The sequence below is a fragment of the Labrus mixtus genome, chromosome 1 (genome assembly GCF_963584025.1).
Source record: "Labrus mixtus chromosome 1, fLabMix1.1, whole genome shotgun sequence".
NCBI lineage: Eukaryota > Metazoa > Chordata > Actinopteri > Labriformes > Labridae > Labrus > Labrus mixtus.
The window spans coordinates 19,126,244-19,186,807 of record NC_083612.1 but is presented as its reverse complement, the minus strand read 5'-3'; the positions used below and the strand labels follow the sequence as shown (position 1 = coordinate 19,186,807).

At 39.6% G+C, this 60,564-nt stretch overlaps 2 protein-coding genes across 3 annotated transcripts; both read left to right on the top strand.

Moving 5' to 3' along the window:
* The first annotated feature begins 3,532 nt into the window (after positions 1 to 3,532).
* Positions 3,533 to 31,421, top strand: ano5b (anoctamin 5b). Of its 2 annotated transcripts, XM_061036946.1 has the most exons (21): positions 3,533 to 3,901; positions 9,403 to 9,447; positions 14,955 to 15,016; positions 18,878 to 18,985; positions 19,932 to 20,000; positions 20,177 to 20,461; positions 20,678 to 20,797; positions 21,384 to 21,499; positions 21,592 to 21,726; positions 22,649 to 22,754; positions 22,971 to 23,031; positions 23,457 to 23,608; positions 23,707 to 23,781; positions 23,883 to 24,108; positions 24,853 to 25,034; positions 25,198 to 25,295; positions 26,534 to 26,664; positions 27,012 to 27,217; positions 27,437 to 27,624; positions 29,052 to 29,157; positions 29,265 to 31,421. In XM_061036946.1, the coding sequence occupies exons 1-21, from the start codon at positions 3,826 to 3,828 to the stop codon at positions 29,487 to 29,489; spliced, it is 2,772 nt and encodes a 923-aa protein (XP_060892929.1). In that variant the 5' UTR covers positions 3,533 to 3,825; the 3' UTR covers positions 29,490 to 31,421. The 2 variants fall into 2 exon arrangements, with proteins under 2 accessions (XP_060892929.1, XP_060892937.1); XM_061036954.1 differs by lacking the exon at positions 9,403 to 9,447.
* A 2,299-nt stretch (positions 31,422 to 33,720) lies between these two features.
* Positions 33,721 to 49,035, top strand: slc17a6b (solute carrier family 17 member 6b). Its single transcript, XM_061036960.1, has 12 exons — positions 33,721 to 34,335; positions 36,000 to 36,255; positions 37,248 to 37,366; positions 39,373 to 39,487; positions 40,924 to 41,011; positions 41,132 to 41,218; positions 41,696 to 41,838; positions 42,001 to 42,150; positions 42,594 to 42,726; positions 43,086 to 43,196; positions 44,480 to 44,607; positions 45,995 to 49,035. The coding sequence occupies exons 1-12, from the start codon at positions 34,262 to 34,264 to the stop codon at positions 46,334 to 46,336; spliced, it is 1,746 nt and encodes a 581-aa protein (XP_060892943.1). The 5' UTR covers positions 33,721 to 34,261; the 3' UTR covers positions 46,337 to 49,035.
* Positions 49,036 to 60,564: the final 11,529 nt, after the last annotated feature.

The following is a 60,564-nucleotide window of genomic DNA, read 5'->3' as shown; positions in this document are numbered from 1 at the left end:
CCCAATACAGAACCTTGTGGAACCCCTTTTGATAGTGGTAAGTATTCAGAGCGATCAGATTGTACAGTCACACATTGCAATCTATTAGACAGATAATTTTGGAACCATTTAAATGAGGAGTTGTCAAAACCAACATCATGTAGCCTCTGCAGGAGTATGGTGTGATCAACAGTGTCAAACGCTTTAGTTAAATCAACAAAGAGGGCAGCACAGTATTTCCCTTGATCAACAGCAGATACAATATTATTTATGACAAAGGTAATTGCTGATGTGGTGCTGTGTTTTTTTCTGAACCCAGACTGGTGAGGACTTAATACAGAATTTCTTGAAAGGAATGATTTTATTTGATTGTTGACTAATGTCTCCAGGATTTTAGAGAGGCTGAACAGTTTGGAGATTGGCCGGTAGTTGTTGAGTTTGTTTTTGTCGCCACCCTTATGCAGAGGGACGATGTGTGCTGACTTCCAAACCTGAGGGACAACTCCAGTGGTTATATTCTGCTAGAAGGTACAGCCCACAAATTCCTGGCTGCTTCGTTACATCTCTAAAAGGCTAGAAAGAAGACATCACCTTGACTCGTAAATATCAGATGTATACATTTCTTCAGTCTGAGAGTCACATTTAATTTTCAGCTCACAACAGACACTTGGCTCCAATCCAAATATAACTCTGCTGCTATTAGGTCTCTTACACATATGTATTACAGCTTCACAAACCTAAAAGAAGAATTACTCTTTGACACAATTTAAAGATATATCCACAAAATTATCAAGATGAATGAATTCGTGAAAATACGTACTAACAGTGTTAAAGACACACCATAAGAAAGATTACCGTGGTACCTCGCATATTACTATGGTATACCATGGTACATGCCATAGTACCTCACATATATTACTATTGTATACCATGGTACATACCATAGTACCTCACATATATTACTGTGGTATACCATGGTACATACCATAGTACCTCACATATATTACTATTGTATACCATGGTACATACCATAGTACCTCACATATTACAATAGTAGTTCATATATACTGGCAAAGTTGTGTTGATAGGAACATCATCTTTATAAAGGATATTTTTAATTCAAAGGGTCAAATTCTTAACTATGAAACTTTTCTCAAAGAAAAGTTATTTTCTGTCACGTTTAAAGAAAGTAAAAAAAATCAGCACCAAACAGTATAATAGAATGAATGAGAGGCTATAAAGAGCAAGATCCCTAGAGCTCTAGGCACTCTATTTTATAAATGGCATTGACGTAACAAGTAACAGATGCACCAACAAACTCATTACAAGATGTCTTTACGTTATCAGAAAAATATCACCACAAGGAAAAACCTTTTAGAACTCTCATTTAGTCGACATTTACTGGCAGAAAGCTTGGCTTATTCCCTTTTAATTTTGTATCACAAAGTCAGAGAATTACATCTGAAAATAATGCATAACATTTATCCATCAAAAGTGCATATCTTAAGATTTGTTGATGTTGATAATCAATGTAGATTTTGTAAAGTTGAACCTGAAACCATATTTCATTTGTTCTTTACTTGTGCCTTTTGTGAAACATTCTTCTTTTTCGTTCTTGTTCTTCTCATTATTCACCAGTATTTAACTTACGCAGTGTTTAAATGATTTGACATGTGACACACATTTTTACACAATTTCTTTCCCTCTATTAAAGGATGTGAATATGTCTTCTGGTGTTGAAGCTTGAGATGAATAGAGAGATTTAACATGCATTTTTACAACATTCACTACTATAGATAATTCTTTATTTGTATAGCACCAAGTCATAACAAATGTTATCTCAAGACACTTTACTAATGAACAGGTGTAAACATGAATCTTTGTTAAATTATTTATAAAGAACGAACATTAGTCCTCCACAAGCAACGCACTATAAGCAACATTTAGCAAATTTACAGTGCAAGGAAAAACTGTAAGAGACAGAAACCTCGAGCAGAACCAGACTCTCGTTGAACCAATCTGCCGAAAAGTGTTGAGATGGTAGAGCGAGAAGCAGAAAGAGAGAAACGGAACATGATTGAGTAAAATAGATTAACAAAGAGTAATAATGGTAAAAGTATATTAGCAGTAACAGCGAAGTATGATAATAGATTGATCAGTCTAATATTAACATGAGAAACTCTAATAATAATGAAATGGGGAGGAACGGTTATATCAGTAAAGTTGAGCAGCTCTAAGATTCACTTTAACAGTTATAATAATGATAATAGACGTAGAGCTGATATTAATAATTGTAGCAGTAAGAGTCAGGCGGGTCCACAACAGCAGGACATCAAACTCACTACTAGGTTATTATTCAGGGAGTGTGGGATTTGATGCCAGGTGCTCCATTAAATGACAAAGAGAGATTTAGTATCAGTTAGAAGAAAAGATTTGATTAAGAAGAAGACAGTGTACACCAATTCTAGTAATAATTGGTATAGGCTTACATTTAATCTGCTGAGAGGAGCATATTGAACTGGAGATGCCAGTGATGCCATTAACCTCTGGTAATTGGTGAAGTGTGGTTTTGCTGTTCAGCTTTGCAAACGATGAAAATGTTGACAAAAAAATAAAGAAGCTCTTTTAAAATGTAGTAAACATTTTGAAGTGTTAAGATGCAGTGACATGGAGTATGTTCTGTATATTGAGATTAATAGTATACAGCATATCCTATCAGTCATATAACCTGCCATGCCTTTAAAGCTCATAAAGCTTATAATGTTCATTGATCTTTGTTTGAGGTTGCATTTTGTGGTTTGGTCTGCCATATTCTCTGAGCACTCCAACCAACCACACAGACCTCTTATGGGAGAGACTAAACATGTACATTACTTTGTGTAATGGATTTTGGACAGTGGCCCCATCACAATGTTACTTTTCACTTAGCAGACACTTTTATCCAAAGCGACGTACATCAGAGAGTAAGTACAACACTGATCCATTCATACACCGCCACTGAAGCAATGCAGGGTTAAGTGTCTTGCCCAAGGACACATCGGACATGTTGCTCAGCTGGGGATTGAACCCTTGACCTTCCGGTTGAGAGGCGACGACTCTACCAACTGAGCCGCCCCATCACGGCATGCTATCCCCCCCCCCCCTGTTATTTCTGACTATCCACTACCCTATCCTTAAAACAAAAAGAGAAAAAGGAGGTCTATTAACTAATGCAAATGTTTTTTTCTTTCAGTCTATTTGTGCGATCCCGGAATCGGCCACAAGGTGTCCTCATAGTATTGAAGACCTTACTGTTATCACCTCGTGTTTACGGTGTTTCCCCGCAGGAGACCACACAGGTGACCACACAGACACTCGTTGTGTCTAGCTCCGGTTCAACCAAACTAAATGTCCTCAAAACTCTACACGCAGCCTAGAAGTTTCTTTCAGAATAGGCTTGATAGGCTTCGATATCGACAGTTTCTCTATCCCCTTTCTTCAGCTCTCCTTCTCCTCTCACACTCATAATTACAGCGTGCACGACATTTTGCCGACGGAAAAGCGCTGCCCCTCCCCTTTATGTGTGCCTTGCGTTCTCGGGTAGCGCCAGGGAGCCCTGCAGGGTACAGTCTCAGTGAGGATCCGTTATAATGTAAATATGACCGACGTTTCACACAGAAATCCAAACTGGACTCAGTGATTTCAGTGTGTGATCGCCTTTTACTTCCATGGTGGACTCTTCATCGACGTGTCTGGATCTCTGCGGCATCCTCACACACACCGCGCCTCCTCCTCCTCCTCCTCCTCCTCCTCCTCCTTCAGTGTCCTGAGAAGGTGAAGAAGCCTTCATCAAAACAGCGAGCCGCTATGAGGAGAATAACGGGAACGGCGAAGGATGAAACTTTGATCGAGCTGCAGAGCGCGACAGACTCACAGACAGGAGGTAATGAAACATGCACTCATTAAGCTCTTAAGGGATTTAAGGGTCGCGAAGAGGTGTTTTTTGTCCATGTGACAAATTTAGCCATGTAGCCTATTTCCTCAAGCTTGAGCAACTTTGCCAAGCAGCCCACTACGGTACAATCAAAATGAACCATTGCGGAATTAGAAACCTAAGATTTTGTAGGCCCTATAAGAAAACCATAGGGGTCATTTTAAACCATTATAGTCAATCATAAAAGAAAAGAAAAGGTCAATATTCAGTCTTTTGTAAATAGAGATTTCAAAGTAATTTCTAATGCATGTCGAAAAGCCTACCAATTTTAAAAGCACATGACACGTTTGTTTTACAGATAGCATGTTAAATGTCTGCTTATAAAGTTTGTTAGTGAGTTGTGTTCAAATGCCTTGTCGTTGGTAGTGTGCAGTTCTCCGACTGAGACTGTGCTGCACTGACCTCAGATCAACTAGAAAGTGGGCAGAGTTCGGGGAGGATTTTGATGAATTAGGACTAACTCAGTCAGGAGTGACGATGTTAGATCTCAGTGACTGCTAGAGCAGAAGGACGAGTCCACACAGAGAAGTTTATTCAAGCTGAGTTCTCTTTACAGCAGTGATCCCATGACAGACCAGGGGCGAAATAGATAAAAACAGACAGGCTTGCTGTTAGTGTGTGTTTCTGTTTGTTTGTATGCCCTACTGTCAGGAATGTCCCTTACAATGTTTTACTGTGGAGCTCCAGTGAAGTCACACTGGCAGGTCTTCTCCAGACAGAGGTGGATTACAGTTAGATTTGTGTTAATTAAAGTCACACTGACCAAACGTCATCCACCAAAATCCCATTAGTTACTGTAGCAGGCTGTCCCGGCTGAAAAGAGGCATCTCCGTCTTTGTGTATTTTCAGTGAAAAATGAGTTGAAAAGGGGGAAAAAAATGATCAGAAGTGAACCAGCAAGTAAACAAATGCATCTTTCTTCCTCCAGCTATCTGTCAAGCTCAGAAGGTGTTTCCATGTCTAATGGGATTATCTCCTCTGCAATGGTCAGGCCTCACTGACTCTTTGCTAAACAGAAAACCACTTTCACTTTGTGATGTCAGACTGCCTGGTCAGTTTTGTTCATTTGGATGTATAATGTGTGGGCAGATCCCACTGTCGTAAATGTGCTGTCAGTCAGAGTGATTGAAACAAATTGGTTTGCTGCATTTGTTGTTTCCATGTACAGCAACCCCCCATCACACTCAAAAGACAAACATGAAAACAGCATAAGCTGAATTCAAAATTCACATTTCAGGAGTGACATAAATAATGTTAAATAATGTTAGGAGATTGTCCATTAAAAAATGTGAGTGTGTCCATGTGCAGCCCAGGTCAGGTACATTAGTGATAGGGAATGTGTGGGGTGTAGTTTGGCCTGCCTCTGCTGTACTGCTTTACTGTATGCAGCATATTATGCTAAAAAGCACATGATCCTTAGTATGTCAACTGCTTTTTGATAACAAGAAGAGGGATATAAGTGGTTGTATTGTCCTGAATATCTGAAATGTTGTTCGTTTACAGTTCATAAATGGAGCGTTGACAAATGGAAACGACCACTTTTTGTGGTGAAGGGACCAATTGTTCTTGTGTAATGTGAGGCTCACATTAAGGTCTAATTAGCAAAACACATAAAACTGTCTTTTAGATGTATTTCTCGGGAAGAACATTAGTGATTACAGCAATAAAGCACTGGCTCTCAATTTTCACTCAACATGCTGATTTAAAGTCCTCAGAGTTGCATACTAGTTCATATACTCTTTACTTTATTCAGGTCTGGGACTGAAATTCCTTATTTGACACTGTGTTACTCTTTTATTTTTATTTTTTAACCCCTTATGCAAATATTCAATTGTAGACAGACACATACAGTATGTATAATTTTCACAATTAGATTAGCTGGAGTACAGAAACCTGTAGAAATCCAGTGTTTGTGCCATTTCAAACAAGAGCAGGAGACATTGTGTTTTCCAACAGAAACTTTTCAAAGAGGAATCTACAACATAAAAAACAAGCTCAAGCAAACATACAGTAAGTAGGCCTACATGATGCAGTGGTCATAATTAATGACTGTATCCAAAGTCACTAAAATAATAAACAAGCAATGAAAAAAGCAAACATGTTTTTACCATTGATGACTTTGATATGTCTACACCAATGAAGTATGTTTACACATCTAAAGCTTTATCTGTGTCACGATAGCTCTAGTCTAAAATCAAGAAAACAGTCTCAACCCTTTAAAAGGCATTTGAAGTTTTTTTTCCCAAAATGTGAACATCACTGAATTATGTTTCTTTAGTTAGGTATATACATCATATCCTTTTTTTGAGTTTTCTTTTCTTCTCCCTTTTTTATTTTTGTATTTTACATGTCCGAAATAAACTTCAAATACTATAAATATAATGATGGTAATTGAAAAAATAAAGATAATTCATACCAACATCTGATGAAAATCAATGATTTCTCAGCATACTGTACTGAGTGAAAATAATTAACTGTCAATCACACTATTTCCCTTTGTGATTACTCGCTCTTTGTTGTCTTATTTAGAAAGTTTGTAGTAAAACAGGCCTTTTATTGAGGCTGTAGGTTAATAGACTGGTCTTGCTCTGCAGAGGTTTTGTTCAAACTCTTATCAGCGCGGCGCCACATGTGACTCAGGAAACAGAGAAAAAGGAGGAGGACATGATCTGTCCTCACCATGTTATCGATGTGTTTAGAGTATCTGACCTTGTTCACAGCTGCCCAAACACTGGTTTACAATCAGTCATGAATGTTGTCTCTCTACTGAATGAACATTAAATGCACTCTTCACCCAGTTAAAGGGATGGATGTTTAAAGGAGTGATTCCCAACCAGGTGTGAATGAGAGGTAAGATAAAAAAAAAGGGATACAGTGAAAAATGTTAGGAAGTAGAAAATGGACAAACAGTTGAAATGTCCATATAGCAATGATTGAAATAGTTCACTGATGGATAAATGGTACAAATAGTTAGCTGAAAGGATTGGACAAACAGTTGAAATAGCTAGCTAAATGTATTGGTAAACATTGGAAACATAAAAAGACCTATGTTTGAATAAAAGACTGTTTTTAGTTTGACTCTTAGCTTTTCACAATCAGGTTGCCAATTTCGCAATTCGTCATGCAATAATTAGTTTCAAAGAACCCCCTTTTGAAGTACTCCTAAGAGTCATTGCTCATATTTGAAAGGATTTTCTCCCATTTAAGGAGATCTCACTTTGATATCTTGCAGTCCAGCCAATGAAGTCATCCTGCAGTTAGAGGTGAAACAGAGCCAGAGAGTTACTATGGAGACAGGCAGTGTAATTGTATTACCCCTTTGATGGAGGCTTGATTCTAAATAAGATATGGACAGCAACTGAGATTCTCTCTCAACATACAAGAGGACACAGTCTATTTTGTTGTTATGCCACCGCAAATTTCATGCTCTTAATAAATATGTTTTGGTGTAAGTTTTGAAAAACAGGTTTTACATGCCTCCCCCATCTTTGGCCTATTTACCCAGCATTTGGCTTCACGGACTTGAAACACTAACATGAGGGAAACAAACACTCTCTTTGGCCATTAAATCATATATAATGCATGAGAGCTGTTTATAGAACAGCCTACTATATATACCTGAGTGTACAGTATCTCTGTTTACTTTTTATTCCTGAACTGAGCTAATGTTGACATCTCGTATGAATCAAGCAATACTTTTATGAAACCTCTTTCCATAAACACGCCTTCTTCAACAAACTAATAAAGATGGAAACCTTAGCATTTAAGTGTGTGACACATTATACCCACTACACTGCACACCACCTCTGCTGTTAAAGTTATTTACATGTGCAGCGTACAAGCTTTCCAGACCCTCAAAGAATATTTCCCCCGGGGCATTACAATATCCTGATGATAAGAAGGGAAACTTTTATTTCCCATAACAACAAGAGTCTGATCCAAACTCAAAGCACAACTCGCACTACCAAACATTACACGAGTAAAAAAAGACTGCTATGAACCATAAGATTTATGTGTGCAGTTAGTTGGCACATAAGTTATGATAGTTGCAGTGTTGCCAAATGCATTATTTAAATTGGTAAAGCTGGATTAAGCTTTTTTCTTTTTTTAAAGGGTGAAAATGTGACAAAAAATCATAACAGTGAACCGAAGTGCTGAAAAAATGTCCTGGGCTATAAATCCTGTTTCCAGATGTTATAAAACATGATGTTATTGAACATCTGGGCAACTTCCTTTGCTAATGAAGACCATGTGATGTGATTAAAGGCCTGAAACAGCCTCTAAATATACCTGAAAGAGAATTTGTTTGGTCAATTTATGTTTCCATGATCAAGAGTGATCTTTGAAACTGATTATACTGTATTTTGAATCAAACATTAACTCCAGAATTTTCAGTTTGAACTCTTAATGTAGACAAACCCCACTAGCCTGGAGTAGTTTATGAATTCTTCATTTTGTACAGAGCATGCTGACTTGACAGGAAATGTGGAGAGCGAGAGATAGAGAAGATGACTTGTCATTGAAGACGTAGCAGTGATCATAGCTCAGGATGTTGTGGTTTCACTCCGTCATGTAGAACCACCACCCCTGCTTTACTACCAGGACTCTTTTCACTCAAGTGTTTTGGTATACAATTGAATATTTCAGTCTAGTGTGCCACCATTTAATATCTCAGTTCCTTCCACATTCGTCTAATGCACCCTGAAATCACTTTGTCTCTCTGTCACTGTAGTGGATGACTTTCAGCTTGACCCATAACATGTGGACCAGAGCAAAGAATATACTATATATGGGCCAAAGTGCTAACCTTCATCTCGTCAATATTTCATACACATCTACACTCCGCTCTGTCTACAGGGAAGTTGTAGGGCAATTTGTGTCAGGTTTGTCTCACTTCCCCTGAGAACATTTCTATGTTTCTGTAATACAGAGCTGTGGTTAGTCAGTCAGTCTGCATTTGTTGAAGTTTGGTGTCATGTTCTGAAGTGATTTTAAAAAAAAGTACAAAGTAGGTGTTTTGTGTTTGAGAGGAGCTAGCAGAAGGGGCGGTCTAGCTGAGTGCCAACCTCGTGGAAGGGCGAAGATCTGTTAGACAGCACACACCCACACATCCCGCCTGAGTCATAGTGAAAAACAATTTGGTGTAATATTGAATCAGATGTACACGACTTACTGCACAATGTTCAGGTTATCTGCCTGTTTAGATGTTGTGCTGCTGGTAGAAACTCTGCTGTGATTTCTGTATTTGAAGTGCTGCTTTGCTTGTGCTTTTAGACTGTTTGTTCTGCTTTGTTTAGTCTTTGAGTGGGCCCTGGACACTACCTTTCAAGTAGGAGTGTTTGATTGGATTTCTTTGTGTGTCTCAGCAGCACTTTGTCAGCAATTACTTTCGCCCCCCAGCTGACCTACAGTCTAATACTAACCTGTGTTTATGTGTCTGTCCTTTAAAGATGGTCCTGCCGTCCTTACCGCATTCAGGATTAACCTACACTCAGGTACGGGCAGATCAGAGGCTTTATGTGACGCCTGTCTGTCCATCCACTCATCATTGTCCGCTGCTTTCTCTCTTTTTATTCCACTGACTTTCCTATAAAAGCAGACACTCCTCAATTATGGAACATATTTCTGCTGCTGTTCCATTTATCGTATACTGCTTTCTGCTTATCAGAGTCAGATGTCTGTGTGTGTCTGTCTGCTCCTTCAGCTTCCATTTCCCGTGCAGTCTCTGGCTCCTGGTGATTATATGTGCTGTGTCATGTGTTCATGGCTGGAGTGTCAAATCTGCACTGATGCATGCACTCACACACTGCAGAGAGGCATGTGCACGTGGTAATGTGTCAGTTAGAGCTGGCCGATTTGACAGAGTACTGTATGAAGTAAAGAGATATGCATTTGTATACCATCAAGGTTTTATAAGGTTGCTGGCCATCTGTTCAATATCTCTAGTTGTATTATGTCATTTTAGACAATGTTGCAGAAAGATTTGCAGGGCCGCCTTATGTTCATATTTAAATTTAGTACATCAGGATTCGCAAAAAAACAAACAAACACAGGCCATGTCCTCTTTTTATCCATAAACAGTTATACTACATTTCTACAATTCGCTTTTATCCCAAGCAATGTTTTTCAATCAATTCTATATCACAATAGAAGGTTGAACTTAATATCATTATGAAAATGAATTTATCATCCACCTGCTCTGTCCAGTGTCAGTAATACATTTGCACTTGACTTTTATACAATGGTTAAAGAAGTTGACAAAAGCAATATAATATAAATACTTAATTTCAACCTACAAGCAACTAGTGAATAAAATACTTCAATGGAAATGGTAAAATGGTAAATGTACTTGAGCTTGTATAGTGCTTTTGTAGTCTTCTGACTACTCAAAGCGCTTTCACATCCATCCACACACTGATGGCAGTGATTCTTTTGTAAATTGCCCATCTGAAGCAACCAATCCCATTCATACACATTCATACGCCAGCGACGAAGCAGCGGGAGCAACTTGGGGTCAAGTGTCTCGCCCAAGTGTCTGGGGATCAAACCCCCCACCCTTCTGGTTTAGAGACAACAGACTCTACCAACTAAGCCAAAGCAGCCCCAAACTTATAGTACCAAAAGTATTCATGTGTAGATTTATCTATGAATGCAATATATTTTGTGTGCTCGTCATATTTTAATATATCTGTCAAATGAATAAGAATACAATTTTCTTTATGAAGTGCAAAATATCCCTAAAAGTTATCTTAAGACACTCTACATGTAGTGCATGTCAATCATTCAATCAATTGCTGATGTACTGTTGTTTTTAGATATTCAAGTGTTGTGATGCAAAGAATGATTCAAGCTGAATTTGTTTGTGCTTGTGTGTAGTTGTGTATATGTGTGTGGGTAGTTTGGTGGCTTAAATATCCTTTTACATTCTCCCGTCAGACAAACACTAGACCCTGGATGTTGGTTCAGAGTTTGAGATGCAGGTTTCCTTTCATAACATTTGTTTTGATGACTCACTTTTGGATACACTTGCAGTAAGTGGGCAGCTCTCCTGAAGGTCACAAACACTAAAATGAAAAATGGAATGTCAGAGTTCAAGGAGTCCAGAAATGAGAGTCCTGTTTTGTGGCCAGAGGCAATTATTATGAAAGTGAATGGAAACCTCATCAGGTTGTAGCGTATCAGGCTTTGGCATGGTTTAGTCGCGGCGTATTGGATTTGTTTCCATTCAGAGAGAATGCACCACCTCTGCTGTTTTTGTTCTCTCTGCAGGATCAGCACATTGGCACAAGTGGCCTCCTGTTCTGATGTACTGTTGGCCTGCGCTGTAGAAAACCTACGCTGATTTATTTTTTTAATCACTTAGAGTGAGGCCTCAAATGATCAGGCTAGTGGAAGAGAAGCAGAAATTTAATTCCTGTTTTCACATGTTTTACTTCACTGGTCTGACCTCGACTTGAAAAGGATGGGAATATCCCTGGGTGTCCTCCAACAGGTTCCTCACTTTAAGAGAAGATTAAATGTGAAGAGGGGTAAGAGAAAAGAAAGCTTTTTGTTTTTACTGCTTGATGAGTGGGATACAGAACTTTTACAGAGCTTTTACAGAAGGTATTCTTGGCTTTTATTTCTGTCTGTCAGGTTGATTTCAAAGTGGAAAACTGGGGGTCAGCATTTCCTGTTCTGGATTATGTAAGAGGATGCTCATTTTATGAAGTAGTCATGGATATTATTACCTGTTTCCAAGTTTATTTCTCCTTGGCTATACAAGTTGTTCTGAAGGGCTTCAATACCTAACTGCTGGGAGTTCAGTTTGCATTAGATATTTCAAGTGTGTCGTCTGCCATGATTTTGTCCCTGAAAAGGTGCTCCTACAATATGACACATAAAGAATAGGCGACTTAAAGGAGAGTATTTCTAATAAATAACTCAAACTAAGGAACATAATAAGGGATGCACTGTAGTGTTGGTCTCTAGAAGGGCGGACAAATCACTGAAGTCATTCTCTTGTAAAATGATCATCTCAGGTCTAAAAGTGAATTCAGTCTTACTGGCCTTCAAACTCCCACCACTCTGTTCTAGAAATGTGGACGTAGTCTCAGTGACGTCACCCATTTGTTTCTGAAGCAGACTTTTGAAGGTTATAGATGGCAGTCCCAATTTTGGACACAATGCCTCACACTACCCATTTGGTAAACGTAGTTACTGACAAAGAGGTGGAGCTGAGGCATGCCATAAGTCTCCTGGCTAACAGCTACAACGCACCCGCCTGTCAGTGAGACCAGCCACGCCCCTAACTATGCAGAACGCTAAGCCTTAATATAATCTAAACGGATGAGATATAAACAAATTGACCCTGTATAGTTTTTGCCGACAAACACATGTGCTAGTCAGACCCAAACTTTTTTTTTGAACCAGTCTGTAAACACGTTCATTTCTGCTGTCAAATGGGCATTTTTAACACGGGGGGGGGCTTTTACAGCCAGCCTCAAGTGGACACTCGAGGAAATGCTGTTTCTTTCACTTCCACATTTACTTCATTTTCAGGACTGGAGGATGCCGCTTGGTTCTCATAAGTGGATATGCATGTGTTTTGCATGTGTCTCTGGATAGAATTAGGGAATTTAGGAAAAGAGAGTTGATTGTGTCCGTTGCTGAGCCTCACTGGCCCCAAAGGCATGATGAATGGCTTGTGTAGTTCTGCTCCAGTTTGGGTTTTCAGGCTTGCATTTATGAGTTTGAATCAATAGAAAATAATGTTGAAAAATGTATATCATAGTAAGACATGGGATTAAAAGCAAAGTGAACGAGGATACTCTAAACTTTGGTTACAAATAAAAAGTAGGTTTATTTTTAACCACATGAGGAATCATTTGGGATGCTACTTAGTTGGTGGTTAAAAGTGTCACTTTGAGTCAGAGTGTATTGGAGGTTAACTGGCATATTTCCTCAGTGAGTTGGCATTCTGCTTCTGGGAATGTTCACAAGAGAGTATCTCAGCTGCTGTAAATAGAGAGCTGCTGAAGTGTAATTAGGGTGTCTGGGTGGAAAGTGTAAGGAAAGGCATTAGAGTCAGTTTTAGATAAGTTGTGATTTAGCTCATTTGCACCCTGGAAAGCGACAGTGTTCAAGGTGACTTTGCATGAATTAATAACTCTGTGACATGAATATACAGTAGTTATTTTTAGTGAATAAACATTTATGCCCAAGTGTGCTCACTTTCATAAAAGCTAGTCTCCACAGCGTGTGCATGACCCTGTTTCTTCATTTATTTTTCTCTCTGTTGAAATAGATACAACAGACTGCTGGCCCCTTGCTTCTGTTTGCTTAAGCCCGGCTCTGATAACTGGCTGCGCACAGTTGGAGTAAGACCCAAAAAAAAGTGGGACATAAAAGGAGAGGGAGAGAGAAAAACTGCATGAAGAATGAAGACAAATATAGCTGCACAATAAATAGTGCTTCACACAGGCCGACAAACTCCACTATGTCATTTGAATACCTTAGGGATTCGTATGATCTTACTTATGTATTTCCATTCCTTTCTGATGAGTGTCCTGGCCTTTCAGTGAGCTTCCACATGGAGACACAGAGACACCACAGACCCTCTCTGATTGGCTCGCTCTGCTGTTGGTCAGATCATTGGGTCTAATCAGGAGGATCCTGTGTGGAAGCTAAAGGAGGCTGGAGATCTTTGTGTCCTTTGTGTGTACTGACTTGTGTGGCGGTGAGACTTCTGGTACAGAAGCAACCCCAGCCCCTCCCCTGGGCCCCCCCCCTCCCCCCACTGACGTGTCATGGTGCACAATTCAGCCTCCCCCACAGGAAGTGTTGCTTTCCCACCATTCGGGATTAACAGAGCAGCATGCATAGCAATGCTACAAGAGCACATTCCCTGCACAGTCTGCTATGAGAGGGAGTCCCTGCTGGAATGTTGTGTGTCATTGTATTAGAGATGAAGGAGTCTGTGTGAATGTATGTGTGTCCACTGCTCTCGCTCAGCTCATATAAATGCTTTTCAATATGGCGAGAGTCTGTATCGGCTGATGATGCCAAGAGCCTGCAGGATTTGTATGGGGCTCTTGTTAAAGAGAGTTTGTCTGAGACACATGAGAGGCCATAACAATTGCTGGGCAGCTGATTACTCTTAAAGGGATGGTTTGGTTCGGAGGGAGGCTTATTATTATCCTGCATACCACATATCCTGCATGGATATAAACAGAGCTTAATATAGCCTCGATCAACACTGTGGTGGGTTAAGAGGAGAACAACGTCTACTCCATTGTTGATGTTTTTATTAATGCTGTCCTGTCTGTGCTAGGTTTGCATTTAAATTAGTCTTTTATATCTGTATTATAATCATTAAACTTCTTTTAAAAATGTGTTTTACTTTGTTTGGTAGGTGTAAACAGGAAGGTGAAATGGATGATCTTTTTGTCAGAGAAATCTCTCTTACGCAAAATCTGAAACTTTGTGAACACAAACATTTCTACGTAATCTTTTGTTTGTGTGCATACAGTCACTGAGTCTGAAGGATTTCAGATCAGATACTCCCGACCTTTAGCCATCTGAGACTGAGCTTATATCTTGACTGATAGCATGACTCTTTAACACACTTTAAGACCACAGGCAAAACCATAAAGGAGGTCTGAATTATTTGATGGTTAGTTGAAAATACCTTAATGATTCGTTTATTAAGACAAACACATAACAAGTGTCAGAGAAGTGATTTATGAAAATGCAAAGACACAATTAAAGTCATAAAACATAAAACCAAAATCTTCAAGGATTAGGACTTTAAAATGCATGCCCTGATCTTCTGTAACGATCCAAACAAAAGTTTTGATGAAACGTAAATTCTCTCAACACAACTTCAAAATGGAAAATAATCATGCTTCTTTTAAATCAGTTTTGTAACTGTACTCAATCGTATGAAACCTAATTATGCTTCAGTTCTGGTTTACTCAACAGGCAATATTGTGTTTAATTTCTCTTTTTCTTTCTCTTTCAGATGAAAACAGTGGAAATGGTGTTTCATTATCAGAAAGAGTGATTCTTCCTGGACATGCAGAAGTAAGTCTTGATTTTTCTTCAGGTTGGATGAGAAGGTTTGTTCAACTCTTTGGTCTGTACGGTGCATATGGAGCTACAACTCACAAGCAGTTAGTTTAGCTCAGCATAAAGACTGAAACAGAGATACAGATATCCTGGTTCTGTCTGACTCTGAGTGAATATGCATGATTATACCAAGAATCCTTCTAGAGCTCACTATGTAACACCTTATATCGCATTAGTGTAATGCAATGACTTCCTGTTTCTCAGCTGGTTGCTTGGCAACTTTATGTCATTGACAAGAGCTCAATTGATTTCCTATCTTTCAAGCTAGGATAATTGGGCACTCGTTGTAGCTTTACAATTACAATACTGATATAGGAGTGGTTTGGATCTACCTGCAAGAATGTAAAAAGAAATGTGAAACTATTACACAGTTTTCTGGAACAGTTCATTGAGGTTGTGTTTGTTGTAGAGCCCATGCTGTTTTTATTTTCTCTGTAGCCAAAAGACTGTTTATATATTTGTGGATCTACATGGCCGACCTCTTGTTGACTCTCTATCGCTCTCGTCGCTGAATCATAAGACCTCTGAGTCGCTAACAGTTCCTCTCATTTCTCAGACAGCAAGATAAAAATAAACTAGAGCCTGTTGTCTGACGATGATGAAGTGAATCCAACCAGCAGATGTTTCATCTGTCTTAATTCACAAGACTGATCATATTATTTTAATATTATCTGGTTATATTACAAAAGATGATTAAATAACAGTATAATACCCCTGCTACGATGTGAGGGTCTGATAAACAAGCTGGGTGTGGTTCAGTAAACGACTGAAAATACTGGGAACTTCATGCTGTGGTTGAACCTTTATAAATATTGCACACAAAGTAAGGTAGTGTGTGTTTGGTCGATTATTTCTTTGTTGTAACAATGCTTCTTGGCAATAAATCTTATACCGTTGGAAAACCTGTTTATTTCCCTTTTGAATGGTGCCACATGTAAAAGGAACATGCATTTGTGGGATGAGCAGCAGAGCTGAGTATGTGGGTTGCGCCAATTAAAAACTTGCCAAATCTTCTCTGCCAATGCAAAATAGCTTATTCTGCTGTTGACTCTGCTTTGGTGTCGTTTAGTGGATTGGATGATTGAAGTCTGAACAAACAAGACATACTGGCAATTTAACAATTTATTAATTTAACAAACAGGAGCTTCAGTAGCATGTGGAAGAAACATACACAGCCACAACAGCCATGAATCTCCTCCTCAGGCTGGCCACACACTACTGTGGGATGGCATACCTCTCTCCAACCAGCATTTGTCACAAGTCAGACAATGTGGTTGTGTTGGCATGAACAGCGCGCCCAAGCTGATCCCACAAGTGTTCAATGGGGTTGAGGTCAGGACTGCAGGCAGGCCATTCCATCCTCTCCACTCCAAAATTCTAGAGGTAGTCTTTGATAAATCCTGCTCTGTGGGGGCGAGCGTTGTCATCTTGGAGGATAGAGTTCGCTCCCAGACTGTGGCGATATGGGATTGCCACTGGTTGCAGAATCTCATCTCCATATCTGTCTGCATTGAGATTACCTTCAATGATGACAAGCCTGGTTTTTCCAGTGAGGGAGATGCCGCCCCAAATCACCGCATCACACTGCCTCAACCATACCCTGTCGGTGCAGCAATCAGCAGAGCGTTCTCCGCGTCTTCTCCACACTGTGACCGTACGATCCAACTGCCGGATGCAGAATCTGGACTCATCGCTGAACATAACATTCCTCCACATGTTCAGGTTCCAGAGCAAGTGTTGCCGACACCAGCGCAAATGGGCCTGAAAGTGAAGGGCAGTCATGGCAGGTCTCCTGGCAGCCTTATGAGACCGGAGATTGGCTGCGTGCAGTCTGTTCCGGATTGTCTGGGTAGAGAGCCGTCGGCCATATCGTCCTGCAGACCTTGACTGCAAATCTGTAGAAGACTGCCTACAGTTCCTAAGTGCTGACAGGGTTAGGATATGGTCTACTTGGGGTGTTGTCTCCTTGGGACGCCCAACTTGACCTTCAGTTTGGAGATGGTACTAGGGCTCACTCCAAATAATGCTGCAACTTGGTTGTGCTGAACACCAGCTTGAAGTAGCCCACAGTTAAACGTGGCATGCTTGGAGCAGACACCAACTGTAGCAGGGCCCATGCTCACAATCAGGCAACTGATTGTCAGCACCTGGGGTATCAGAAGCTTAAAACAATAGCAGCAGCAGAATAAGCTGTTTGGAATTGGCAGAGAAGATTTGGCAAGTTTTTCATGGGCGCAACCCACATACTCAGCTCTGCTGCTTATCACACAATGCATGTTCCTTACAAATGTGGCACCATTTAGAAGGGAAATAAAAACAGGCTTTCCAACGGTGTAAGATTTGTTGACAAGAAGCATTGTTACAACAAAGAAAAAATCACAAATTTCCTCACTTTTTCTGCGATGTTTAGTTTAGTCTGCTAAGTATTCAGTAGTTAACATGATGCAAGATGATTTCCACCTGGAAAATGTAAAGTACACTGTTTTAATGTTATGTCAAAGGTGTATATTGATATGAACAACTTAATAAAACTATACATGTATAAGGAGGTCAGTCTAGTACCGAACTACTGAGATGCCAGATCCAGGAATGGCATGGCAGACGGGCTGTGCCAGTTTGCAATCAGCTATTGGCAGCCAGACCGGATTGCCGAACATTTTCTTTATTAATCCAAAAGGCCCAACAAAGTCAATAAAAGCCCATAAAAATGCAAAACTAAATACCCCAACCTTACAATGACGGCAGTCTTGAGTGGTCAAAAAACGTTTGTCTTTCTGGGATCACACACCTAACCTAGACACTGTCTTCCTTCAATTTATACCTGAGCTGTTATTCTTACAGTGACACCCACAGTCAATACAAAACACAACAGCAACATGGCAGTACAGTATAAGAAAACTATATTTTGGCTCTTACAATACATTTTAAAGAATACATTAGCTGCCATAACATAGCTGCCATCAAAATAACTTTTGATATTGTAATTCAATTTAGAATTAATCTTAGTCAGAATTTGAACTATATGTTAGAATATGTTTTAAAGTTTGACAAAAGTTTTTGTCACTTTAAAGAAATATTTGATCTCTATCTGAAATATTTCAGCAGTATCTTGATTCCTGGTGGGTTAACTAACATGTTAATGTATTTATCCACATTATTTTTAACAGCATTAAATACTTCCACTGTATATTGTTAATAACTATAACAGTGTATCACATGCTTTTAAGCACTTAGTCAAAGAGAGGTTTTTATCAGGTAGGTAAGATGAGATAAAGAAATGTTTATAGCTGGATGTTACTAACAGCTGAAGTTGTTGTTTCTTTTCTAAAATAACAATTACTGTAAGAGGTGTCAATACAAGTCTTCTTTTACACAAATGGCTGACGTAACCTATGTCAAAGAATGAGTTAAGGCCATGACTGACATTCAGAAGTTGATGTAGAAAATGTTGACCATGTTTCTCCTCCACCATCGACTATTTTAGTTTAATGACAGGCTGTGACTGTACAGTGTCCAGATTCAACTGTGGTTCTTCTAGATGGTTAAACTTTCTCTAAAATTACTTTTCTCATGCACCGACAAGTGAAAGTCTGATCCTTAGAAAGAGTCTGCTACAATTTTTTAGGACACAATGTGTGTCTCCATTTATCTATTTCTGCACGTATCAGTCTTAAACTTTGCACCATTTAAGTCTGTCTGTAAGAATCACTTCTTCTCCTGTCAGTGTGTCTAATGTCCCAGGACTGCGTTTGTGTTTGCTTTTGCTTCCCACTCTGTCAGCAACCTAAATTCTTCATATTTTGTGTTCTGATTCAGACAGACAGGCTACAGCCAAACAAAGACACAGTGTTCTTCAGGGACGGAGTTCGACGAATAGACTTTGTGTTGTCTTATGTCGATGACAAAGATGGAGAGAAGAAACAGGTACGTGTAACAGAAAAGTTACAAGTTGCTGTTAGATGACTACTCAGCATGTTACACTGCTGCCGGTGACTCATTGTTACACTGGTGACATTATTACACAATTTATATCCACAACATGGCTACAAAGAGGAAGTGAGATACAGATTTTAATTCTTTTTTCAATAAATGCGTGACACAACTGACCAGAAATATGTTTTTAAATAAACTGATAAGTGGAGGTGTCTGAGGAAAGAAGGACACAGAGTTTTGTAAGAAAACAAAAGCCAGCCTCTTGTTTGATTTTGATCAATGACTCCTTGCAGCTATGCAGTAGTTAAAATATTACTAAGAACTATATTCCTTGAAAGAGAACTTAAGTGGAATTTGTTGTCCATCATCATATTTTTCACAGTTTTATATTTGCTTGTAGTAACAAAAAGCAGCTCATTTTCTTTGACCTTATTTGAAGTGTAAAAAGCGTTGTACCTTCATGTAGGATGGAGGGATGTTCACATTCTGAAAGTAAATCAAATTTTTATTTTCTATTCTCTTGTTTCACATTCAATATAAGCGTCACAAAGATGTCAGGAGGATAACACTTGTGTTTGAGGAAGGCTCTGTTCATTTTCAAAAGACAATAATTGTGGAATAAACTGCCTTTAAACATCTGATAATTTGCTTGAATTACATTTTTTTTTAAATGTTTTATACGTGACATTTATAATATAAATGACATTTTTTTTAAGCAGGCTCTGATGTGTTCAGTTTTTTGTCTAACTGTAGGGTAGAGAGGGAGTGCTGTGTTTTATCTCTCTTTTGATCTTGTCTATGGATTATGAATGCACATGATCCCTCTCTCCTGTATATTTGTTGGTTACTGATACAACCACAGCATTTTCTTTTTTTTTATTCATGTATCAGTGTGTGCCTGGCTCTCATGCTCTCTGTTTGCTTTTTTTATCCTCAGGAAAGGAGGAGGGAGTTTGAGGCCAACCTTGAGAAAGCAGGACTGGAGCTGGAGACGGATGACAAATCAGTAAGAAATTCAAAATCAGGGCACTTGCACCACCTAGGGGATTGTTCGCTGAGGCACACCCTGTATGATAGAAACACGTCTTAAAGGGATGGTTCAGTAACGGGCATGCTTATACTGTCATACATTGAAATATTTTAAACAGGGTTTTTCCCCTCCTGTGTCTTAACGTTCATCAGGACTCCAAAGACCAGAGGACATATTTCCTGAAGATTCATGCTCCATGGGACATACTGGCCACCTATGCTGATGTGTTAAAGATCAAAGTTCCCTTCAAAGAGAGCGATATCCCCCATGGTCAGGATGTCCCTCTCGAATGGCTCTCACATCCTTTCCGCCTGCCGGAGCACATCATGCGCCCGACCCCGGACTACTTCACCTACCCCTTTGACAAGAACAAGACAGACTTCTTCCTCATCAATGACAAGGACACCTTCTTCCCACCTTCCACGAGAAACAGAATCGTGAGTATGACTTCATCGAAAATCACAAGTTACTGATCAGATTGTTCATATGCGAAACCAAAAAATCTGTATACCAGTGGCAGGATGACACCTGGAGACTTTGAAGAGATATTTGTAAATGTCAAGGTTCATTTAAGGGGGTGAAAAAAGGCCAGTGCAACTATATAAACCACACGTGTTACTATCTAGTTTAATTCCACCTTTTGTTTTTCTTAGGTGTTCTACATCCTGGCTCGTTGCCCGTACTATAAAGAGGGCCAGAAAGAGAAAGAAAAAACCGGAATCAAGCGACTAATCAGCAATGGGACGTATACGGCAGCATTTCCACTACATGATGTAAGACACACGGAAGAAGGAGCAGAAATACGCAGAGACCAAACATATGTACATATACACATCATACACATCATAACAAAGGGACAAAGCCGAGCCCAGCTATGCTTGCAGGTTAAGATTTGATATTCAAGATTTATGATGTGCTGCATACTATAGTTGTACTCAGAATCAGTGACCCAGTTGCATTTCAAGTACTCAGAATCAATGCTTCCTGGACCAGACACAACATTGTTATTCTGTTCATATAACTAAAACTTCTACAACTACAACTAGAGCTGCTGCTACAGCTGTGATTTATACTTAGGTAAAGTGGTTATGTAGCACTGAGTCAGTGCATTAGGTGAGGATTTAAGAAGTACATTCATATCACTTGAGCATTTTCATGCTTAGAGCAATGATATAAGGATAAGGACTTATATAAGAACTTTAAATGTATTTATCGTTCACTAATGATGTTTTGTTGCACAGTGTTAAATGTCAATGTTAAGGAAGGGTTGAAGGAATAGTAAAACCTTTTGGAAATATCTTTCATTTTCTAAGATCTTTTACCAAACTGCACATATTGTTGTTGTTCTTTTAACTTCAGTGTCGATATTGGAAAAGAGCCAGAAATGCCGAGTGTGAGAGCGAGCGCTACAACTTGTACAAGCACTGGGCCAGGTTTCTCTGCTTCTACAAAGAGCAGCCTCTTAACCTTATCAGGTAAACAAGCAAAGCCGCAAGTCTTCTTATTTGTCTCCGCAGGGTTTAACATTTGTTTCGTGAACTTTGCTGTTTTGATTCTGCGTTGGCAGGAAGTACTACGGGGAGAAGATTGGGATCTACTTCGCCTGGCTCGGCTTCTACACGGAGATGTTGTTCGTTGCCGCTGTCATGGGCCTTATATGCTTCATTTATGGAGTGCTCAGCTACGATGACAACATATCCAGGTTAGTAACACCAGAGGGCAGCGGGGGAGCTGGTCGATAAAGTGCCCAAATGACATGGATGGATGTAAAAAAAAAATACCTGTAAGGAATGTAGAAATGTCAAAACACTGAACATTTATATGCTGCAATAACAACTATGATCCTTGTGGGAAATCTCAACATAGATTTTGCATCTTTAATGTAGAGATTTTCTGCATAGTTTGTCTACAGACACAAGGGCATCAATAGGCAATCAGGTGTGGCTCACGGTCTGCAAACAAGTTCACCCTTAAAGTGTTAGAAGTGGTTGCAGTCAGGGCTTTATGCAGGCCTATCAAGTTTTTTCCACACCAAACAAAGGGAACCACTTCTTCATTGATCCTACTTATGCAGGAGGCTGATATTGTTTTTAAATGAAAACTTCGGCTTTAGTCACACTTTTGTTATAAAAAATTTAATATGTACTAGGCCTTAAGGTTTTTGGTAAGCATGTAAGCCATGTCTCGTATTTAATAGACTATTTAAGAACACTCTACCTCCTGAAGATGGCAAATCTGTTTTTTTTACATTGTTTTCTGCATCATGTAATGTCATGCAAGACTCCCTGGATTTTCTGCTTCTTTTTTATTTTGATTTTACTGTCACCCTCCTATAGAGCACTAACTAAAGAGCACCTGCTGGATCATTCATGTAGTGTTTTCTTTTTCCATTTCAACATTATATATTGTTGCGTCAGCGTTTCTGATACCTACAGGTTAAGCCCAAACCTCGACTAAAACAACCCACATTGCACAAAACTACTTTTGGCCTTATCATATATCAACTGTTCCCTCTTTTAAACTTTTACAAAAAGATTTTGGTATTCACTGATGGTCTGTCCAAACTTGATCATAAATGGATATACTGAAGCGTTATTATCTTTGTCCTGTTTTCCTCCATTTAGCAAAGAAATATGTGACCCAGCTGTTGGAGGCAGTATTGTGATGTGTCCACTCTGTGATAAAAAGTGCCTTTTCTGGAAGCTCAACTCTACCTGTCTCTCCTCTTGGGTAAAACATTACATCTCATGTGTTCATTTGAAACTATTTTAAAACCAGCAGTTACCTTAAAATAATAACTATACGTTAGATGTTTGAAATAAATCGTTTACCAATATAGCTGCTCTAAACTCTATCGTGGTGTGTCCGCAGCATGCCACCGTGTTGACTCCCAGCATGCTTCTACATCTCAGGGAAACTTAATCTTTCCCATATTTTTTCTTCTAGCAATCCCATCTGTTCGATAATGAGGGAACTGTATTCTTCGCCATATTCATGGGGATTTGGGGTAAGTGTCAATCGATGCTCTTACTCATGCTGTGTTTAACCTGTGTTTGAGACCCCACTTAGCCCCCTCCCTCTTGATGGACAGATTTTTTATAATGCTTCCGCCCAGAACAACTCACAAACACAGTTTACACTTTGGGGCCAAGACATAAAAACCATACATAAAAACCTGGCCTCATGTTCAGCAATGAGCCAAGCAGAGTCATGGAAAGTCATTATAAACACATCACACTCCACACACAACCAACACATGCTCTTTGTTTTCAGTCAGTGCAAAGTCACAACAAGTTAAAGATCCGTCCAAAAACCAACGACTGCACAGCGTAGGACTAAGTTCTCTTTGTACAACAACATCTACTAGTTAGATATGATTCTCAAACTCAGATTATACATCTTCTGTATCCATTGTTCACTCCTCTCCAACAGTAACTCTGTTTTTGGAGTTCTGGAAACGACGTCAGGCCCGGCTGGAGTACGAGTGGGACTTGGTGGACTTTGAGGAGGAGCAACAACAGCTTCAAATCCGGCCCGAGTTTGAGTTTCGCTGCAACAAGAAGAGACTCAACAAGATCACGCAGGTGATGCAAAAAGAAAATAATTCAAACTTGAAAATAAATATGACAAATATAACGTACTCGAGAATAATTTATATTAATCCTATGGACTGATCCTTTAGGAAATGGAGCCATATCTTCCCATCACCAGCAAGTGTGCTCGCTTCTGCCTCTCAGCAACCACCGTCTTATTCTGGGTAACCAAACTCTGTCTTGCTATTTAGAACAATACAAATTGAGGGGTTTTCCATGTCTTGTCATATACAACATTTATATATCTGTGTGTGTCTCCCCACAGATTTCTCTGATAGTGGCCTGTATAATCGGGGTCATCGCGTACAGGCTCGCTGTGTATGCTGCCTTTGCAAGTATCATTAAAGACCCCTTCAGGAAGATCCAGCTGGTGGGAAGATTCATCACCCCACAGCTGGCAACTTCTGTCACCGCCTCCTGCATCAACTTTGTCATCATCATGATCCTCAACTTCTTCTACGAGAGGGTAGCCGTTTGGATCACTGATATGGGTAAGACGATTTGAACTGACAATTCTTGACTGAAAGAAAACAGAACCAAGGAGAAAGCAAAAGCAATATCAAACACGATACCTATGATTCCGTTTTCTTTTTAAATAATTAAAAGAGCAAGTGGATACTGACTCCGTTTCTCAAATTTTACAACAGGAGAAAATGATGAACAGTTTGAATCATCTTTAGAGCAATTTGATGATTGATTGAAACACTGACAGCCAATCAGAATCCATCCAGGTTTACATGGCATTAGTATCCTTAGTGATCGGGATTCTGAAGTTTGATTAGTCCTAACCGTTATCCTCATCATGGGGATGGGATCAAATTGATCTTTTACTTACATCAAAGTATGAATCAAATTTGCCTCCAAAAGGCGACAACTCTCTTGACAGAGATGGATTCTCCTATCTCTTCTCGTCTTTGTAACATTTCCAGAACGCGTTCCCTTCTGGTGTTATTTTTGATTCTCTGCGTGACATCTAGCAGCAACAGCGCATGAATTCCTTTTTTTCTGATCACTGACTACTCAGCTACGGGGTCATGTAATCATGTTGACGCCATACTTTCCAGAACCTTCGCTATACCTGCCGGCATTATTACAGTTATAGCTAAGGTTGTTTTTTTTGTGTCACATTGCCCTTTACTGTTCAGAAAAGAAAGTGTTAACTCATTTTACTGCACTACTATCTGTTTATTTTTTATTGTAGCTAACAGGAAGAACGTTTTTTTTTCTTCTTGCAGAAATCCCAAAGACTCATCTGGAATATGAGAACAGGCTGACCATGAAGATGTTCCTATTTCAGTTTGTGAACTATTACTCCTCGTGTTTCTATGTGGCCTTCTTCAAAGGGAAATTTGTGGGCTATCCTGGAGACTACTCATACATGTTTGGCAAAAAATGGAGCAAACTGAGGAATGAGGAGGTGAGTTTTTCTTGCTGAAAAACTTCTTAAAAATACAATGTTGATTAAAGTTAGTTTATGTACTGAACCGACATGTATTTATGTAAACATTCCCAATATAACTGTCAGGTGCGTGCCCTTACTTCTAACGTAACTGCCACTAAAAATCCTCTCGCTGTCCCAGTGTGACCCTGGAGGATGTCTGATCGAGCTGACTACACAGCTGGTGATCGTTATGGCGGGGAAACAACTGTGGGGAAACATTCAGGAAGCCCTGCTGCCGTGAGTCCATCAACTCTTTACCCTGTGCCCCAATTCAGTTGGAAGCATCCTTTGAAGGCCTCTGAAGGCTGCGTAGACCTCTCACTGGAATGAGACCGTCTTGTATACAGATGAGTCCCCATTAGTGTAGCTTCTGTTCCCTTTTGTCCCCTAGCAGAACATCAACTCTGCACCAGAACTAACGACAGAAACAATGTCACAAAACTTAATCGATTCTTTTAAAGATCATTTCAAGTTTCAAGTCCTTGTTTTGTTTTCTTAATCATTAGAAATGGTAGCCGTTTTGGACTTACAATAGATGAAACCAGTTACTTAAAACGTATGTACTGTGAGTCTGCTAGGATTGAATTGGGGCACAATGAATCTCAGGATATGTTCGGCCACGGAGGATGCACCAGCTGGGTCAAAGTTGGCCGAGGAAAGTAGGATGCATCTGAAGCAGCCTTTGAAATGGGACAGCCTTTGATGCGCAGCTGTGACGTAATTGGTCTTTAAATGCGCCCTCTGATGGATGCAGCCCTTAAATTGGGACATAGTCGTTGCCTTTCTTTCTTTCTGCTCTAATTTTTATTTAAAATCAAGACATTTAAAGAACAGATTTGGATTGGAAATGTAACTATTAAAACCTTGTCTGACAGCACCTAAGATCACTGATATTTACATGGTCAAAAGGAAGATTAACAAGATTGAAGAATTATTGAATCGTTGTCTAGATTAAGAGGTATATCACATAACACTACACCAGGTACATATAGCACAAGTTGGAGCCATTTGTTGTGTGTATTTTTTTGTGTATTGACGACTTTAGATGTGAAATCTTTTGACCAAATGGCTGAGATACAAGCAGAGACCCCGGTCGTTACTTGGAGATGCTTTATGACAAACTAGAGAGAATGTGAAATAAAACTAGAAATACTCGACAGCTATCCCAACTTGCACTTTTAAAAAAGTTGTACACATTTGAAACATCTATTATGTCCATAAAATATACATCCATGGCACAACATACTTTAATGCTCTTGTTCACGCCTAAATATATTCTTATACAGTTTTATATTAAAGTGGTCTGTGTTTTTAGGTCTGATTGAGACAGTCACACTGCAGACCTGCATTCACTTTTTCATTTCCTGGATAGTCATATCACTGTCAGCTCTCTCTGTTAATGTCTCCTTGGCTTTGTGCAAATCCTGAATGGGAGCAGTTTGACATCTGTTTCTTCTTCATGGGCTTCCTGACAGGTTGATGCGTAACTGGTGGAGCAGCAGAAAAGGGCGGCACAATCCTGAGAACCACTACAGCCGCTGGGAGCAGGACCACGTTCTTCAGAACTTCGGCCAGCTGGGATTGTTCTACGAGTACCTTGAGATGGGTGAGATGCTTTACTGAGCGGATTTTTTTTTTTTTTTTTAAAGATTTATTTTTGGGATTTTTGTGACTTTATTGGAGAGATAGGACAGTGGATAGGGCCGGGAATCAGGGAGAGAGAGTGTGAGGAATGACATGGATAGGAGCCACAGGCTGATTCAAACCCGGGCTGCCCGCTTGAAGGACTACAGCCTCCGTACAAGGGGCGCGCGCACTAACCACTGCCCCACCAGCACCCCAACTGAGCACATTTTTAACACTGATTTTATGTCTCACAAGGAGAGAAAGATGATATTGGCTGTATGGTAATTATCACTTACCCAGTATGCTCCGCTCTGTGTGTCGTTCCAGTGATCCAGTTCGGTTTCATCACTCTGTTCGTGGCCTCGTTCCCCCTGGCTCCCCTATTGGCTCTATTCAACAACATCCTTGAGATCAGGGTGGACGCCTGGAAGTTCACCACCCAGTTCAGACGACCCGTAGCATCCAAGGCCCGCAACATTGGAGCGTGGCAGGAAATCCTCAACGCAGTGGCTATTTTGTCTGTTGTTACCAATGTGAGTGTTGCTGTATGTGTAGAAGCGTGTGCTCGAGCATTCAGAGAGTTGTTTGAGCTGAGAGAGAATGTGTCACTGAATGCATCGTTACTTATAGCAGTGTGGTAAACTATGATCAGATAAATCCAAACATACATCACGCATCATCTGACCCTTTGATGTGCTATATTTATGAAAACATTTCACTAACAGCTTCTCTTGTTCACTTTTTTTCCGCAGGCTTTCATTATGGCGTTCACCTCCGACATGATCCCCCGAATGGTCTACCTGTACGCTTACGGTAAAGATGCAAGCATGAGTGGCTACATTAACAACAGCCTGTCAATATACAACATCACACAGATACCAGAGGACAACATGCCGGAGGAGAAAGACCACTGGTTTGTGAACTCCACCAGCACCTGCAGGTAATAGAGCTCAGAGAGCGTTTATGCATCTTGCTTTAAATAGGATTTCATACTTTGCCCTTTAAAGTCGCACTTTTTAATGCTTTTATATGGACATCTGATTGGATGACTATAATGATACAGGAGGTAACTTATGCATCATTGTAGTTTAGAGAGAAATATAGCAGAAACAGACAGACTCAAAAACTAAGACGCTAGCTAGCATTTAGCACCTAAAGAGCCACATGTTTCCCTCAGAAGATGATCGAATACGACCCATATTTGAAAGAACCTCAGTCATTATCACAATACAGTCCAATATTGGGCCATCAGTTCTTTCTACCAGGAAGAGCAGATACAATATTTAAATTATGAGAATCTAAAGTCCTGTGACCAATCAAAGACCTTTCTTTGACAGATTCTGACAAACTAATATAACTTTGGAGGAGCTGATGTTTAGTTACAACAAAAGTACAAAACACTTCAAGTACCTTCATCGTAAAAGTTTTTACATCATTATGTAATAATACAATATTTTTTGTTATTTTGGTATATCAGTCACTGTTTTCCTGAAAAAATGTAAATAATCATCTTTCCTTTGACTCAAGAATTTGAGGTGTTTATAACTAGAGATGCACCGATTGCAATTTCTCTGGACTATTCCCATTCACAAATTTGACCTGGTCTGACCTGCCAATACCGATTTTGGCAGATACCGATTTTCTGTCTTTAAAGCTCTATTATTGACAGTAAAAGGAAAATGTCTTTGATTTAAATGTTTTATTTATTTATATTTCAACAAAACCTGACTGTTAAATACGTTTTTGTTACAACAAAATATTAAAAACTCCCTCAGGTTACATGACCATCTCTCATGCTCACTCAAATCAATCACCGCTAGAACATTTTGAAAATCAAACCCTTTGTTACCTGTATTCTACTTTAGTTTTAAGCCATAATTTATATGGTGGAAGTGTCTATGTAAAGTAAAACAAACAGAAGGTATTCAATGATCTTTTACAATAACACATGAGTGAATTCTCTGAATGACATTTTCACATTCTGGAGATTTAAACAGCCATTAACACTCTTTATCCCTTTAGGTTTTTAATCTATCTCATTAATAGATCAAATTGTACAGAGAAGTTTGCTGCTAGACTCTGTTCAGCTGAATTCTCCCTGACTCACTTACAGACTCTCACCTGTCTTTCTCTCAGTGCCTCTGTGATGGCTGTTTGTGTTTACAAAGAGATTAAATCATGTTTATATCCATTAATTATCGATATTAATCTATAATATTTCCTGCACAGTTATATATACCTGTCAGAGACTTTGTAGTTGCACAGTATTTATTGATGTGTACTAGCTCCAGCACATTTTGTTTATTGATTTTAATTAATGATTCATTACTAACTTTTTGATGCCCCTCTTCTTGTGTTTTTGAACAGATACCGTGACTACCGTTACCCTCCGGGCCACGACAGGGCGTACACTCACACCATGCAGTTCTGGCACATCCTGGCAGCTAAAATGGCCTTCATCATTATCATGGAAGTAAGACAGCCCATATATCCACTGCTTATTACAGAGAAACAAATGCTTAGAATAAATGTAGGAGACTGATTATGACGTTACTATAATGACTCGTTCTTTCCCTGCAGCATGTGGTCTTCGTGGTGAAGTTCTTCGTGGCGTGGATGATCCCTGACATCCCCTCGGAAGTGAAGGCTCGGATCAAGCGGGAACGCTACCTGATTCAAGAGTATCTGCATAACTACGAGGTGGAGAGGCTGAAGATCCAGCTGAGTGCCAGTTTCATCACAGAGCCACAGTCAGACATGACCTCCATGACAGACAAGCATGAAGTGCTGTCTGAGTGCCTGTAGCCCCCCGATTCACACGAGGACATTCACAACAAGGGCTGCCGTCTGTGGAAAACGAACGCTTTGATGTTTTGTTACTGAATGGACTCCTATATTAGGAGCCGTTTAGAAGCATCAGGTTGAAAGAGAAACTTCTGTGCAATAGAAAAAGATTAGAAAAGATTTTAGGTGCAGCTTGAAACATTCCCTGTGTAATGCCTTCAAACTGTCCGGTGGTCATGGCTGAAAATAGAAACTAACATGTTACATACTGAAAGTTCAAGTTTGCGATGTTAAACATGTGAACCCAAGTGTTATTAACCTTTAAATGATTTGGTTAAGATATCATATTTTATGTTTTGCATGTGATTCTTCAAGTGAGAGAAGAAGGATTCAAATGTGTCGACAAGAAGTTATATGTCAGTCGTAGAAAGTGTTTGATGATGATTGTGGTTAGAGAAACTAACATAACTTTGAGAATAGATGTCCTACATCACATTTCAGTTTCATCGTTTAACTCATTGTAGAAAACACTCAGACTAAACAAGTTTTACAAACATCAAATATGAAACACGTTGAAATATTGAAACCTTTGGCAGTGCTTATTTCTCTAAACATTCCTGTAGATCTGTAGCTGGGCTATAAGGTTGTACGTTTTGTTAATTTTTGTGTACTACGTTAAGGGAAACGCTCTTATAAAACTGTGCATTTGAGAACCAAGTACCTCCATCATACCGCAGTGATACTAAAACAATTGGATGTTTAATGTTTCTCCATGAATTTGAGATACTACAGAGATGTAACTGGGAGACATTAGCCGCATCTTCCACATCTATCTCCAACTTGTTTCGGGACCAATTATAGCAGTTTTACTTAAAAAAAAGAAAGGAACATGAAGGACATGTTTGAAAAGCTCTCTATAGATATTCAGCTTTAATGCAATCAGTAGTTATGTGTTAAGCTAAATGTACACCTCCTTTTGGTATAATTGAGTGAAACTGCATAATGTCTCTGTTCTCAGATGTCCGGTTAGTGATGTCTCTGTCTATTATAGGCATATAATCATAACATTCAATCCTCGTTCTGTGTTTGGATAATGTGAGGAAGGATTTGAGTGACTTTCTGGCTGGTTTTGTTTTTTCTGTACATTTACAGATTATTGTCTTCTATTTAAAAGAGTTGTAACACAGTTCATTTATTAATCTGTTTCTGCTCTGTAGCTCAAAACATGTGTGTAAGTTACTTCATAATCCTCCTTTGAAGATCTTTCTAGGCAATGTGCTTATTCTTCTTACTTATTCTATAGCCTGTTACTCATCTGGAACATATTTAGTGTCAATGTAAGCGCAGACAGTGAACCCTAACTAAAAGTATGAACTGTACGAGAACATTTGATGCTAGAAATGACTTTTTCAAGGGATGTCCAGTATTGCTATTTTTTATCTTCTTACGCTTAATGTGCATTTAAATCTTTCTGTGTTTCTATTGAAACCTATTTGTAATTTAAACTGCAAATGAGGCTGATCTCATTCGAGCCCTCTGCAGATTATTTTTTACTAAACCTGGCTGACGTCAATCTCAGGATTAAAACATCTTCTAAAGTTTGTTGAGCATCACTGGTAAATAACGGCTGCGGATGCTGTGATGAGTGAAGGGGGATTCAGATGGCGATCCATCATGGTGCATCATTTTCCCAACAAACAAATGCCTTAACTGTCAGTGTTTACTTACTTTTGTATAATTTTCTAAACACAAAGTTTCCTATCTGAACTCTGTACCTGGTTCATAACATTTGCTGCTGCTGCTGCTCATTGCATTTTAGTGGTTTTGTCTTGTTTTAATGTGCATGAGTTGCAGTCGTGTAAATATTTTGTTGGTTACATTTGAAGTGAGCTGTAGCCTAATGTACAGAAATGCACTAAAGCTAATACTCCCAATAAATGAAGAAATATCTTATATTAATGTGAGTTTCATTTTTCACATATACAATATGACGTGTTGACACGAGCATAAAACCAGATATTTAAAAGGTGCATGATGAGAAATGTGAAAGTTGGAGAAATGTACAGATTCTGTGGTACATGTTCATAACTCTATACACAAACTGTCCTCAGAGGAAAATTTGGCCCCTCTAACAACGTTTGAAGATAAAATGCTACGCGAGAAGTTAAGGTCGGGGGGCCCGCAGCAGTAAAAGCGTAACTCTCCTGCTAGCTTTTCAGCTCCAAACACTGTTCCAGGGATCAGTTTTTTCCTTTGAATAAATGTTGTGTATTTAGTTCAGAAAACATAGCATAGAATTGTTTCACTTCAATTTTCAAATTTCACAACCAAATCTACATAGTGCACCTTTAAAGTGAAATAGATATTACTGACATAGTCGAGAAAGTTATGAATACTGTGCCCTCTCCCCAAACTCAAAGATCCTTTACAAATAGGTTGTTGAAAAAATTGAAAAAGATTTTAATTGAATTGAGGAAAATGCAAACATTGTTTATTTAAAGGTTGGACAAATGGATGTGTCTGCTGTATTACCTAAAAGTGACTCTTTCAGTTTCTAAATTCGGCTGCACATTGATGAACTACAACTATTCTCTTACATGTACTTTCCCGTAATACAACCATGATGATAACGTTTTTAGGGCTAATAGTAGGTCTGTAGAAAGAGTGCTTATACTTTAGATATTTTATGTATAATAAGCTGGCATCTCTTATTGAAGCAAAGGATTGGAGTACTTCCTCCACTAGATGTCATAAAATCCTGTTTGTACTACACTCTTGAGAAGAGTTGAGAACAGGGGAGCTTTCATCCTGCCAAACATTAAAGTGGAAACAGACTTTAGTGTCAAACTCTGCACCTACATCAAGCTGTGTAGCTCACATATCACAGTGAAGAAACAAGATGTAAAACTGAGATTGAATAAGGACTTTGAAGACAAACTTCCTGCTGGGGTAGGGAACTTTGGAGAACCTAGCAAGAAAATATATATTTGTTCAAATTGTAGGTATCCAAGATTTGTAAAAGCCTCTAAAACACAGTTACAAGTCTATGAGGTATCATTTAGAAGGAAGAGCTTCTGTTTTGAATGAGGTTTTTCTTTTTACATTATAAACAGACCTTTTCCTGACATTCATCGGGTCACTAGTTTTTCAGCTGACAAGACTCTGCGCATGCGCATTGAGAGAAAGACTAGAGGGCGTGCAGGTAAACAGTAAGTTACGTAGACACACAGGCAGGCCATCCAATAATTTCATTCGAACAGATACAACTGACTAATTGCAGGCAAACGTGACATTGATTTTTATGAACAGCTATTGAGATCAGAAAGAGTTTCACAAAGTAAGCTACAACAAAGACAATGCTTCTAAAATAACTTACACACTAAAACGCCTGCAAATATATTTGTATGATCAAAATACGATACGGCACAAACACACAAAAGAATTCAGCACAAATTAGCTCAGAATAATGCCATCTGAGAACTTTTGAGCACGTTGTCATATGTGACCACCAGATGGTGCCCCATACTAACAAATGACAAGAAACATGCCCATCGCCTTTCTTTTCTCTCTTTTGTCCTGTAATCGCGCACATCTACGCTCTATAGATACAAAATATTATCACCACCTTTCTTGTTATTTCATGACTTATCATAAACATTATACTATCATTTTTGTCTCGAAGTGGTATGCAAATGCTCGTTTGAAATAGGCCTAGAGCTATCAGATTCTTGAAAATTGTTATAGGCCTACCAATCTAAAAAACCTTACAAATCTTTGCTCCTTCTGGTGTGTGAAATTGTGTTTATCAAAGGAGATATTAGCCTATGAGGAAGACATCAATTATTAATGGATTCCTACATTGAGGAAAGGAGCCTTCGTTTTTTTTCTTCTTAGGAGAGGAGCTTGTTGGGGGGAAATCCACTCCTGCTCGTTTCGTTTCCATAGCACCGCCCCCATGAGAGCTACTGCTATCATATGTGGCAATTACAGTCCTTGTTTTTTTTATTATATACTTTCAATGCATAAAAGCGCAACGTAGAAATTAATTATCGAAATAGTGTTGTGGGGATAAAAGAAATAATTTAGTCTCATAATAAAGCGATGGTTTGAAACACTTTCCCCTAATATTTCCCCCAACCCTCACTTTTGTATGAAATTCACAACAGGAAAAAAAACCCTCATATATTCATGATTTTGTTTTATATTTTCACTTTGGGTCTGCAGTTGCTCTGGACAAGCTATGCAGATGTTGCACGCCGAGCTGCTGTCGCTGACCTCGGTGCTGAACACGACGTCAGATGAACCTGCGCTCACCACAGGAGACACGATCCAGCCTCACTCCCTCTTTGATTCACTGAAGCCACATCAAACACCCACTGCTGCCTTTTAAACTTCTTTTATTTTTCATGCATCCATTCGTCCTCTCTCTCCTTCTCTTTGTTGCGGACTCGCGGCTCCATTACGAGGCTGGCTACTAATCCCTCTTCCTTTTTTGTTTTCGTCGTGATGGCACTGCGCGCGGCTCCTGTACGCGAGGCAGGAGAGGAGTCGGTGGCTGATGAAGGCGCACATCTCGTTTGATTCATTACGCTAAGGGTTTTCCGCGTTGCCACTTTTATTGAGAGAACTAAACTCGCTCTTTCGGAATCGTCGCCTTCCCTTGGACTCAAATCGGTAAAAACTTGGTTTCTTGTTTTTCCTTGTAGCCGCTGCGGTCGGCCATCCTGCGCCGTAACATGACGAATAAGCAGTAAAATAACAGTGAGAAATAGGCCTACATATAGAAACTGGATATGGAGTCTGTGAAGATGAGTGCAACGGCAGGGGTGAAGGAATTTGCAGGGAAGGCCCTGGGTCATATGCACAGGTAAGGACACGCACTTCATACTCCCATATCATTGATGGCACGTGCCGGTTTCCTCGTGTTTAAGTGGGAGGATTGGCATGATTGGTTTTAACGATACAGCATGTCACTAAAAACTGTTTTACAACTTACAGCATCTCTTGTCACGCCTCTAGAAGTGAAGAGGAATTATGCAATCTCGTCCATGTGTGGGGGAGTGTGTGTGTGTGTGTGTGTGTGTGTGTGTGTGTGTGTGTGTGTGTGTGTGTGTGTGTGTGTGTGTGTTGTGTTGTGTTGTGTTGTGTTGTGTGTGCGTGAGTTAGGGTCCATACTGATGTGGGGCCTGAATGTGAATCTCATCAGCAGACAGGTTGTGCACGACGTGCAGGCCACGCGTGGTATTTTAGGGATTCATTCATCATTTATAACACAATTCATAGTATTTTCAGGGCAGAGTGACGCACGAATAACAAAAAACACACTTCCCTTTTCTGACTGGTTTAAACCCAATCATCTGTCGTTTCCTAAGACAGTGTTTTATTGATGTTTCCTTTCTGAAACATATTGTTAGTAGGCCTATCTGAATTTAGACTTTGAATAAAAAATAGATTTACAGTTGTATTTATATAATTCCTTGGTGAATCCATCGTCAATGCAAGTATTATTAAGTATTATTCGGATATTACTAGGGCTTTATTCCTTTTAAGTTGAAAAAAAATCTAACTTAACAAAAATGCATGTTGATTCTATTATGGTGAGCAAACGTTTGGTTACATTTTAGTTTCAAAGAAAATATGGGTGCTGGGTATTTTCACAAGCGTATGCCTCTTACATTCAGGCTCTTGCGTATACTGCGCCTGTATTTATATTTATTCGATTGTTTTCTTGGTAAGTGTTGCTTTTTTTATTCGTTTGCAGACAGAAAAAGCCCCACCCTCGGATTTTAAATTTTGCAGCCCGATTTTAAGTAGTCAGGTTTGGATGAGGAAATATCAGTCTCATGGAGAGAAAAAAAGGAAAAAGGCTTTGAGGAATACCCACAGACGTGTGGGTGGGTGGGTAGGTAGGTGTGTGTTAGTATATGTGTGTGTGTGTGTGTGTGTGTGTGTGTGTGTGTGTGTGTGTGTGTGTGTGTGCGTGTGTGTGTGTGTGTGTGTGTGTGTGTGTGTGTCTGGATGCTGGAGCTGCTGCTCGGTCCCGGGAATGCTAATGAGTGTGAAAGTGAGCGAGCTGCTGCAATGCGGTACAGTCAGGGACGTGTTCGCCTGTTCTCAGCTCCACACACCGATCCACACCCCCCCCCCCCCCCCCCCCCCCCCCCTGTCATTTGAATTTTTAAGGGCACATGCAAATATATGACTTTAATTCTGATGGCCTTCTGACTTGAAGCTGATTTGCTGGCTGCAGTCATAAAACACAGCACAGAGGCCTCAGCACACAGATATCAGACTGTGGCAATTCTGATTGAATTGCTTCCTACATTTCCCTGACTGAAACACAAGGAACAAAAAAAAGATTCACAACCACATATCCAGTCTGTAACGAATTGTCAGTAGCCTACAAATAGATAGAAAATGGGCATCCTCAGAAATGCATTCCATCATGAAGCCTAGATTTAGTTTTTAGGAGGGTAAATCTTTTTTTATGAGGAGACATTTGCTAGACCCTGTTCTTCTCCGGCTGCTCAGGGTGATGGAGAGGAGGCAGAAGACCGGGGAGGTGATCGAGCTGACGGAGGACGGGAGGCCCCGGGAGGCCGCGGAGAAGAAACCCCCTCTGTGTGACTGTAACTGCTGCGGTCTGCCGCGTCGCTACATCATCGCCATCCTGAGCGGCCTGGGCTTCTGCATCTCCTTCGGGATCCGGTGTAACCTGGGCGTGGCCATAGTGGGCATGGTCAACAACAGCACCATCCACCAGAACGGCAAGATCATCATCACAGAGGTGTGGCAACAACGAGTGATGCTGACGTAGAAACAACGTAGACTAGCCTACATGCCTCAAGACGCAACACACCTGAGTCTTTTTTTTTTTTTTTTGTAAGAAAAAGAGAAGGCGAAAGGGGAACAGGGATTTCTCCTCACACGATTTACGAATACAAAAGGCCCGTTTTATTATAAATTTATATCACTTACAAAATCTAACCCAGTCCCAAATGATGAATGGGTTAAGAGCTTTTAAAACATCACAGCAAATATTTGTGCGTAAGAAAACCACTATACACTTTCAAGATGCTATTTAAAAATGCGCAATCACAAATGCGCAATAATCCAATTTTTTAAAAAACCCTAATATTTTGGATCAGCATCTATTATTATAACTGGTTCAAGTTTGCATATAGGCCTATTGATTTGGTGTATGCATGTGTCTTGCGTGAAAATCTCAAATCAGGTTTGTAATGCTCTAGAAAAAAATATTTGTGTAAAGGGCGAATTTGTGCAAAATTGAAGGGCAGGTGGCCTTACAATGTGTCCCAATAGGCTACATGAATAAACAAAACCCATTTGACTATTTAATAGTCCTAAAGGCTACAGCCTATTCAACTGGATAGCTTCAGTCTATTTTTTAAGACCAAAAATCAGGCCAACAAAATAGCAGACAGTAACCAACCTGAATAGAAAACACCAGAATTAGCCTAATTTGAACACATTTAGGATAGTCAGTGCTTTAACTACAAGACTGGACACAGTGCTTTGATGATCAGATCAATATCGTCTGATCGAAACAAACTGTTACAGGCCTGTAGTTAACAGGAGAAATAAACAGGCCTGCCTTTAGCTCAGTCTATTGTTGGCTTTTTTTTTTTTTTTTTTTTCGTTTGGTGTGCAGTAAGTCTTGAATAAAAATGATGTTGTAGCCTAGTCTCAAACAGAGGACATTTCACAATAATCAAAACCAGTGTTGTTTATTTAGGTATTGCTTTTGTTTTCATCCAGAAAGCGAAGTTCAACTGGGACCCAGAGACGGTGGGGCTGATTCACGGGTCTTTTTTCTGGGGCTACATCGTGACACAGATCCCGGGAGGATACATCTCCTCCAGGCTGGCAGCAAACAGGTAGGCGGCTCTCCCCATGAAGCTCCACAAAGTAAACAAGGCCTACAACACAGACGCTTTCATCTGGCTGATGAAGCGTTGCGATTTAAAGATATTTGGCCCATTTAGCGGAATGACTAAACAGTTGGCCAGACTTGACTAAGACTAGAGCTTCCTCTCGCCCTCATCCTCTCGCCTATTGTTTAACATTTAAAAAAAAAAAAAAAATACGCAGGAAGAGAAAGCACATGGGGACAGAAATAAATTCAGTCAAGTAAAAAATACAATCAAACACAGCTGAGGCCAGACAAAAACATGGCGCCACCTTGCCTGTATTATGAATGGTATGAATGCATCGTTTTAGGCTGAGGAACCGGCATAAAGGCAGCAGACAGACAGACAGACCGAGATGCAGAGCCACGGGGAGGCAGCGGGTTGGCAGGCCTGCAGCCCGGGTTCAGGGCTCTCTGCCACCTGTTAATGAGCTCCCTCGGGGGATCTGGTTTAATCTGGGCGTGGAGACCAGACCCTGTCATGTCGCCAGAGGCTTTAATTCACATGGGCACTTCCAATGCGTTACCAGTTATAATTAGCCTAGGCGTAATATTGCTGATGCAAGGCCAAAAAAACATTAATAAACATAGGCTATAGTCTACATAAATATGGCCCAATTTTGAAGTGGGTGACCGTAGCATGTTCATTTTGGATAAAGAGCCTATAGGCTAGGGCTAGTTTAATAATGCTATAGAGGCCGCAGATAGTCTATAGGCTAATAAAATGAAATATATTTCGTCAAAATGTTCTGAATATAACATAATAATAAATGCAACCAGAGCTGTCTATTATTGACTGTTAATCTGTGAAATGTGAATCTTATTTTAGGTTGATCTATTTTTTTATTTTACATTTATCTGCACCCTTGTTTTCTGATCCCTGTTTTGTTGATTGACACGCGGAAGTAATCGAATCAATTGGTCTCGTGCCCAACAGTAGTCCTAACCGGATTAGGGTTTGCCCCCCGCGTGCAGATGAGAGGGGCGGGAGAGCGTGACAGAAATGAGAAATAGCTCGGTGTTTATGGACGACCTGGTCCTCCCCTGTGCCTGATTGAAATGCTCAGCTGCTCCCTCATGGTGAATATCTTATTACAAAAATAGATCTTTGCTTATTTTTAGACGAAAATTCAGCAGAGATTATTTCATATTCTAAATATTCCTTACATGCTCTGTTATTATTATATAATAATAAATATTCCTTACATGCTCTGTTATTATTATATAATAATAAATATTCCTTACATCCTCTGTTGTTATTATATAATAATAAATATTCCTTACATCCTCTGTTATTATTATATAATAATAAATATTCCTTACATCCTCTGTTATTTAAGGTGTTTTCCTTTAGCAGCCAATGACAGAAGATTTAGGCTATAGCCATACCGTTTTCAGCTCATATGCAGTAACTAAATAAATGTTTTAAATATTGAAAACAAAATCAGTATAGGCTACATATCCATTATTATCCTCCTACATCGTCAATTCAAAATGAAACGTCATTCTTTATGAAAAATTGATTTTTTTGAACAGCCCCGATGCTAATACGGTTGTTATAGCAACGACAACGCATCGACTTGACTATCCCTGTTCTAAAACAATCATTTCTATGACGTATGAAACGAGCGTGTGGTTCAGGTCCAAATGCATGCTATTTGGTGCAGTGACGAAAACAAATTAGCCTACTGATTTCTGCTTTTTTTATTCTTAAAAGAGATAAAGATAAGGAGACATGTCGTCTTTTTGATTAAAATAGGCATGTACACATTTAAATATTCTTGGAGTGAAGTAGGCTAGGCCTATAATTAAAAAACCCAAGGCCAATTTTTTCCATCTAATGTAATATTTCAAAGCACCAGTCCTTTTCACCATGACACCAAGCTAAATGATAGCCTATTAATGACCCAATTTCAGTGCTGTTTAAATAATTATGGGGGAGTTGCTATATTTAAAATACATTTCATTTTTCAGGGTATTTGGAGCAGCCATCGTACTGACCTCCACTCTCAACATGTTCATTCCCGCGGCTGCTCGAGTCCATTATGGGTGTGTCATTTTTGTGAGGATATTACAAGGATTGGTTGAGGTAAGGAAATGTTTACATCTAAAGGTGCATTACGGTATCTTAAACTCTACTTTTCTTGAGTAAAATCAGGTCGTAGTCTGACATAGATTCACGGTCTTGATAAAATAAAACCAGCACTCAATATGTCCTTATAGAACATAAATCATGTCCGATGTGAGATTCTGTTATTATGAATATAAACTGCTGGTGTTTTGCAATCATAAAACATACAAAGGGATGTAAATTGTATACAACTACATGCGCTGAATAAACAAACAAGAGGAAATGTGAGATGATAAGTATTGATCCCGTCCACTACAGCTTATTGTTTGTTGGATAGTCCAGCTCGTTTTTTGCTGTCACACTTTGTATCCTGTAAACACAACAGAGGAGTGTTGGTTCACAGATAGATGACAAGAAAAAAGGCTGAAGGCAAAAGCAGATCAATTCACTGGCTTGATAGTGAAACATGACACTCAGGATTCTCTATGCTGTATATAAAATAAATGAAACAACAGAGAGCAGGTACTACAGTTCTTGTATAGGCCAATGAAAAGGATATAATTAGATGTAACGATAAAGTTGATTTGGGTTTCATTTGGGTATCTTATTTCATCGTTTTCAGAGAAAAGTCATCAAATGCTTGGACATGATGACGGACGATTACATCTCAGACTAGCATCATATGTGATGCAACATACTTCAGGGAAGAATAAACAAGACCTGATGCTGAAGAATAGTTTCTTCCTTTAGAACTGATGCCATTGCTTTGAAAAGAGAGTCCATGCAGACTGCGATTTTTACATCAACACGTTTTCTTCAAATTAGGAGCTGATGAACATTTAATAGCTGGAGGGTTGCTTTGCTCCACGAACAGCTCATCAGGTCCTCTCTGCTTGTTGCACTGTGTAATTTGCGCATGTTAATTACAGGGGTGAAAATGTTAATTTTTGTTAGTTATTATCAGATACCAGTTTGTTTAAGTTAATTTCTAAAACAGTATCCGTCAACGATTGTTTGTACATCCTACGACCTTTTGAATAACCATAATTAAACCTTATTGTTTAAGTATTAGGATGCTTTTATGATGCCTGAGATGGATATGTAAAATGGGGCACTTTTGTCTGTTCTTGTACATTTAGACCAAACGATTATTCTTTATATTGCTGAGTTGGATCAATCAAATATTGGTGCCAACTCATAACTTCATGCGGCCTATTGTTTATTTTACAATATCAGTTTAAAACAATCACTGACCTGCTGGGTTGCTAAAAAAAGGCTGACATAGAATAGAAGAGACCAATCTCATAGAACACATTTTTAAAACAATATTTATCAGGAATACTTTTTCCTTGAAACAATACACCATAAACACATGGTGTCCCAGTCTTGGGCTGCTTGTTTTTTTCATGTTCCTGGATAAAATGATACAGTGTTTTGTGATATGGTGTGTTTAGGGCGTTACATACCCAGCCTGTCATGGCATCTGGAGTAAGTGGGCCCCTCCCCTGGAGAGGAGTCGTTTGGCCACCATCTCGTTCTGTGGTAAGTATACATTTTTAAGTTTCTTGTTGCAAATTTTGGTTAAGAATTGAAGTGCTGCCTGCTTGCAACATAATTTGTTGCATTTCACTTTCTGGATTAAAACGTCTCGCTGTCTGACAGGCTCGTATGCTGGTGCTGTGATAGCGATGCCTATGGCTGGGATCCTGGTTCAGTACTCAGGCTGGTCTTCTGTGTTCTATGTCTACGGTAAGATTGATGGATGAGGGTTTATGTGTGATATGTCTGTGTGTATCTGGTGTGTATTGCTGCAGAGGGTAATAGGAAATTAGGTGTAATTCTGTGGTGAAATGATGATAAATGTATTTACATATAGAGAGAGAGATTTGGTGTTTTCAAGCTTGCTTTAAACCTGAAGAGTTTGACACTCAGCGAGACCAGTGAAAGTCAAATGGATTTATCCAGGCAGACTGTGTATTGATTTCCTCCCCTCGATGTTTTGGTGTGTCAATAAATTAACCCCTCATAAATCCCTCTCTCTGGTTTGAATACAGTTAGCGTTCCTGTCTGGGTTTTATTCTCTCAGGCATTTTGCAAAGATCCGGTAGCCAAATACTGTGTGTGTATGTGTGTGTTTATGCACTAGCTTGTTAGTTCCAAATGAGCTGCTATATTTAATCTATTATCATCTTTAGTTGTAACACTTTACTTGTCTGTGATGTGCAGGGTGTGTCGGTATCTTCTGGTACATTTTCTGGGTGCTTGTGTCCTATGAGAGCCCTGCTGTACATCCTACCATCACTCATGAGGAGCGCTGCTACATCGAGGAGAGCATCGGAGAGAGTGCCAAGCTAATGGGTCCTTCCGAGGTGAGGGGATATGAAACTGACTGACACTTAAGAATGACGAACAAAATCAGATCTATAATATAGTCTGTGTTTGCAGTACACTGTTTTTCTAAAAAAGTACTAGCAGACACAACAGCAAGCTACAGTTTCATTAACTTTTTCCTATGTGATGATCTGCTCCAGAAATTTAAGACCCCCTGGAAGAAGTTCTTCACCTCTATGCCCGTCTATGCAATCATCGTAGCGAACTTCTGCAGGAGCTGGACATTTTACCTGCTGCTGATCAGCCAGCCGGCTTACTTTGAGGAAGTGTTTGGCTTTGAGATAAGCAAGGTGAGTTTTATGTTGAAGTCCTCCAACAAGGGACTAAAACTGTGATTTCTCAATGTAATCGACAGACAATAGATTAGAAATACTAAGGCGAAAAACACGGATGTTTTAGAGCTTAGCATGTGACAATTTGCTCTTGGAATGAATGATTAAAAGAATCAATGCCAGTGAAATGGATGGCCTGTGGCTCTTCTCATGAACTGATTACATGATGTGTCCAAATTCTGGGTGTAATCTATGTCTACTGTCAATGGCTGACTTTGCCACAATTCACTGCATCGTTTTTTATGGATGAATATTAAAACAAAAGGTGGAAATTGTACTGTACTTGATACTTTGAAACATTAAACTGAATGAGAATACACATCTTCTAGAAGTCTAAATAAATGTTTTGTGTTCACATAATACTGCAGCTGATTTGGTTGATGTCTTGTTTGCGTCTGTAGGTCGGCATGCTGTCTGCGCTGCCCCATTTGGTAATGACCATCATTGTTCCCATCGGCGGTCAGCTGGCCGACTACCTACGCAGCAAGAACCTCATGACCACCACCAATGTCAGGAAAATCATGAACTGTGGAGGTGAGAAGACTGAACTCGGGGTGAAATCTCATTTTCCACACCTCTCTCTGCACAGCTACAGGGTGTGACTTTCAAAGTGTTGGATCCATACTGCTCCCTCTTTCAGTTGCTTTTCATTGTTGGATCAGTTTAAGAGATGGGTTTGTTTATATTTTTGTAAAAAAAATCTATTTGTTCAATACTAAGGGACAATACAATTGTGACGATGCATTGATTTCGTATCCGTCACTTATGTAATTGAGTGTAGACTGTGCATCAGGCTTAATTCAATTGGCACTGTGATGATCAACAGCCTGTGGGCTTTGTGTATTTCTGTGTGTACGTGTGGCTGTGTGTGACCTGCTGTCTGTCTCTGTTAGGATTTGGCATGGAGGCCACATTGCTGCTGGTGGTTGGATATTCTCACAGCAAAGGGATGGCAATTTCCTTCCTGGTGCTGGCAGTGGGCTTCAGCGGATTTGCTATATCAGGTTAGTACACACAATGAAACCAGGAAGATGTCATTTAGAATATAAAATAGAATAGTTAAATATATCATCTCAGTAGGGGTGTAATCTTGTGGACATGATACAGCGTGGCTTTATATTTCCTATGCCTGAAGGGCCTTTTGCTTTTAGGAGTCTAATAGAGGAGCTAGTTAGCTACATTTACAAGGGAAAATTAATGATTATGGTGAATCACTTTTTTCCCAACTACTGTTAGTGTCACTGTATGGTTTCATGGCACAGTTCTGAAATGATGCCTCAACCTAGCAAAGAAAGAAAACAATACAACTAAAAAGTGCAGTTAAAGAAGGCGGTTTACATGCTTGGGAAATACTGATTGATACCAGTCTTATATGTGTGCTTTACACAAAGCTACAACCAGGGCATGGTTAGCATTACTTTCGACATGTTATAAAAATATAAGGTGTAGTTTTAGAGGAAGTTATCAGCAGGACTGATTCCTCTAGCTGTTGTTTAACCAGTAATGTCCATCTTTTTAGCTGCTGCCTATTTTGGGTCCATTTAAATTCCTTACAGGTTATTTGTTTCAAATAAAATCAGGTTTTTAACATTAAATGTAAACTAGAATTGTTTTTTTTTTGTATGTTAGGTCCAAACTACTCGACATGCAACTATCAGGGCGTAAATTATATTAGAGGGTGTTAATGGATGTTGCAGATATGTGAAGTGTTTTTTTCCCTAATAGTTACAATAGCAATCAGAGTAACCGATACTAGTTTAAAAGCTACAGCCTTTCTTAAGACATTATATGTAAGATATGACTTGGAAAAGACTTCCACTGACTGTCAAAGTAAAGCTTTCAGCTCTATTCTGCCCTACATTCAAAAGATGTTTATGTTTAGTTACAAAGGATGCAGAGGTCTGTGACTGTGTGCAAAATCAGTTTTCTTGCCTGTTGTTCTTCAGCTTTCTCCTGGAGTGTTTAATAATTCAGTGCTAGCTGTCCCTGGGGATCTGTGAGGCAGGCAGTGTGAGGCAGCTCGCAAGGACACTTACTCATTCACCCAGTCAGAGTGGGGGAGGAGGAGGAGGATGTGCTGCGAGTTGCTGCCTATTTCTGCAAAGAGATGGTCATAATTTGTGCCGCTTTTATCTACAACTGTGTCCTGGTTCTGTTTCCTAATACGTTCTGTCACAATGTTTCCCCCATATTCATCACTTAAATCAGCTTCCCGAGCCGAGTTTTTATTCACAAAGTTCAAATCTATCAACAATATTTATATCTTCTGTATGTTTTGTTCCATCAGGCTTTAATGTCAATCACTTGGACATCGCTCCACGCTATGCCAGCATCCTGATGGGTATCTCTAATGGTGTGGGTACCCTGTCTGGGATGGTGTGCCCACTGATCGTTGGTACTATGACAAAGAACAAGGTAAAAGCCCCCCCCCCACCCCCCTCCTCTTATTCCATGAGTGCAACAAACAATAATAATTAACATATAATAATAAGAGCTCATCTTAGTCGTCCTGGTAAATAAATAGAAACAAAATGATGTGCAGCACTATAATTACACAGCAGTTTTAAGCAGATATAATTATGTATTGAAATATTAATCAATAACCATAATGCCTGTAGTGCATAAACAGAGGCTGAGGTATAAAGAAAAGATGCACGACACTATCAGTCTTATTTATAAAAGTCATAATAGCTGCTGTTATTAATGAATGTTGCTAAATAAATGCTACATATGAAGGGTTGATGACAAATTAGAATAATGTATAAAACATTTCATGCTCTCAGCAGTTCCTTTATCGATTCAATCCCACGCTCAATGTCCTGTGTTGTATTATCATCTGTTTACTTTTGTAAAAGTAAACAGATGATAATACTACTCTCGTGTTTCCCCTAGGTTTACAGCGTTGGGGGGGTGGGGGGACACGCCAACACGCCGACAAAAACACTTGAAGGAATCTTGGTGTTCATGTGTTACTTTTAATGACAGCTGTCCTTTTCTATCGGAAAGGTATCCTTAAATGACTTATTTCCCTGATTACGGACTCTATCCACTATCATATCCCTACAATAAAGGCACAAAAAGCCCAAAAACAAATCTTTAAATTAAAAAATAAAATAAAATAAAAAAATATATATATATTTTGGGGCGCCGTCGGGGGGGCGGGCCGCCCCCCTAATATAATGGTAGAGGTCTGTCTTTAAATATACAGAGACAGTTATACAGTGAATGTCCTTTTCATTGAGTAATGATTTACAGTTGACAGCTAAGGTTAGTTAAAAGTGTTATAGTTATAGTGCTGCCTCCTTTGTGATTGTATATAAGTAATGAGTAAATGTGATAGTATACATACAGTATGTATCTTAAATATTCTGTATACAACTCGTCTTTGAAGTACATGGTTATCACACGTTCCCCAGAAATCAAAACGAACCGTCAAAAACAGATTTTTTTGTGGAAGCGTCTTTATACAAAGATAACAAATTCACAAAAAAACGTTTTTTTCCCTCCAAATTCTAGCCAATGGAAGCTCAGAGTCAAATATATATATATATTGTATTTTGAGAGGATTCATAATTTCTTGAGGTCTAGATTCAGCTGCAGATATATAATTAATGGCTGGGCTGGAAAGTACTTTGGTAGCATGATGCTCTGAACTATGTTTATGATAATGAAAGAACATGCTGCCCAATGTGCTTTAGATAAGTTACTGATGTAAGTTATTTTATGGACTTGTTGATAACAGGAACATTTCATTCAGTGTTTGACTTTCTAAAGTAAAAGACGTTATTGTTTGCCTCTTCAGACTCGAGAGGAGTGGCAGTATGTGTTCCTGATTGCCTCAATGGTGCATTATGGGGGAGTGATCTTCTACGGTATTTTTGCCTCGGGAGAAAAACAGCCGTGGGCTGACCCAGAACTCACCAGCGATGAAAAGTGTGGCTTCATAGACGAGGACGAGCTGGCGGAAGAGACGGGCGATATTACCCAAAGTTACGGTGCCTTTGCAGCTCCAGCCAAGTCGTACGGTGCAACCACACAGGTGAACGGAGGCTGGGCTTCAGGCTGGGAGAAGACCGAGGAGTACGTCCAGGAAGGAGCACAGGGAGCCGACTACGGATACAGGAAGGACGAGGGATACTCCTAGACCAAACACACATCCACAGACACATGAGTAGACCTATTTCCCTTGGTGTGAATCTGTTCAGTCATAAAAAATAAAAAAAAATCAAATAACCAATGAGAAACTAGAAAATCTACGATCCATTGTTGTATTGTTTGCACATTTGAAAAAGAACAAGAAAAGTATCCACTTAATGTTAAAATGACTAAATCGTATAAAAAACTCAAAGGTATTTGATTAATAGAGGTGTAACACATATCAAATTGGCAGTCTGTAAATGTATTATTACAATGATACTAGATATATTTAATGGGAGTGCAATTGTGTGTAAATGTGAGCGTTTTCATCCCATCAGCCAAGGCTTTCTGACCTCAATGAAGCCTTTAGGGTTATTTAGAAGCAAGCCCTTATTTTAGAAAGTTACTTATAACAGTGAGACGTCCTACCAGCCAGCCATCAGTGTAATGTCACTGCACAGCATTGTAAACAGAAAGTAGACACTCTGTGGATATAGATTGTACTGTACCTCTCCTGAGTACACTCTGAGTAGTGTGTCCTCATAATGCACAATATGATGATTTTTGTTTTTTTTTGTATCACCGGCTTCTGTGTGTGTGTGTAAAAACATGTAAGTGACCTGCTGTAGAGATTTGACGAGTGGCATAATGAATCGTGTTAACTGTTTGGTTTCACTTGCATAAAAGTTCAAAATGCCAATTCAAATGTTTGCTTCCGCAGTTAGATTTTAGCCTGTCAACCTGTCACATCTCAGAAGTGTAGTGCAGAAGTCAAGCCGTTTTCCATAGAACACAACTCATCTGCTCTGGCTGTGCCAAAGCACTGCTGAAAGATATCTTTATAAAAAAATATATGAGCGCGATAACTAATAATATAACTAGAGGATAGATACTGTATGCATCAGAGTTCTCGGTGATTACATTTAGATTACTAAGATTTTCATGGTTGTAAACAACCTAATGAAAGGGTTTGTGCAATGCAAATAATATGGTAAAGAACATGCTAATCAAAATCAATATAAGAGTCTTAATATATTAGAGTAGTACTCCGAATTATCTCTAATGAGGGAGGGGGGGTATGTGATTAAAGGATGAGTTATAATGCACATGGTAAAGCCTGGGAGAACATAGTTTTGCTCTGAAACACTGATATTCAGGGAAAAGAGGAACAATCAAAGTAGAAAAAATGCCATACTTTTTTTTTTTGGGTCAATCTCTTAATTCAGTGGATGCTTCATCAGGACTGTGAGGATTTGTTTTGACAGTTATCAACAGATTGTGATCCAAATACTTAACTCTGATTGGTGCACAATGATATGTTATATCACACTTTCTACCAGTGCAGGATCCACTGTTTGAAATCAGAAGCACATTGGCGGCCAGGGCCTTTAAACTAAAAGAAGAGTTGAAAATATCAGATTGCATTTCAGAAGAAAAGTAGTTGAATGTTTACATAAAATCTATACTTTGCATTTCTTACACCAAAACACGAGATTACTATTCATAGTTATAGAGACAATGCAGCAGGAGAAGCAATCACAGTTTGTTTGCCATTTGGACAAACTTCCATTCCTCCATTTCCATTGAAGTGAGATGAGACATTTTATGGATTCATGTTTAATGAAACGACCTGCCTTTACTTTTTGAAGCCTTGCTCTTGATGTGGAAGAAGAGTGAACACACAAACAAGGCTGCAGAATCTGTTCTGTCCTCATTCTGCACTTACACTGACAAGGTCTGAAGGGGGCCAAGTGTGTTTCGTATGTGACTTGTCTGCACTTCACGATATAGATGTGTGTGGATGTGTATTTATGCATGGAACAAAGTGAAATTTGATGTATGTCAGTTTTTTGTTGTCGTTTCCTTTTCTGTCAGACTTATTCGTCTTCGTCTCAGAAACTGTTACTGATGCTTCAATTTCTTTGCACAATCAACCAAAGGTGACGAGCAGAGTTCGGTTTAAGCTGGAAGTCAAACATATTGAAGGCTGTACAGACCATCAGCAGTGAGGTTCCAGCATGCGGACCACCCAGTGTGCAGGTGGCACCACACAATACTCAATGTACAAAGCAATAAGTCCATAGTAACAGTTCTGGCCATGAACAGTCATCATGTAACTGTTTTTTATGCATTTGTTTAAAAGTTGTGGTTTTTGTGATAAGAAATGTAGAAATTAAACACTTGTAAAGAAAAAATATATAGAAATGTATGTACAAAATATAGTAATAGAGTCCAACACAAACGTCTTCATAGAGTTTGTGACAGGGCTGCTCACCAGATGAGAATGATAAAGAGCTCCGTCTGAGAGGCGGACGCTCTTCTATGTGTTTTTGTTTGACTGTGCTGCTGTTTCCTTCCCCTCTATTTCTCTCTCTCTCTCTCTTTCCCCGTTTCTCCTCCCGTTTTTACTTTAATTTATGTCCCTCATTCTGTGGCTGGACCCCCTCTTGCCCTGCTTAACCACATGTACCTCACCCCTCCCCTGTAAAACCCACTGTCATGATATTTGAAGAAACCTGAGCAGGTGATTCTGCATTTTTCAGAAATGACAAATGCGCAACCTGAAGTAGTTCAAAGTTTCCTGTTTTTGTGCCTCTAAAGTTGCAGTGTGGTTCAATGGCTTCTTTTGCTGTGTAAATTGAGAGGTTTGTTGATGTCAAGATGAAAAACTCTATATCCCTTTTTTTATTAAAAAAAGTAAACAAATCTGTGTATCCTGAGTCTTTATACAAATAAATAAAGAAGAGGAAGTGATGAAACAAGCACGACAGTTTTGAACTGTAATGAAGAGTATTGCTTTTCAGCTTTGCTATTTCAGAATGAATACAATTTTTAACAACGAGCCAGAAATATACTTTCTGTCTTTATTAAGCCCACGAGGGGAAATTTGTTTTTACACTGTCTAATGAACAGTCAATACACACATATGCCGAAATACACACACATGCACAAACAGGATCCTATGGACAAGCATTAATGAAGAGGTCTCTGATTGAGGGGGCTGCCCACAGTGGGTGCTCCTGAGCTGGTGGGGGGGTTCGGTGCCTTGCTCAAGGGCACCTTAGCAGTGCTCAGGAAAGTGGACTGGCACCTCTCCAGCTACCAGGCCAATTTCCGGACTTGAACCGGCGACACTCCGGTTCCCAACCCAAGTCCCTTCAGACTGAGCTACTACCGCCCCATTACATTGACAGCTCTAAAGTTGAAACAATTGTACAATTATGGAGCAACATCACCATTAATTAAGACCATTAAGATGTGTCTGTGGTCACTTGATGCCTGTAACTTCATAATGGTCCTTTTTGCTCTGTTTTTGGTCTCCGCTGCCACCAGAAACACATTTCAGGCCCCGTGGCTGCTAAATGCACCATTTAATATTTGAGCTCTAGGTACAGTTGTAGAACACTAGGCGAAAAAAACTCCTCTCTTAGAATAAGGTGACATTATTAGCAAACATTTTGGACTGATAATATACATCTCAATAATAAGTATTTTTTATGATATCTTTTATAAATGCAAATGAAATTCAACTTTCTGTGCTCCCTGACTTCTTCAGCAAATAGGACCTTCAGTTTCTCTAAAGGAAGGATACATAACAGACATTGAGCAACAACAAATTGGAGCTACAAATTAATTTGGATGGTAGACCGAAGGTACCCTTTTCTCTGGTAGCAGGTAGAAAAGTACCTTCAGTATACAGGTAGGTAGAACAGGTAGAACAATACCACATTCAATCCCAATGCAAGCCTCGAAAGCTTGATGCACTTTGTAACTTAGTTTTGGCCAGAAAGAGATATTTACAAGACAAGAGGCCTGGAAACAGTCAATCTTGGACTAGCTTTATGTATTTTGTGAGTGTGGATTGCAGTGCCGTATAAGGGTGCCAAATCCTTTATAGCTTATGAAAGCAATTCTCACAGCTTACTTATCAAGACATTACAACAATGACATTACATTAATATAAACATCAGGTACAGAGAGGGTGAATCAGTCAAATAAAATGTGATTTAAAATCAGTAAATAATGCAGGAAGGCTTTCAGCAGAGCGAGTTTTAGCTGCCCCTACAAGGCCACAGGAAGTGGCCACTTACTGGCTGCCCTCCTTCCCCCGTCAGTGTGATCAATAGGGTGAGTCCCCGGTGTTCTGCTGGACCTATTGACTGTTCTAACCTCTTAATGGAGATGAGAGGGAGGAGGAGCACTTATTGAGCCATTTGGAGGTGTTATTTCGATTAAGGAGCCGACCCCTTCCTACTCCAATAACGCTTTAGCACTCAGTTCTCTCAGAAAATCATCAGTAGCGATACTGTAGAGAACTAAACACAGGTATCACTCTGTATCTCCCTGACTGATTTGTGACTGCATATTAACATAAGAACAATTAAATTAAACAATCATTATGAACTACCTTGACTGACATACACTAGGAAACGCAAATACATTGTTTTCTATCACTGCGTTCAGTTTCTGGTATGGAACAAAACAAATATTAAGGGATGCTGCGTTTACCCTCTGCTGATCTGTAAACTAATACAGAGTTCTCAGAGATTATTAAAGGTATTCATTTACAGCATAGTGATCATTTTTAAATAAGCCTACACTGGCCCTGGTCGGACCAATCACTACATTTAGTCTAAAATGTTGTGGCTTTAATTGAGTTTAATACAATGTGTCACAGAGCATTCGGGCACTATCACAAGAAAACAAATAACAGAATAAAGCTGCTGCAAATGTGGAGCGTTAACTGGTGGGTTAGTAGAGGGCACTTGTTCACGTTGGTTATGAAATATGTCTTGCCAAACGTCTGTATAACATATTCAAAAAGAAGCCATAAGAATTGGGTATTTGGATTAGCTAATTGCTCTGACTTGTTGTCGGTCCATCCTATTGTTTCTAGAAGCATTTTAATCTCTGCCCCTTGGAGGTAGAGAAAATTGAAGCGCAAAGGATCCAGACTAATTAAGGACTATGTCCTCCATTCTCAGGCTGCTTTAAAGGTAAACTTAAAACAATAACATTTTAACCACACATGGAACACAACACGTATTAGAATCCCTCTTCTTTTGCTTAATTTCTGAACACAAACTGTGTGTACAAGGACTGGTTGTTAGAATTCAGGGAACTTATTCTGGCCTATCTGTTTCAACAAAGTGCCAGAGATGGTTCAGTCAGGTTGTGTTAGAGTCAATTTTTAACGAGATGACAGAGCTCTAAATGTGCCCTACGGAACTGTTGAGAATTACTTTAAAGAGCTAGAGGGACTTAGTCTCTTAAACGGAAAACATCTCCTCTCTGTTGTGACAAAAAGCGGTTTGTACTGTCATGCAATCTGTGAATGAAAAAATAGTAATGGCAAGTTATCTATTGTTGATAAGAACTGATAATTAAGACATTAAGAAAAATGTTCAACCTTAAATATGATGCAATGGTGACCGAATAAAAAAACGTATATATAACGTTTTACAAACAGGTCTACCTTTAAAAGTGGTTTTGTAGATTCCTGCACTGTGTGTAGAGCATAATCAGTGAAGTAAAATTCAGACCACATTCAGTCTCAGAACTTCACTGACGTCAAACGTTTCTGCAGGAGCTCTGAAAAGCCCAAGGTGACACACAGATCAGTGCCTGATTGATGGACAACTTCTGGGGCAGGTGATATTCAAAAAAACATGTTCTCTGAGTGTGTGTGTGTGTGTGTGTGTGTGTGTGTGTGTGTGTGTGTGTGCGCGCGCATGTGTGTGTGCGCGCGCATGTGGGTGTGCATGCATGTGTTATTGTGACCCTTGTCCCAACTCAGCTCATTGCACCCTTTAATTCGACAGGCTCAATAAACGTGTCAGCAGTCATCCCTAAATGCTATTTTCTCACAGCCAACCAGCCAGAACCAGTCACTCTGTCCCAGTGCAAGTGAGGGAGGTGACCCGAGACCCTGTGTGCCCATCAATCCCCACATTAACACCTCACCTGTCACTGCCTCTCCTCAACCAAAAGAGGGGGGGAAAAAAATCAAGGTAGCATCTACCCTGCTGCCTACGTACTGATGCAAATGTTTGTGCAGAAACGCGTCATCACGACGCTCTTCAAATGTTCTCATGAGTTGAACTCAGTCATTTGCATCATATATAAATATAGCACGTGGGTGTGTGTGTGTGTGTCTGACAACACGGATGCTAAATTGAGAGAATGCGTGTGCATATGTTCAGCATCTTAAATGACTGTTCAAATGTGGTTGGGGGGCAGGTGCTTCTTAAGCCTCAAGGGAGACAAGGGTGGGGGCTGGGAGGAGGGGAAGTGGATGCCAAAATCACTCCTTAATGACTAGAGGGCTGTGCTCATGGTGTGCTCGGGCCCCTGAGATCCTATGTGGCTCATAAATAAGCTCCTGATTTGCACACTGTGCCTCGAGCCACTCTGAGTCACAGGATAATTAGAAAGTCTTTGGGTGAGATATCGACTTGAGATCACTTTAGCTATGAATGATTGAAATTTATCGTCCTCAAAGAATCACAAATAAAACTCTGAACCTCGTGAGTAATAAAACATGTTGAGAACTACCCTTGTTTGGGAAAGAAAAAGATAGATCTATAACTTTCTGCAGGTTCTTACGCAGGCTTCCTGCATCACACACAACCACACACATCCACACGTGAGCTGTCCATGGTGAGAAATGACAGCTCTCTGCGTAACGCCAGCATGGGCGTGTGCACAGATTTTCAAACTGCAGATCAGTCACAGCATGGCGTTCAAGACCTTAAACGATCCTTTTCTATATGTCGCACTTCTGCATGATGACTGGGTAACAACCTACACGCACACAAAAAGCTCCGGATCAGCGCTGATTGGTTCGGAAGAAAGCATCAGGATCCTCCTCATGCACGAATCAGGAAGCATGATCGGTCGCACATGCCAGCTTTTAGCACTATCTCCACAGATGGTATATATTTAGCCGGTCCTCACCACCCCACATCCCACTCCCCATCCTTTTCTCCTCCCCTCATACGCAGCCTGCTACCACCTTGTCAGGAAGTGCGTCATAGGCTCGTCAAGGGGGAGCCTCTGGGGCGAGGCGTCTAATATTACCAAGTCAGAAAGTCTCCTTCATCACATCTCCTTCAAGATCACATGCACACACGCACACACACACACACACACACACACACACACACAGACACTTAAAAAACAACAGTGTGATGCAAGATTAGCTGAGAATTATTTAAGCATAGGTATGAGTACGATTTAGATCAGACACTAAAAGATTTGGACTCCTTTCTTTGTTTTCTTCACTTTTCCCACCTTTAATTCTGGAGTTGTTTCAAAATGATGCAATTAAAGCAAAAATACAGAAATAGAAAACGGAAATAATATGAGGCCTTTTAGATTGTCGTATGTTTCACTAAAGCTCTTATAAAATAATGTGTTATTAATAAATCTTTTTCTCTTTATCATTTTATGTCTGCAAATAAGCAAAAATGACTTGTTGCTTTATATTTCTGTTATTTAAAAAAATTCATTTTTATTATTGATAGGGACAAAAACCAAAAAGAACAACTTGATGCCGAATGCAGCATAAAAACATTTGGAACAGGACACAGGGAGGCATACAGCTACAGCACTGAATAAAAGTGTGTGTGTGTTTGTGCATGGACATGCATGCCTGTGTGCCAATAGTTGGTTATTCAGGCTCCCCTCTTTAATGTCCTTTCACCAGATGGGAGCAAGTGGTAAGTGTGTGTGTGTGTGTGTGTGTGTGCGTGTTTGCGTGTGTGTGTGTGTGTGTGTGTGTGGTTAGAAGGGGGGGGGGGGGGGGGGGATTTCCCAAAACCCAAGCATCAGGCCTCCTTTTGTCCTTCTGCCTGTCACCAATGGCTTCACAGTGGGGTGACACACACACTCCAAATCTCATTAAAAAGTGAGAGATGGGGGGAGGGTCTTCATGTTTAATGGGACTGTAATCAACATTTAATAGCGAGTCCAACAAGGTACAAGCAATGTGCTGTGTGTTGTAAGCATTTTAAATATAACTGCCTCCATCTTTGATAGCAGTCTTATGGTTGGTCGGTATTTGAATCAAAAATTAAGAAGAAAACCGAACACTTTATAAAACTATAAATGTGAACAAAAGGCTTTGCAGACAAAAAACACTTCCTTTGTTGCTTTATTGATTTCATGCTGTCACCCATACTTGTCCATCTGATTTCATTAGACACACAGTGATGTGACACATCTGATAAAGAGGTCTCTTACAGGGGGATAACATGAGGAGGACACTATCAGTGTCTGCTCTTTTGTTCAGGGTCTAAAGAGATGGCTCAGTAGCCACTCCTCGCCGCCATGATAACCATGATGAATCCATTTCCTACAATCTCTATTTTTGTTAGGTATTAACAACCGTGACAATAACAAGTGTTAAACATTCTTAATCTTTAAAGTGGGCACTCTATTATCTCATGTTCAACTGTTTGCCGTAATTGCCAGTAAGAATGACACACCAAACCCCCTTTAACACCCTGCAATTTATCCATTACGAATAGAAACTGCTCTGCAATTGCAGGCAATTACCCCCAAACTACAGCAGCAACCAAACGACAGCTTACCCGTTGAAAAAAATGTGCCCAGTTTCCCTCTTTGTTATCCTGCAGCCATTTCTAATGAGAACTTAACAGCACTTATTTGCATTCAGCTAATGGATTTTGCTTTGTGTCATCGCAGTGATAAAATATTGATGCATGGCACCTTTAAGGGCTGAGCCCGGAGAGGCGACACCTTGGGACGAGTGAGTGTGAGAGAAAAAGGGACAGACAATAAACAAGTCTCAGAAAACACACAGGAGACGCTGCTTCTGACATTTGCTTTTGGAGAGATGATGGGAAAATGAGCATCTTGATATTTGACATGAAAATAGAGCTAAGGCTAAAACTCCTGGAGGTTTTATATCAGAAATGGTAAAAAATGACATCCAGACCTGTTAGCTTTTAATGTTTGTTTTGTTTTGTCTCTTATACTGAATTAAAAGAGGGGCTTATAGAGCTTTGTCTTGAGATGACCAGAGACATAACTAATATATAAACCCGTGAAAGCATCATTAGCATTGACTTAACTGTGACCTGAACGCCTTTATTCCATCATAAAATCAGGAATATTATACTCAACCTCTGAAATGTGTTCAAGTAAATTTGAAAGAAAGGCTGCTTTAAACTCTCGTCTTTTAGCATCAACATTTATAACACTACAATGTCGTTCAGGGCAGATTTTCACATTTTTAAAATACCCTCAAAGGAAAGCTCTCCTGTGATCTCCAGATTGAGAAACTATCAATCATAAGACAAGATAACACATGTGCCAGACTGAAGCGAAGGCCGCAGAAAAGACTCAGATAAAAAGGAAAAAAACACACAAGATAATGTCATGATCTTTCTTTCATCCTATCGGCTTCTTTTGTTATCTGCCCTTTTTTTCCTCTTTACGCTCTCTCTCTCTCTTTCCCCAGTGCTCACTCGCCCCTCAATGCCACTGCTGCATGGTGACTCAGGCACTGCAGAGACTCTACATCTGAATGATATACAGGATGAGTCACACACACACACACACACACACACACACACACACACACACAGACACACTCTCCATCCTCTGTAAAGTTTTTTTCTTTGAGAACAAGTACGTAAATGCAACACAAACACACACTGACAGGCCGCAACCTGTGAAACACTACACACACTTAAATCAAGTCAAATTCAGACAGTGAGCTGCCATGATGGACGTATCAAACAAAGCTTCTTTTCAGCCTTTCCTCTGCACCCACAACTCCTGACCAAACAAACAAGCTCATTTGAACGGTGTTCCCTTCACACAGCACTGACCACTGCCTCACAAGACACACAGCCAGTGAATCTGTCAATCCTCTGCTCCTCAGAGGGGTGAGCTTTCTCTTCATTCCCTCGCTCTCGCTGTCCATCTGTCAGTCTTTCTCCCTTCTGCTCAAACAGACACTTGGCTGCTAGACTCCTTATCTGAGGGTTTAAACCACGTCAAACCCCAATCCTTTGTCCTATTACAAGCACACAAAAATCAACACAAGCAGAGGGTTTCAGAGGTTCAAAGGGACAGTCAAGGTCAACAACTCCACTCAAGCAGAGGTGGAAATAAACTACACACATTTTTAACAACTTGAATTTGATTACTTTCATTTTTAAAGTACAAATAAGGTATTTGTTGAACATATGGAGTTCTAATCCGTAGAGATAGAAAGTTTATTTTTTGGCTCCTGAACTCTGCTTTGGACTTCTGCTATATTTCATTAAATGATGTCTCTTGACTAAGTGACAGTCGGGGCTAAAGACTGAAATGAAAAGAGTTGCTGGGTTAGAAAAATGGGTTGAGGAGCTTTTTCACCCACTCCCCATTTTTAAGGCTAAAATATCTTCAAATATAGACGAGCCATCAAGTTGAATTGTGGGTAAAGTAAGTATCAGGTTTTGATCAGGAAGAGGGAGACAAAGGACAGTTTCTTTGATTGTGTTTTGTGGATGTTTTAAGTCTGTCAAATGTCAAACAGAGGGATGTGAGACTAATAAGGTAAGAATGATGCAACGGAAACGGATATTTCTTCTGGTTGCTTTTTAAAACAAACCAAACGGAGACAGAGATGAAATCTTACAATTTATGGAAAATATTTCATAATCAACGTGATGCTTTGTACGTACAACAGTTGCATCAGGAGTTGCTGTTAAGTTATGAAATACAAAGATGTTATTATTGAATGTGTACTCAGTCATAAACCACATCCACTGATCACAGATCATTTTGTTGTTTGAACAGCTGCAGAACTACTGATGTCTATACAGCTCAAGCCTGAGGGAGGTGCCATTCTTAATTGACGGGGTAATTTATCTTAATTCTTTGCTTCTCTTAAAGGGACATGCACAAAATCTAACTTTTTTTTAATGAAATAACATCAAATAACGTGACGAGGCTGTTTCATTAGAACTGCAAACAGAAGCAACAGGCAAACAGAGTTATGTCATTGTGACACTCACATGTCTCTTTGACATAAATGTCAGATTTATCTTTGATTAATGAATTAATTAAATGATAATAGTGAACCGTTTAAGCTTCACAGAGACAGAACAATAGTTCCTGCTTAAAATCTGAAAATCTGAATCCAAAACATGTCTCCTGTGTTACTCTTTCTCAATGGTGACCGTTTCAGGTTCAGTAGTGAGTGACACTTGTTTGCCTCAGCAGCTGTCTGCCTGTAGGTGAGAGTCTTCAGTTGTGTACATGCGGTATATTGATTCATGTGCTTCTACGTGTATTATTCGTGTATATCCTTGCCTATTTTTCCTTTTTTTTTTTGCTCTGTCTTTTGTCCATGTTTCCAAATGTGAGACGAGTTGCTATGGAGACAGGGATACTTGTGCAAAAAGGAAAGAGAGAAATGTGGTTGTCACAATGAGACCCTCCAGGACGTGAGGCTGGGGCTGAAAGGATGAACTTGCAGAGTGTGTGCACATATGTGACTCAAGGTTCAGCTTTTACCTTCAGCAAAGCACATTCATTATTTTCTTCTTCTTTTATTCTTTATCTTTTATGTCAATCTAAGATGAAGACACAAAGATAGACCTCATTCATCCACCGGTTTTTTACTTGTGTTTGCAAATGATGTAGAATGAAAACATAAACCTAGGATTGTGCTAAAAAAATGCTGATAAACCTTTGTTTCGTATCAGGCAGGGATTGAGGGTGTGATCCTTCACGTGTTGACAGGGGTTAAGCGACTGGCCAGTGATAATACAGCTGTTTCAGGCACTCCATCACTTGATAATTGTATTACACTGCTACTCCATTGCTTCCACTCGCTCCCAGTAATCTTGTTAAAATCTCAGTGATTGGAGCCAAAGTGACAGAGAGAAGAATGACAGCAAGGCTGCTGCCAGTGGAGCCGAGGGATCTCCATGACTGACTGATGGTTTTTAAAGTGCAAAAAGCTTTTATCAGGTAACCATGGAGCTGCATATTCATGCAGGTACTAAAATGCACTTTTAAATGCCAGTATCCCGATCGAACATGTTTCCATTACCTGTTTGCAGTTTAAGGATGAAGTGTATGACCAGTACAATGTTGGACTTTTCTTGTTTTCCTTTTTTCCCAGTGAAAAGCTCTACACAATGGCTGCGCCCCTCTCTATTAAAAGTAAAGATGGCTCCTCTTTTTCCTTTTTAGTCTAGCATCAAGGGCTTGTAATTAAGTTGCTTTGCTGCCCTCTGGTGGCTATTTGTTAACACTTCATAGAAACCAATTTGATACATCAGGAAATTGTTAAATTCAGAGAATAGAGAAATAGAAAAATGCCCAGAATGTTAGATGAAGTCTATTTGAATTTAGGAGTATTTATCTTATATTCCTCCTATAGAGTGGAAGGTAAAGTACAGTAAATACCTGGCTCTGATTCCAGACTGACTTACATTTGAGACGCTCAGTGTGGCAGGTAGTTTAATTAAAGTAAAGGTCTGCCCTGCAGCTACTGACCCCCTGGTCTGCCAGTCCCAGCCAAATTAACCAGTAGCCATTTGTCATGTGCAGGACTGGCTGACATATTATTTAATGTTCATTTATAAGAATGCCTCACAGCTAGACACCCAAAGAAAGGCTGTGACGGTAAGGCAGGTTTATTTCTGTGAAGGAATAATCAGTGGTCATTAAGCTGGTGTTATGTAGTGAAAAGTGAGTTCCTTTGAGGGGAAAAAAGAGAGAATAGAGTATTTACAAATAAACAAGGTGTTAGCTCAAACTACACAGAACAATCACAGAACTATATTCCCACAATACAACTCAGCACATTTTTGTTACACCCTCCCTTTCTTGGAAATATCCACATCTAATGAAATTCAATCCCTTAAATAACCCTGGTGACAATTCCTCAGGCATAGGATAAACTACAACTGTTTGCACAGGATTCTCTTTATGTATGAAGGAGAATTGCTTTTGAATTTTCCATTCAAACAAAGTATTGATGGGATAAAATGTATGACGTTCACATGGAGGGGAAAAATGGCAGCAGCAAAAAAATAAATAAAAATCTTTACTTACACAAGCAAGGCTCATTCCACCTCAAAATTAGATCGGCCTTAAGCTTTGACAGAATGATAAAACACTTGTGAGTCTCTAATAAGTCTGTCCCCATCTGATCCACCTCGGGTCCTCTTGGCCCAGGGGACCAATTTGAGTGGTACACGGCACATGGTGCCCCGTGCTGAATTATCGACCCCAACCCCACACACCCCCAACATCCACCACCTCCATCATTGCATGGGGATAAAGGGATGTGTATTCGGGTTCAGTTGTCTTGGCAACCTTAGATGCCATCTGTCATGTGTGCACTGATCCTCATCATGTAGCCGAGACATTGTTTTTAATTTAATCATTTTCTCACTGCCAGACACACCTCCTGTTAAATAATGTCAGCATATATCTAACAAGAAGGAGGGAGATATCAGGTTTTCATCAAAACTACAACTCTGGCTCAGGATATTTTGTTAAGCATCATTATAGAGTTTTTAAACACACAGCATATTGACTGTTATTTAATACTAAAAACAAAATGTGACATTCTGGTAAATACACTCATTCTGGTAAAATGTAAAGTACTGCCAATATGTAATATACAACATTAGGCTAATTCAACCTACTTGATGGCGATAAAAGCACTACACAACTGATTGTCATACAGCATTTAGCTTAGTTAGCCCGAGGCCAACATCACATGACAGAGGAAGCTTTATTTAATAAGATCTAACTTTAGTTTAAACGCAGCTTGGCAAGATTGTCCTTTTTCTTCCTCCTCCTCATTGTGCTCATTACCCTCCACGTTTTGCATTATGTTTAGCCTAATTCCTTCAGGTTATCATCCTCATTCATTCATTGCTATTGACATTAGCAATGTGTTCATTGCCGCAATTTAAATCCTCCATTTCCCCTAGTTTCTAGTTTCTACAGATAAATTAGGCGGCATATATTTAGCGTATTAGCTTTACCTCAATTAGACGCAGAAGTATTTTAAGTGACCAACTTGACTGTTGTTGTAGACAAGAGCCTGCCGCAGGTTTGTTGGTGCATGCAGTTTCAAAAAGGCAATAAAACTTTTTAAAATGAATCAACCAATCATATACTACAAACAGCAGAGGCTATCGGTCGTAACTTACGTTACTTTAACGTCATTACGTAATAGGCAAAAAT

Bases quoted from the DNA above. Each gene is read 5' to 3' on its own strand.
- ano5b (XM_061036946.1), top strand. From the start codon at position 3,826: ATGAGGAGAATAACGGGAACGGCGAAGGATGAAACTTTGATCGAGCTG. The intron at 20,001-20,176 runs GTAAGAAATTCA...AACGTTCATCAG, and splicing joins TGGAGACGGATGACAAATCA to GACTCCAAAGACCAGAGGAC. The intron at 20,798-21,383 runs GTAAGACACACG...TTTTAACTTCAG, and splicing joins CAGCATTTCCACTACATGAT to TGTCGATATTGGAAAAGAGC.
- slc17a6b (XM_061036960.1), top strand. From the start codon at position 34,262: ATGGAGTCTGTGAAGATGAGTGCAACGGCAGGGGTGAAGGAATTTGCA. The intron at 37,367-39,372 runs GTAGGCGGCTCT...TTCATTTTTCAG, and splicing joins TCCAGGCTGGCAGCAAACAG to GGTATTTGGAGCAGCCATCG. The intron at 44,608-45,994 runs GTAAAAGCCCCC...TTGCCTCTTCAG, and splicing joins GTACTATGACAAAGAACAAG to ACTCGAGAGGAGTGGCAGTA.